The sequence below is a fragment of the Pseudochaenichthys georgianus genome, chromosome 1 (assembly GCF_902827115.2).
Source record: "Pseudochaenichthys georgianus chromosome 1, fPseGeo1.2, whole genome shotgun sequence".
Classification (NCBI taxonomy): domain Eukaryota; kingdom Metazoa; phylum Chordata; class Actinopteri; order Perciformes; family Channichthyidae; genus Pseudochaenichthys; species Pseudochaenichthys georgianus.
In genome coordinates this window covers 9,139,585-9,211,673 of record NC_047503.1, presented here as the reverse complement: position 1 = coordinate 9,211,673, position 72,089 = coordinate 9,139,585, and positions in this window count along the sequence as shown.

Below are 72,089 nucleotides of genomic sequence, written 5' to 3'. Positions count from 1 at the left end.
ACTCTGATCGTCTGAAGTGTATTTTGTGAACCTGACTCCAAGTGCACCGGAACAGCTGTCGATTATAAATGTTGTTGGAAAGGTCAGTGTTCATATTGTAGCCAAAGCATGAACCTTTTCTTTAAAACACATTCATCTCTCATGACACATAGGCTCTAATGGTAAATGCACTGTTCAAGTGTCAAAGGGCACTGACAAAATACAACAAAAAGACAACTGTTACTGCACCTTATTATCTAATTGCACTCTTCCTGTCATCGTGTTACACTGAAGCACAAGAAAAACACCAGAGGTTACTCTCTCTAAAGCGGAGCTGGTGCTCATCTTATTAGCTTTCAATAAAAAAAAAAAACTAGCGGGCTTTCTTTACTTTCTAATTTTAATCCAGTGTAACCCAGAGTTATCATTTCCATTTCCTTTGTATAGAATGTATTTGCAGTCCTGTAATATTCCTTTTGTGCCAGTTCTGCAGTTGTGGTATCAAAAGTATGTTCACCTAAAACTTCCTGCCAAACTTTTCCTTTGATTTCGCTCACTGTCTTCATATTCAGCTTTCTACGCAGAGAGAAAGCAGACAGTGTAAACTTCTGCTTGGTTTTCAGCTATAACTTGTCTAATTTAAAAAAACTCAATAAAGTTCGACATTTCTTTTTGAGCTCTTAAATCAATTAACAATATGTCGGCCATTAAAGCAATGTCTTGTTGTTGGTGTTGAATAACGTCATTTAAAACCTTACACTGTCACGATGAATGCTGTGCTCGAGGGCATCATTTAAAAAAAAGCCCCCCAAATCCCTGAAACACTTAAACATTCATGGTTATTTCCTTTCTTGGTTAAAAACTTTCCACAAGAGCACAAAACACTGCTCGATTAATCAATCGGAAAACTGTAGCTGTGGTGATGTTAAACATGAAATTCTGCCTGAGCATTGCAGTGCAGTCATTGATTTTAATCCAGTGTTCCACCATTAATTCAGTCATCTTAAAGCAGCATTAATTCCTGTTCATTCATAGTCTTGGTGCGGCCACCTGATGAGAGGAAATAGCTGTTCAAACCCTTTTTGTTTTGCCAAAGTAGCCAAACAAGAACATTAATTTTATAAGGGAGATTGATCTTCTTCCAATGAGGAAAACAATACCCACTGCTAACCTTATTTAGTTTGTAGACAAGCTGTGTGCTTGAGCTGAACCCGAAAAAGTATTAAAAATTGATTTTTCATCTTGTCTGGTATCCAGAGCAGCAGCTACTTTTAAAAGGGCCGTTCTTGGATATAAGAGAACAGTTTGGAGCTGAGACACAAATCATGCAGACCACAGTTAGTCCCATCCTGGGTCAGGGTTACATTGGAGTGTTTCTCACTAACAACAAAAAGACACCGATCCATAATTGTTTCATTCATGGGCGGCGCCAGGATTTTTTTGCTGCAGTAGCTTAGCAGTTGCTATATGACAGCACGGCGTTGCTAGAAACAACAGCCAGAAGTGCTGAAAGAAGACTTTAAATGTCTGTTGGAAACTGTCAGCTCTCTAAATGTGGAGGTGTTCATCATTGTTTGCACGTGGCTTTCAACTGTCTGTACTAACCATTCTGTCAATTTTATTGACAATTTTAACTTTTCTGGGGCCGCAGACATCTTTTTTCTTTTTAAAGGAATGGTATGCTCATGACACTCATTTTTAAATAATTATCATCCGATAAAACAGACCAGTCTCCGCCAGACTTTCTTTTTTTTTTTTAATCCGACGACATTATCAGTGATTTTAAACTGATTATATACCGAAATAACATCAACACTGTGGGCGCCGCCATTTTCCGGACGTGACGTAAACCATGCGTTTGGTTTTCGAAGACACGTTGATCTCCATGTTATTTACTGTAGTTTCTCTCTTCAAATATGCCTCACTGTATCGCGAAATATTGCCACAATTCTGATAGGAACAATCCACGGAATGCTTAGTTCCATCTGTTGCCAAAAGGTAAGCGTAAGAAGTACATTCGGAGGCAGTGGCTAGCGAAATGTGGCCGGCCCGAACCGAGAGATTTACAGGCTCATGTATGCAGCGAACATTTCAAATTTCCGGACGACTACTCTGAGAGTATGATAAAACATAACATGGGATTTATGGAACAACCATTACTTAATGGAGATGCAGTACCATCGGTCTTTCTGGTGTCATCACCGACCAGGACACCAGTTCGGCCAGTTGAGAAATCGCCCTCTGCAAGTGTGAAGCGACGGAGGAGCAGAAGTAGTGCTCGGAGTAAGAATAAGGTATGTTATAGCGCATTTCCATTGCAGCGGCTAGCCCCGTTTTAACGTCCTTTAGCGTCCAGGCCAGGACAGTCTTTGGTGGCCTTTCCATATAGCGTAGTACCGGCTAGTGTGTATTTTCCCCCAGTTTTTCTGGCCCCATAAAATCGTGATTCTACGGCCAGGGACAATGAAGCTGAGTATGCTAAACTAGAGAGGGAATCGCTAGCAAGGGTGGTACTACATGCACACATATAGTATCTTATATCATCTTCCTATTATACACACATGCATTTCCAAACATCTGGACTACCTATGTTGCAAATGTATTATCTTTTCAATTTACACACGGCATCTATTGCACGTCTGTCCGTCCTGGGAGAGGGATCCCTCCTCTGTTGCTCTCCCTGAGGTTTCTCCCATGTTCCCTTTAAACTGGGGGTTTTCTTCGGAAGTTTTTCCTTGTACGATGTGAGGGACTTAGGACAGAGGGTGTCGTATTGTCATACTGATATGTATGGCTGAATTCCCCCATCCAATCTCTTCACATTGGTCAAAACTTCTTCCTCTGCTGACGAGTCCGAACTCAAATACTCAGCCATGTTTTCGTGTGTTGACAAAGTGAATGCATGGATGACGTCACGACCATCACGTGACTACTGAAAATGGCAAAAATGGCGGCGGCCAGACGGAATATACAGGTTTTGATAAAAAAGAGCTATAAAATCATTATTTACCGGGGAATATCGCTGATTTCTTCAGGGTATGGTTTAAACATAATGTTTCACTAAATACTGAAGTTTTGATTAATTATCTAATGAGTGGACCATTCCTTTAAGGCAGATGGAGTTTGCCTGAACAAGTCAGGAGTGAAATTGTTTATCTCTAACATATTCAACTGCCTGCGTCATCAATCTGTTCGCTCTGCCAAGGACAAGCAAAATCAAAACAGGGGAAAGACACAACACATCACGCAGAAAACCATGAAGAAGTATCACTGCACCCGCCTGAGCAATGTTCTGATTATGGGAGACCTATGAGACAAATGGAGGAGTCTCCACCGCCCTTCACCCCCCCTATCAACACCATTGAGGATACTCTTCCTTCATCCCCCAGCGCTCTCTTCTCTACGCTCACCCTTTCACACTCGCCCCCCTGGAGTTCAATGACCACATGAAGGAGATACACAGGGCAGCCACCAATTCCTTCATGGAGTTCACTGAATACATGAAGGCGATATACAGGGTTACCAGCATGTCCTTGAACCCCGTCCATCAACGACGCCCACCACAGTCACAGAAGCAGAGACGTGCACCATCTCCTCCGTCTTCATCACCATGCCTACCAAAACGTCCACCACCTCCCCCCCTTCAAGACAGCATTTCTCCGAAGCCTGATAAGGATGTGTATGTACAAAACGCAGCAAACTCTAACTGATATGTGCTGGGTCCAGGCTCAAGGGCGTATGGCACTCTCAACTCTTTCCAGGACAAGCCGGGGCCCTGCCTGCCAGTAGCTTTGCAGATATCTGTGTTGATAGGTAATAGATTAAGAGCGGTGAATCAGCTTAGACACAGGAAGCGCTCAAACGTTTGTGTGAGTTTATCAAATTTAGCAGTGATTCCATGTCAGCCACAGCTTGTCACAAAAAATTGGACTGATAGTGTATTTAACAAACTTAAACTAGCTTTATTAAATGTCAGGTCTTTGGCAGGAAAAACATTTTTAATCAATGAGCACAATCTCGATCTTTTTTGATGACTTTACTGAACTGCTGTCTATAGTGTGTATTGACTTTGACCTTCTAGTCAGTTGGTGGTGATTTTAACATCCATGTTGACAACCCCCAGGACAGAGGGGCTAAATAACTGTTTTGTGTTCTTGATAGCTATGGACTGACTCGGCATGTGACAGAGCCCACGCACAATAAGGGGCACACTCTGGACTTAAAGGTCCCATGTCATGCTTTTCCGGTTATTACCCGTCCCCTTGTGTGTTAAGAAGGTGTTTATGCATGTAAACGGTCTGCAGAGTCAAAAACCCTCAACGTACAACCTGTAGCGAGTAAAACTCTACACAGAAAATACCTCCCCAAAATGCCTCGTTGGAGATTTCTCATTTTCCATTGTTTACTTCCTGGGTATCGCTACGTAGGGATACCCAGTAGCCACGCCCAGAGCTATGGCCGCACCCTCTGCCAGCCTTTCACGAATCAAAGCTTCCCAAACCGTTCAGCGATTTATGCCGGATATGTACAGCGTAGGGCACTGAAGAACGATGCTGTTCCTACTTTGTTTGCACCAGCGGGAGATTCGGGTACACAACCTGTAAGTATTCATTGTTGTTTGTGTATTTATGATGTTTAAAACAAACAAGGTATCTACCACGACTGTTTAAATGGGTAAACGTTTTTCGGACTACTATGTTGGGATCGCGGAGAAATGCTCTCCGCAGACCCATGCTCACAGCGTTATAAACATTTTTCTTACTCAATATCAAGCCACACTTATTGTTTTTACTTCGGCTGTGAGTGTTTGTGTGTGCTCAGGATGAGTTTCGCTTGTTCTCCTGTATCGCCGACACGGAAAGCCTGTCTCTGCTCCTGCAGCAGCTCACACAGCTGCGAGCAGCAACGAGCCTCCAGTCAGAGACCAATCAGAGCACACTGGGCTCACAGGGAGGGGGGGATGGGGGGCAGGAGCTCCAACAAACTTATCTCGTGCACTCATTGGTCATGTGCGCGTGTTGGAGGAGGGGCTCTGTAAGGAAGTGGCAGATGTTTTCCGGTTGTGTATTTTCAAATTCTAGCGCACTCGAGGTAGTTTCTCCAAAATTGCCTACCCCACCTTTAAGAATATATCGAGGATTAAAAGACTAATGTCACAGCAGGATTTGGAAAAACTTGTCCATGCTTTTATCTTCAGTAGACTTGAAGTGGTGTCTTTACAGGTCTCACTAAAAAATCTATTAGAAAGCTGCAGCTAATTCAGAACGCCGCTGCTCGAGTCTTCACTAACACTAAGAAAGTGGATCACATCACTCCTGTTCTGAAGTCTTTACACTGGCTTCCTGTGTGTCAAAGAATAGATTTCAAAAATACTGCTGCTTGTTTATAAAGCACTGAATGGTTTAGGCCCAAAATACATTTCTGACCTCCTGCTAAATTATGAACCATCCAGATCTCTCAGGTCTTCAGGGACTGGTCAGCTTTCTGTCCCCAGAGTCAGAACTAAACATGGTAAAGCAGCGTTCAGTTATTATGCTCCAAATATCTGGAACAAACTCCCAGAAATCTGCAGGTCCGCTGCAACTCTTACTACTTTTAAATCCAGACTAAAGACTTTTCTTTTTGCCGCTGCTTTTAATTGAACTATTCATTAAACTGCACTGTAACTTTTATCCATGTATTTTTTCTTTTAATGTTTATTTTATTATCTTTGCTTTTTAATGACTGATTTGAAATGCCATTTTCTTATTGTCTTTCATTGTTGTAAAGCACTTTGAATTGCCTTGTGTTGAAAGGTGCTATATAAATAAACTTGACTTGCCTTTTGGATGGTTTAATAGACTCAAGAACAGGAAGTAAACACAGTCATGAAAACGGGACAATGTTTTTACAAAATAAAACTGTTATTACAAAAACAAAATAATAACATCTGTATTACAAGCATGTGGCTTACACTGTGTACGAAAGGAGGTTGTATTTAAGCACAAATAAAAAGTCACTGAGCAAAAACTCAAGCAACATTAGAATCGAGTTTGATCTTTCATGCACATCAGGAACACCTTTTCATATCAAGAGGATGTGAGTTGCCATCCACAAAGTGCTGCTTGTTACTAGTCACTCATCCTGTCAGGTACCAGCAATTGTGCAAATTGGCACAGCAGCCAGTCAGTCACTGATGTGACACATTATTCATTATGTCTATAATTTAAGCGAGTGAAATAAGCTCTATTTCTTCCTGATATAATATCAGGGCAGGGTGTTTTTTCAAATAGTTCAGACCTGTGATTTCAATCAGAAGGGACTTAATTTTGTTTAAAGAACATTTATTGACACATGTCATATGATAAATGTTAAATCTTTGGCGATTAGACCCCGATCCTGAAATCGTATATCTAAAGGGGGAAATGCAGACGTGAGCATATAGGGAACCCCTCAGGGTCTAGACACTGGTGATGATGCTGAAGATCTGGATTTGATGAGGAGATGGGATGAAGAGGAGGTGTGATGAGGTCTTTAGGTTAACTCTCCTGGCACTGGATAAGATGAAAGGAGGTGGATGGGGAGGAGGCGGGCGGCAGCATGAAAACCTGAAATCACAGCTGACTGCATGAGAGAGGAGAACCATTTTAAAGTTTGGCTGCAGCACAGTGATTGGCTGCTGGAGAATGAGGTGAATGTAATTTAATGTCCGTGATGAGCTGATTATATGCAGCTGCGGAGTGAATGTACAGTTGCAAGAAAAAGTATGTGAACCCTTTGGAATGACCTGGATTTCTGCATAAGTTGGTCATAAAATGTGTTCTGATCTTCATCTAAGTCACAACAATAGACAAACACAGTCTGCTTAAACTAATACAAAACAAACAATTATATGTTTTCATGTTTTTATTGAACACAACATGTAAACATTCACAGTGCAGGGTGGAAAAAGTATGTGAACCCCTCGGCTAAAGACTTCTTCAAGAGCTAATTGGAGCCAGGAGTCAGCCAACCTGGAGTCCAATCAATGAGACGAGATTGGAGGTGTTGGTTAAAGCTGCCCTGTCCTATAAAAAATACACACCAGTTTTGAATTTGCTATTCTTAAGAAGCATTGCCAGATGTGAAGTTGTGAACCATGCCTCGCTCAGAAGAGCTCTCAGAAGACCTACGATTATGAATTGTTGACTTGCATAAAGCTGGAAAGGGTTACAAAAGTATCTTTAAAAGCCTTGATGTTCATCAGTGACCACGGGAGAGTAGCAACAGTGCTGAACTGTCTCCATTTATAGACAATTTGTCTTACCGTGGTAAGACAAATTGTCTATAAATGGAGAAAGTTCAGCACTGTTGCTACTCTCCCTAGGAGTGGCCGTCCTGTAAATATGACTGCAAGAGCACAGCGCAGAATGCTCAATGAGGTGAAGAAGAGTCCTAGAGAGTCAGCTAGAGACTTAAAGAAATCTCTGGCACATGCTAACATCTCTGTTGACGAATCTACGATACGTAAAACACTGAACACGAATGGAGTTCATGGGAGGACACCACGGAGGAAGCCACTGCTGTCCAGAAAAAAAATTGCTGCACGTTTGAAGTTTGCAAAAGAGCACCTGGATGTTCAACAGCACTACTGGCTAAATATTCTGTGGACAGATGAAACCAAAGCTGAGTTGTTTGGAAGGAACACACAACGCTATGTGTGGAGAATCCAAAGGGTTCACATACTTTTTCTTGCAACTGTATATATACCCAGTCTTCCTGAAAGAACTTGCGCTGAGCTTCATTTGGTTGCTTTGAAGTTGTGTTACTTAGCAAGCATGTTGCCAATGGACTTGCAGGCGACTGGTAACCTAAATCGGGAATATTTATTAGATCAGAAGGCAGGAGACAATTAATAAATTGAGCTGCAGCAAGGCACGTTTATTTATACAGCAAGTTTGACACACTTTTTTTTTAAACGTTTAAAGCATTTAATAAAAGTTGCATTTAAATAAAAATCTAATTGATAAGCAAATATTTGAGATTTTGTTAATTATTTAAAATAAGTTAAACCTATTTAAATAGAATCACTTCTCTCACTTGATCTCATTCTCCAAATGCTCCCACTTCCTATCATATTCAGGATGTGAGCACTGAAGCTCTGTCCCTTAAAGACACATTTTGATAAAGCCAAAGACCTATGGGATACACATATTTACATTTACATTTTGCATGCTACCTCTTGTCAACAAGCTGCATTTCTCATGGTAGACAGTACAGCTGCACCGTAGAGAGCGAAGGATACCAACACCTTGTGCTGGTCATTTATATTGTGCAGCCAAGGTCATTAACTCACAGCCTAATGTATGTTTGTTTGAGCTTGTTCCATTTGATCCCCATTAAAATGCTGTTCCAATCCCATTGTAGCCTTCCGAGCTGCCAATGGCGGCTGCCAATATTAATGCAGTGCAGCGACTGTTAGGGAAAACAGAAGCATCACTGCGAGAGGCTTTCATGTCACAAAATGCTATATCACAGGAAGAGTTCTGATACAGTATAAATCAAAGTCTTTTTTTATTCCCTCTCCAGTTTCCTCATTTTTTTATAAGACGTCATTGATAGTTTGAAAAGAAGGCTGAGCTTGACTCTGAGTGTCCTCCACTGACAAGAACAGCGACCTTGTCACATTTTCCACAGTTTTTTGACCACGGCTGTAATTATTTAATGATAGTCCAAGTGTACCTGACGTCGTTCCCTCCCTCTACATGTGTGGTGATATCTCCGCATGGATCTTTTTTATTCTTTTGGTCAATTCACCATCTCTGCTGTTCCTTATGTCTGGCTGAGTGACTGACTGACCGATCAATACACAAAGTGACTGACTGACAGACATTCTGCCTTTCCCCTTTATGGCAAGGTTACATAGGAGAAATAACGAGCAGAAAATCATGTCCAGCTTCTTTTTTTGTCCGTGTCAATTTGTCATTCGAAGTTTTGAGGTTGAAGACGGACACTGTCATTCAACAGCACTTATATTTAATAGCATTTGTCAGCAGCCCTGTGAGGCTGTACTTTGGCACAGAAGTGTTAACGTTAGCATTGTCACATACAGAAAATCCGAGCAGGATAGCTTCTATAATGTGTACCTTTTTGACCATGTTAGTTTAGGGTGTTAACATTTGGTAATTAGCACTTAAATTCAAACTAGAACTGAGGGTAATAAGAATGTCATCACTTATACAGGTATTATGGTTTAACCTGTTAAGCCCTTAGCCTGTTTTTCAGGTCTCAAGCTCGAAAATGACATTCCCAGAACAAATGACCATATCTTCCCTTCTAAAAGGGTTAAATTAATAATCTTTTTTCTCAAAGTATTGATAAATACTAGTTGGGTCATCTCCAGCAATTCCGTGACCATGGAGAGCGGAGGTTTGTTTCTCAGTGGATTTGTCATCTATGAAGGGTTTAAAAAAAAATGAGCCCCCATGCCCCAAATGCGGGCAACATTTTTTAGAGCCCTAAATCCAAAATGGCTGCCATCACCGTAGGTTGAAAATGAGCTTTTCAATTATTTGGCCTACAATGTTATTCAATACATGGTTTCTGGTACTTTTTGGGTCAAGGAATTCATATTTGATGTTGTTTTGATGATTTGACCTATTGTTGACCTTCAAATCCAAGATGGCCGCCAATTTTTCCCCAAATGTCGATTTTTCAACGTTGTCGTAGAGCCTTCATATTAGGCTCTAATGAAAGCTATGCTCATGCTGAGTTGAGTTATAAACAGTAACACTAGAGTTATGTATTCTATTTATAAAAATGTTTGCATTTTTAAGCGGTGCAGCCGCTTCTATAAGTGACACGTGTGTGTCCCCGTGTGTCCGTCCGTCTGTTCGTAGCATGAGATTTAAATCAATCAGGACTTGCCTATGCATCACATGACCGGTAAGGCAATACTGGCTTGAGAGAAGCATGCCCAGCTATATCTGTGTACCTTAAAAACTGTTTTCACATCGCAAGTTAGATAATCGGTTTGAAATTCTAATTACCAACTGACGCTTAGAGCGAACATTCCGCAACAACTCTATAAATGTCACAGCTTACCGTTACACCGTACAAATGAAAATGTTAATGTGTAGAAGGTTAGCTAGCTAAATCTGGATCACTCTCAGAGCTAAGGCTAACTTAGCTCAACAGTTTCTCACCTTCCAAGAACAAGACTACAATTCCATTGAAAGGATTCAAAGGAGTAAAGTTGGGTGAGCATAAACTTTCACTCATGTATTTTTTCATGTTTTTAATCATTTTGTCACACTCTTAAAGTTGGTCCGATCAAAAATATTTAAAACACATATTTGATATAGTTATAAGTTCTGTTTACGTGCCGAGGGTTAGCTAGCTTACCCATAGAGCTAAGGCTCAGCAATGTCCACCCTTTAAGCTTAATTTCCTTTTTATATAGCACATGTATATAGTAGGGTGGGCATAAACATCATATTTGTTTTGTTTCATTATGTTAATTTGATTGTTACACTCCTAAAGTAAAAAAAATATATTTTTATATAGTTATAAAAGTTCTGTTTATGTGTAGAAAGTTAGCTGGCTAAATCAGGATCACTGACAGAGCTACGGCAAACAGAATTTTCCTCCCTGCATTTTTTGTATGACAGGTGCTTTATAAATAAAGTTTATTATTATTATCCACATATTTTAACTGAGTTTTGTATTTTTTTTCCAGGTCTACGTGTGCACTGCTCCATAGTTCTACAGCATCAACAAGACAAAGCATGTCTTAGGCTATGAATGTGTATTACAATGTGGAAAGCCTTGCAAGTCCTTTGATAGTATCAACCAAGGAAAATGGGAGAGTTTACAATCAAAAGCCAAAAACTGGTCCGGACTTGACACATTTGGTAATGTTTATACCACCACTTCATGGCAAGATGGGCAGGGAGGTCATTACATGCATCAGTCATGTTATCTCAATGTCATCTTCAGACAAGTTTGAAAAAGCCAGACAGCGCAAAAACAAAGAAAGTGCTCAGTGTTCGAGTCAAACATCAAGTTCTGAAATGCAAGCGCATAAATAAAGAAGATGTGGACCTGAGGGATCGCCTCACACGGCTCATCGAGTCAACGTCTGATCCTTTTGCAAATGATATAATGTACCACCATGCTTGTTGGAGGAAGTACGTCAACCACACACACATCAAGCCAGATGATGCAATGCATCTTCAGAATGTGTCTCTCTCAGAGGCAAGGAATTTGTTCTTTAGACACGTGGATTCCATCATCTTCACTGAGCGAGAGATCCGTTCACTGCAGTCTCTTTTGGCAGAATACAATTGCATTGTCGGTGACTATGGCTATGAAGTGGGTGATGTCAAATCGTCGTATGTCAAGGGCCTGCTCATTAATGAGTATCAAGAGACAATTGGCTTCAAAGATAGAAATCAAATGAACATGAGCCAGTGGGTCTATGATGTGGGGGGGGGAGATGACTACATTGAGGCTGCCATCTCATCCCTTGGCATCAGTGATGAGCAGCTGCTCCAGAACCTGGCACAGCGGTTATCTAAGAAGATCAAAGACACAACTACTGTCCCCTGGCCACCTCGCATTGATCATCTCGAGGAAGGCGAAGAGGTATGTGAGTTGCTGTTGAAGCTTTTGACCTGGCTAAAACAGCCTGAGAGAAAAACTGCTGACATTAGCCCTGCCACACTCAGTCTGGCCTCCATGATCACCTACCACATTACAGGACAGCGTACTACCACTGCTATTAACATGGGCGTCAATGTCCATGGTATGACGAGGAGTAAAGATCTGGTAGAAACTCTGCACAAGAGTGGTGTCAGCATCAGCTATGCAGACACACTTCTCCTCTATGACCACTGGGCTCTGATGGATCTTGAGGCATCAGCAACCTGCCCACAGGAGATTGCAGACAGCAAGCCAGCCATTGTGATCGTCAACAACGATGACTTCAAGATTGATACCTTGACAAGCAACTCAACTGGAGCCCATCGAACAAATCTTATGTTCGTGCAGCCAGAGAGCTATGAAAAGAAGCCAGATGAAGAGCCTGCTGTAAGGCTCATCAAGAAGAAATAAATCTCTGCACAGCTGAAGCAAAAGTGTATGGAGCTGACAAATGTTCACCAGTACAGATGCCCCCCTGGCAGCAAGAGTGAGCCACCAGCTCGTACCAGGGTAGATCCACCAGTGAACGGCACAGTTCTGCAGCGTGCTCGCTGTGTGATACATGCACTGTCTCGCATAGACAATAATGGTACAAGACAACCACCTCATGAGCAGCAAGTTCCGGCATACAGTGGTGCCCAGTCCTGCCGTCATACACCGCCCAACAAGAGCAAGCCTTACTACCACACAACCTACAATGAACCTCCAAGCAAGTCAGTGGTGTATGACATCATGGTGCAACTAGTGGAAGCCATGCGCAAGAAGAATATTCCATTCTCTTTTCTCGTTGGTGACTTGCCCACCTACAAGACAATCGTTCAGCTGAAGGCGGAGAATTCGGAAATCCCAATTATTGGCGCTTTCCATCAGCAGATGTCCTACACCTATGCTATCTACAAGTGATTCAAGGGATCTGGCATGGCAGACACTCTGGTCACAGCAGGGGTAATAATGGAGGGGTCTGTTGAACGAGCACTACGAGGGAAGCACTACAGGCGGGGCATGTGATGCATCCTGCTCTGGAGAGAGGTTCTGATCCAGCAACGACTGACAAATATTCTGGAGCATGAGGAATTATCAGAGAACATAAAGGAGAACCTCAACACTCTGCGCAATGCACTTACTGACACTCGGGAGGCTCTACAGGCAGCTCACAGTAATCTTGAGGATGATGATGGCATGAAGGAGCTGATCACCAGAGTTTATGAGAAACCTGGCACAGACATGGGAGACTTCTGGATCTCATTCATGGAGATGTCTGACCCTCTTGTACAAAATATGTATGCATGTCATGCAAGAAATGGCTCAGCGTACCTGTCATCAACATATGGACAATTGATTTCAAGATTTTCAAAGGTTTATTGACATATCATATACACAACTACAGTGTAGTTATGCAATGAATGAAAAACTTGGGTCACAGTTTCCTCAACAGTGCATTACAAGACATCTATCAATATGTGTGTATACCTCCACCATTAAACTGTCAGATTCTGCACATTTCTTATACTATCTACATACATAAGAGTATAATTCATGTGTATAATATCGGTTAAAATAAGTGCTTCAACATAGTTTACATAAGATTCCATAGATGTGTCTCCCATCACCCAAATCCCCTGACTATTCTCTCAACTCAGTATTTACATTCTTATATTCAAAGAAAATCAGTAACATCTTTAAAAACGTGCATTGCGGCTAAAACATCCAAGCAGCGAGCTGAGGATCTTTCCTACGTCTGTTTCCGGTATTGTTCCTGTAATGAAAGTTCACATTTATGCTACATTGAAGGGTGGAATTGATTACACATCTTCAGAAACATAATTTGCTTCAGATATAACTCATAGCAAATAAAGTATAGCAAACCTAAACTATGTCCACAAGCTTCTCAAGCAACGAAACAAGCAGTTCATTAATTAAAAGTGAATCATTTTAAATATCATCTTAGGCCCTTTAAAAAACGTAGCTACGGCCCTGCATTAAACTGCGGAGCGGCGTTCACACAGACCGCGGCTCACACCGCTGCAGAGAGGGAGTGCTGACGCCATCTGTGCTCCGAGCCGGAATGTTTTATCGAAATATTCCAGCGTCTCTCGGTCACGAGGCAGCAGGGGCCGAGGCTTCTTACCCTCCCACCCTGCTGCCTGTGGGAGCAAATGGGCTGCCAGGCTCTCATCAAGGGGGGGCACGCCGGGACATGCTGTGTCTGTGCGGCCCTGCACCCTGAGGATCCCCACCGTCAGGTGTTGTCCTGCTCGCTGAAGAGAAAAGGATAACAGTCAGGAGGCGTAGCTGCCTTATATACAGTGAACTGCGCACGCATTCAGGTAGGCTCGCCCTGATTGGCCGGCTACGTTTACGTATTCGTACCGAAAATATTCGGTATGGGCCTTTCGGTTTGGTACACATGTGTACCGAACGAATATAACGTGAAACGTAAAAAATTGAGAACGTGACACATTTTTTGGAAGTAATCTCTGGTCACATTGGGTTCAACACATCATAGAGCTACCAAGTCATTTCATTGGACGAGAGGCATACTATGAGAGCTGTATTTAGTCAGTAATTTGAGGAACTGTCGAAATGGCGAACGCAGATAAAGTTGAGCTCGAAAATCCTCCAGCATCATTAAAGTCTCTGGTTTGCGAACATTTTGGTTTCGCAGTTACGTACAAGGATGACGGACAAAGACAGGTGGACCGAACCAAAGCTATTTCTAAAATTGGTTACGCGGCTGGCAATACATCAAACTTGCACACTCATTTGAAAAGGCATCACCCGAACGTGAATATCACCAGTACAAAATGAAAAATTACTGAAGTGCAAACCCAACTCCCACTAGCATTTAAGACTCCAACACTCGCAAAAACTTCAGACCGAGCCAAAGCTATTACAAATGCCAAATATCCTTATGTTGCCATGTTAGCAAAGCGCTACCTGGCTGTATCTGCTGCCTCTGTCCCTAGCGAGAGCGTGTTCTCCACAGCAGGAGACATTGTTAGTGCCAGCAGATCTGCACTTTCGGCAAGCAATGTGGCAAGTCATAATGTCAAACTGGCTGCTTAGGTACTAGTACAGTACAGTTCAAATACAGATTATTTCAGTTCATCGAAATGCTGCACCTTAATGTCTATTTTATTATATTTTGTATTTATTTGACAATAAAATACAGCGATTCCTACAAGAATCCATTATCTGACGTATCTGTGGGTAACCATTTGTCTCTTTGTTTCTCTGCTCAATTTAAAGTCATCCTTCTATCCTTTCTTTGTCTCCAGCCGAGATTGGTAAGACAAGCTTGGTTGACTTGACTTTGAAATGGCAGGGAAGGGAAGAGGCAGTAAAGGAAGAGGATTCTGAATAAAAGAAAAAGGCTTATCGCAAGAGCTGATCAGCAAGGACGATTTCAACGCTCCACTGACTTATTTTTTACCCCTTTTCTGATTTCTTAAGATAAAACACAGCATTGTCTCGTCATTGGCTCAACATCTGTGTGAGTGTGGGGTGACATTTTGGGGACAGATTTGTTGCCGAGGTAAAAGCTGTTCTGATGTGTTACCATTTAAATTGCATGACGGCATACATTTTTTATGTATGGCCATTTTCATACTGGTTAACCGTTAAAGAAAGATGAAATCCGTCTCCTCAAACTCTCCCTATCAATGTGTCTTGTGTCAGCCCCTTTTAACCTCTCAAATGTCACACTTCATATACCAATTATCCTTCTATCGGCCCTATGACAGGATTTCAATAGGTCTTTCTAGAGATGCTAACAAATTCTGCCTCAGCCTTACACATCTAACAAAAACAGGAAAAAACATCCTGTCATATTCCTCTCTGCTCATCACATATTTTAAACCATTGCCATTGCATTCCCAGCATGCTCCTACTTTTCACCCTGTCAAAAAGCGTTACCGTCAGCAGGTTTTTATCAAATTTGCGTGAACGCTAGACACAGAACTCTGTGCCAGCTGAATGATTCCCCAGTGAGTGCCCCATACAGGTTCCTCATGAGCGTGGCCTATAAACCCTCCCAGCACCCATGCGCCACCCTGTCACTCCGATTACATTTGCTGTTCTCCTCTACAAAACAAACCCAACCGTCATGTAATCCTAAAAAAGGTTTTGTGTTTTTGCAAGGATTGTAGTCCCTCTTGTTCAATAGACTTTAATGTATGCAGCTGAAATAGATCTTAAAAGTTTGACTTTATGCCTGCTCCCTTCTGTTTCCTTTTTGGAGTGAAGGATACTGTTGTTTCTTTTATTTCCTCTGCAACCTGTTGGAAAGAGTGGACAAATAGATTGTCCTGGAACTAGTTAGGCAATAAACAAATCCCACCAAATTGCAGAAACACTTTTAAATGTATTTGCAAAGCATTTTATATTTACTGAGTTTTGTTAGCCTCTTTAGCCCTGAGCCTGTTTTTCAGGTTTCAGGCTCGAAAATTCCACTAACACAACAAAGACTATATCTTCACTTCTAAAAGGGGTAAATTAATAATATTATCTCTCAAAGCAAGGTTACATCTGTGAGTTGGATGTAGAAGTGTCAGAATCAATATAGATGTTTGTATTGTAAAACATGTAAATTCTAATGTCCGCCTAAAAAAAACCCATTACTTATAGTGAAAACAACCTGATCTCACCAGAATGCGTGACTCCACCACGACTTCTTAACACCACAATGCGTGGTGGAGTCACGAACTTTGTTACATTTACGTGTCGGCACCACGCAAACAACCCCTATGTAAAGTGAATGAGACTCCTTTGTCGTGGTGCACACACGCATTTCTACAACGTCCCGCAGTGAGCTTTTATTCTATAAAACGTTTTTTAAATCTACTTTATAGCTTGTAGTAACTCACGGGAGGCTTCTTTTATTTTATTTGTATTCATAATTATTTTTATTTTTCGTCAGAATGTAAAAATTACATTAGTTACGAATTTGTGTTCTCAAAAAACAGTGCATTGTGTGTAATGCAACTGTGATTTTTATTAAATTAGTTAGTTTTTAAGGAAGGCCAGAGCTTCAGCTGTGTCAAATAGATTGTTCCCTTTAGTTAACGTTATTTAAAAGATAATGATCATGTCCCCTCTATTGTATTACGAGCGTCTATTGGATAACGGAGAATTGTACACCCGGAAGTAAGTATTCTCCTTACTGTCGATTGATTTTATAGTGATATCTGCACTACTCATCGACTAAAAAACACCAGATTATCTTTGTTAATTACACAACATTGATTGGTATGAATTGTGTACAATACTTTTGTATTTTCCCCCTTCGATTTTGAGAAACAAATGTTTTTTCTGAGTTTTAGGATGGCCGAAGACACTACACTACCCAGAATCCTCAGCTATCGTTTGGGACTACACCATGTGCTTAGCTTGAAAAACGTGATCAGTCCTCAACCTCTGTGATTGGATGTTGTGCGCGAAGTTTACACAGAGCGTCAAAAAGGACTTGACGGCACACTATTCAAAACAGGAACCGAACGTGTCCTACCCCCCCCCCTCCTCCCTCCTCCCCCCTCCCCCCCTCCTCCCCCCTTAGGTCACAGGCTCCTCCAACAGTGCTACGCAATAAAACAGATACACAGAAAAAATAGTGAAATAGTGCAATAAGAGTCTATATACAAGTGATTGGAATATGATATATTAGATAAATAATGTCTAAGTAGCAGCCAGATGAATGTTATGGATGTTGTTTCTAAGTTCAGGTGTTTAATAATCGTATAGCCTGTGGGATGAAGCTGTCTCTGTGTCTGGTGGTTTTAGTCCGGATGCTGCGGTACCGCCTGCCAGACGGCAGCAGACAGAACAGTTTGTGGCTAGGGTGATGGGGGTATTTTATAATCCTGAGGGCTTTCTTTAAGGTTAACCTGGTATTTTTACTCCACTACATTTATTTTAGTTACTTTACAGATTTGGATTAATGATGTGAAATATAAACAACCCTTAAATCAGACACCTGAGGGAAATTCAGTGAAGGTGATTGTCAAGTGCCAACAATCAGGCGAGATATTTGATAGTTGGTGCTTGAGAAGACTAAATATTTATCTGCAGATCCGTTTAAAGCATATTCATTACTCGTTATTCTCTAATAGTTAATTAAAGACTGTATATAATTGCTATTTTGTACATCCCTTTCAAGATTTCAAGATTTTCTAAGGTTTATTGACATCTCATATACACAACAGTGTAGTTATGCAATGAATGAAAAACTTGGGTCACAGGTTCCTCAACAGTGCATTACAAGACATCTATCAATATGTGTGTACCTCCACCATTACACTGTCGTATTCTGCACGTTTCTTATACTATCTACATACATAAGATTATAATTAATGTGTATAATATCAGTTAAAATAAGTGCTTCAACATAGTTAACATTGCAGGAAAGTTCCAAAACAAACCATGCAATTTAGACTTTGTCAGGCTTAATATTTATCTGTAGATAGATACCCCCAAAGCTTTTTTCCTATTTAAAAGAAGACCTTAACCTAAAGTATTCTTTAATGTTTAAATAAAGCCTTATTAGTTAGCACATCCTCCTATCAGGCACTACACTGTTTTATTCTAGATATCATTTGAGTATCTTCTTGATATTTTCTATTCTATATTTATATCATTGACCTTCTACTTTCCCACTATTTTGTATGTACTCTTAATATTTAAATGTTTTCATAAAATATAACATAATCAAAAGTGCTTTACAAAAATGAAAGACATTAAGAAAAAGGCATTTTAAACAGTCATTAAAAAGCAACACAATCTTCCTGCATTGCAATTACTCTAAACGTGCAACAACGTGCTTTAACCAGTAGGTGGTTTGGGTTAAAAAGCTGTCAAGTTTACAGTGTTAACAAAATAAAATATACTGCTGTTTCCGGTTTAGTTTACGACGAATATTATTTTGTTATTGTTTAACACAAAAGCGATGGAAAAAACCCATAGCAACACAGAAAAGATGGTCTTAACATGACCCAGCGGTCTAGTAGTTAATAAAAAACAATAATATCAAAACAAAATATTACTACTAACTTTATTGTGAAATTAAAACAGAACTGTAAAAGAATAGTTTCCGGTCTATTCTGATGCCCGATCTCTGGAGATAAATAAATAACTATGACAGATGTGTAATATTTAATGCAGCCAAACCATTTATTACAATGCATTCATGTGATGACTTTCAAAGAGTAAAGCAAGCACTGCTGAATAAAGTATGATTTTCTCTTTTACGAAACCTTTTTTTTCATATGGAATGCAGTTGGAGGTCAACCAATCAAAGAGCTTGAGGACTGATCACAGGGTTTGTCAAGCTAAGCACATGGGCTGCAGTCGGACAGTTTAAAAATCAGCTCCTAAGTTCTAACCCTATCGTCTATTCCTTGACCTCTGAGTGAAACGTCACGGGGTTTAGGGATAGTGGATAGGAGAATTCAAAAGGACTTAGGAGAAGAGACTGCGGTACTTTAGAGAATCCGAATGCACTTTCACTATCCGACGTGTTTATGATGCGCCAGCGGACGTCATTGTGTGCGTCTGCTGCTGTGGGGAAACTATGGAAACCACAGTTTTCTATACAGCGGACTACAACATGGATGTTTAATAAGAACGAGGGACTACTGTAAACTCATCTAGAGACTCTGCACCGTGCTCTGATGCTGCTGCTTTATGCTTTATGAACGTGGACAACAGAGAAACATATTCTTCATGACCAAAGTTGGAATTGAAATAAAAAAGGAAAGTGAAACTTATGCTCGTCACCCTCTCCCTCCGGTCCACATTAATATAAATGATCCCAATACGTATGATTGTATGAACTAAATATCTTAAAATCAATACAGATGTATTTATTATAAACGTTAGTCCTTAACATCTATCACTGTGTATATCACCATTCAAACATCTTTTAAAAGTTGAACAAACCCCACACAGCTCAGTAAAGACTGAAATGTTGACTTTATTTGATAATTTCAGTGAAAACTAACGTTCATATTTCTCTTTTTGAGTATAATACTGATGAACGTTCACAACAAAGCACTTTGGCAACTTACCACCTATGTTTTAAAAAGCTTAATAATCACCGTAACTTTCATGATATCATTTCTCGGTCATAATCGGTTGTTTCCGTGAACGGCCGACTGTTGAGTGACAGCAAATGCTGCGGCTGCAAGGCAGCATTTTCGCTTCTCCTGTCGGTTAGGGAGGTCCAGTGGTTCCTAAGCTAAAGGAGGTTATAAAGGAAGTTTGAAACCTCCTTTCCTATCATTCTCATCATTCTAGAGAATTCGAACGGCACTTATCATGGCTGCCACTGAGGGACTTCCGGGTCATTTCACTCCTTTAGGAAGGTTCCTAAGCTAAATGGACTATTCGACTTCAGCCATGGTGTAGTCCCAAACGATAGCTGAGGATTCTGGGTAGTGTAGTGTCTTATGCCTTCCAAAAACTCAGAAAAAATATTTGTTTCTCCGAATCGAAGGGGGAAAATACAAAAGCATTGTTCACAATTCAGACCAATCAATGTTGTGTAATTAACAAGGATAATCTGGTGTTTTTTAGTCGATGAGTAGTGCAGATATCACTGTAAAATCAATCGACAGTAAGGAGAAAACTTACTTCCGGGTGTACAATTCTCCGTTATCCAATGGGAATGGACGCTCGTAATATCTTTTAAATAACGTTAACTAAAGGCAGAGCCTTTAGCTCTGACTAAAGGGAACAATCTATTTGACACAGCTGAAGCTCTGGCCTTCCTTAAAAACTAACTAATTTAATAAAAATCACAGTTGCATTACACACAATGCACTGTTTTTTGAGAACACAAATTCGTAACTAATGTAATTTTTACATTCTGACGAAAAATAAAAATAATTATGAATACAAATAAAATAAAAGAAGCCTCCCGTGAGTTACTACAAGCTATAAAGTAGATTTAAAAAACGTTTTATAGAATAAAAGCTCACTGCGGGACGTTGTAGAAATGCGTGTGTGCACCACGACAAAGGAGCCTCATTCACTTTAGATAGGGGTTGTTTGCGTGGTGCCGACACGTAAATGTAACAAAGTTCGTGACTCCACCACGCATTTTGGTGTTAAGAAGTCGTGGTGGAGTCACGCATTCTGGTGAGATCAGGTTGAGTGAAAATCACCCTTGAATGATGGGCTAGTAGACTAAAAGCTTTAGGAATCCAAACTATACCATATAATAAGTACCCCGTATCAAGATTGATGCAAAACAAGTGCAATTTCACCTTTTTAGAGAGGTTTAGAAAAATAGCGGACTCACCTCTGGGTAATTTGGGAACCATCAGTTCCATTTGAACTTTTTCACTGTAAAAATCATTGTATTACTTTGAATTATCACTATAGGTATTCATTACATCCAAATACAACAGTTGTGAAAAAAATAAAAAAATAAAACATAGACCTACTCTGTTATCCTCTTACAGTGAGCCTCTGAATTAGCCCCGAGCGAAAAATGCTAACCTATTACTGCACCGAAAATCACTCCTAGCTCCCTTATTACATATCCTAGCTGCACATCCAACACATTGTTTATGATCATAAAGACACAGAATCTAACGGTGCCCACCTCAACACTGAAAGATACAAACTCGCAAGGTTATCAACAAAAACGTACATCACAACAAGTGGCGCTAGCGCTAATGCGCTAGGCTAACAATGACTTACCTTCCTCGTTGTCTGGTCTAAACTGGTCTTCAATGGCATTAAATCGATAAAAACGATATAAACTTCAAGAAAAAGAAAAAACTAACAGATAAATTAAGTTATTTTCATGGTTCAGGGCTTGTCCCCTATTGGCAAGTGATGTTTACTATACTACAGGCTAGGCTATAAATGTTGTGTAGTTATTTAATCTTTTACTATGTATAGTTACTGTAGCTACCGAAGCTATACTGTAGGTACTATAGTTACTGTAGCTACTGTAGCTCCATGAAGCATTCACACATTCCCTTCTGGGACAATAAAGACTAATCTCACCTTTCAAAAGTAACATTTACAATTACTGCATAATTATGAATTAGGAAAAGTACATTTTGCATTTGTCCGTTTCAATTCTTAATATTGTATTATTGTCTCCTTTTTCCACATTACATTTCCATCTTATTAGGAAAGATTACATGTTTTTTTAATTGAATTAGGCCAAATTATATTCGTCAAAATAGCTTTAATGTATTAATACATAGGACCACAGTGCAATTACAAAACATGTTTTCATAATGATCACAGTTGTGACCGTATGCCTACTCCTCTTTGGTAGGAGATGCACTTGACTTTTCAGACACCGATCAGGAATCATCCAATGAAAAAGAGACCGTTGTTAAAGAGATGGAGCAGCATGGAGCAGACAATAACTTAAACACTCTCATTGAAGAAGAGAGTGTTGCTGAAGATGCCAAGCAGACCCGTCCACACCATGAAGACTTAGATGATGAAGATGTTATCATTGACCCAAACTACAATCCATCCTCTGATGAGTCCTCTCTCCCTGAAAATGAAGACATTCTGGCAGCAACTTCAGAACATTATGGTCCTCATCTAAAGGATGTATGAAAACATTATGGTCAAAAGGAAACAACATAAATACCTCAGCCCAGAAACATGGAAGCAAAATGAATCCAGGAAGAAACATCTCAAGGGAATGGCATACAAGGCCAAAGGTGGCAAAGAAATAGCTGCAAAGGCTATGGGCCTTCCCTGCAATTCGAAGTTCTGTCAACGAGTCACGACTCGAGACTGTCAATCCATTACAGAAGAGCAGAGGCAGTGAATATTTCAGAAAGTTTGGTCAATGGACAACTGGGAAGAACAGAGGTTATACGTCACCACTTTGGTCACAAAGGTTACCATGAAGCGAAAGAAAGAAAGTTGGTGAGGGATCCAGGCGCAGTTCATCATTTTCCTACCAACTGAAACAACTTCAGGATTGAACGAATCTTAAAGTGTGCAAAGCTTTTTTTCTTCTACACTTGGTATCCCTGAAAGAACCATTACACTGGCTGAACAAAGACACCATCGACCATGACGAACAAGTGGCAGACCCGCCAACTACATCTCCACCTAAGAGTGGCAAAAATGCAAAGCTGGAAACTGCTGTCACAGATTTCCTTAAGGACTGGTTGAAGGATCTGCCCACTGTTGATTCACACTACTGCAGAAGGACAGTGACCTACAAAGACAAGAAGTTCCTTCACCCAGGCACAACCATCTCCCAACTACATCAGGAATATCAACAGGCAGCTGCAATTGCTGAAGTTGACGCTCTGCCAATCAAGGAGAGGAAATGTCAGGACCTTCAGTCCATGAAACATGTCATGCCCTTCGAGTGTCATCAGCTGTTTGACAATTTGCCATATAATTACACACACACACACACACACACACACACACACACACACACACACACACACACACACACACACACACACACACACACACACACACACACACACACACACACACACACACACACACACACACACACACACACACACACACACACACACACACACACACACACACACACACACACACACACACACACACACACACACACACACACACACACACACACACACACACACACACACACACACACACACACACACACACACACACACACACACACACACACACACACACACAGCACCCAGACCGCATGCAGCATTCTCATCTGTTTGTCATTACTGGTGTCATTTTCTGGTTGCTAACAAACGCCATTGTAACACATAATCACTGATGTTCAGCTGTAACGGTGGTGGACTAATCAGAACAGAGTGGGCGAGCTGACCAATCAGAGCACAGTGGGCTCATAGGGGGGAGGGGAGGAGCTCCAACAAGGCGTGTAGGACAGAGAGTGAATACACAGACCATACATAGATGCTGTTTGAGAAACCAATGTGAGTTTGGAACATTGAACAATGTAAATCTATTCTAGTAAACCTCAACAATAGAATTATGATCAGTCGAAATGGCCAAGACATGGGACCTTTAAATGGAAAAGGGTTAGCTGCAATTAAAAACACAGCAAAGAAGAGCTGGAGGGAGTAGTGAGGAGAGGCACATGCCTCCTCAGGGTTTGATTTACTTGCCTTTTGTTTTATTTAGCTAAGATTTAAGTTGTACCTTTTGAGTTTGCTATATTGAATTAAAGGGCCAACAACGTCCAAACTGCCCTCTCTTTTCTGAGTCTCTGTATGCTCTTCTAGCATTTAAAACTGTTAGTGGCCGACCCAGTCATGGTATGTCACAGTAATGCGGAAAAGAGAAGTGCACTGTTTTGCCTAAGTCACTTACTCTAGAAGTAATAAGGCCTAAGTCAGGTTTCAAATTGCCTAAATCACAACAACATGTTCGTAAATTGGCCTAAGTCATCTAATCCAGTGGTTCCCAAATGGTGTGCCGCGGCACACTGGTGTGCCGTGAGGCAAGTCCGGGTGTGCCGTGGGATTTTGTGACAACCATACGTTATTATTGCAATATACAACTACACAAAAATAATTATTTTTTAATTTACTATATCAGTACTTTGTAGGTTTATATGTACGTAATCTGCGCGACTTGCGCGTCCACATCTCCGCGTGCAGTGCTGCATAAACATGGCTGAGTCAGCGATAACTTTCGAGGGGTGGAGGTATGCCCATTATTTTGAGTTCGTCCGAGGAATAGACAGGAATGTGACGGTGAGGTGCAAACTGTGTCCAGGCCAGAAGCTGCTATCCACTGCTGTAAACACCACGTCAAACCTCAACAAGCACCTGCAAAGAACACATGCTAAGGTGAAGCTACAGCACACGCTATTTGTTGTTTGTTTTTTCACAGTCTGTTCTTCTTCTCCGTCTTCCGGTTGTTGCCTGTTTTGAATGACGAATACACACTCCCGCCGCCTGCTGGTAAGGAGAGTTATTGTACGTGCTCGGCTGAAGTCTTTGCGGTGTCTGGTTCCAGTGCAACACATGGCCAACACGCAGGAGAACACGCCGACGCAACAGCGTGAGCAGAGATAGACTGCGCAAAATATACAGATAGTAGGAGACAGAGAACAGCCATGGTCAGATAGGAAAACATTCAGGATCTGGATCAGTCTTATGCGACAATGGAAACTGAACTAAAGAGAACATTTGAAACTTTAGCAGTCTGCGTGATCTGCCTGCAGGGAGGGGCGGGCCGGCCCTGCGAGTAAAGTAACGAGTAAAGTAACGAGTTACTTTATGTAGAGAGTAACGAAGTAGTGTAATATATTACTTTTTTTTAAAGTAATATGTAATATATTACTTTTTTTTTAGTAACGACCCCATCTCTGCTGAAATGTTACATTTATAATTTGTAGTTCAGGACCATGGACAATGCAGCTTCCTTGCATTGACAGTTCTCTGTGCTGAATTTCCTTTGTCTCATTTTTAATGTTGTGACCTGTCTGGTTTAAATGAGTGTGTTGCTGCTTTGATGAAGCCTAATTTGATAACGTTTCAAATTAATTTCTGAAATATTTCGTTAATAAATATTTCATGAGTAATATAGTTGTCTTTGTCACATTTTATTTGGCATTAGTAAATAATTATGCACATAATACAGATATTTTACATGATATGAGTGATAACACGTGTTATAAGGGCTATTTTGCACAATAGGTGTGCCTTGAGATTTTTACTTGTCCTTTGGTGTGCCTTGGGCACAACAAGTTTGGGAACCACTGATCTAATCCTCTTATTTTACACAATTGACAGACAGTGTTATTTGTACGTCAATAGTCATATATTGTCATAACCTTTTTGTGTGAAATAATTAATATATATCATATATTCTATATTTGGTTCAGTTTTTTCTGTTTTTTGAAAAACTTTCAAATATGACTTAGGCCAAAATGCACCCAAATGACGCCATAAGTGTTTTTTTTTTCTAAATCTCTCTAAAAAGGTCAAATGTCACTTGTTTTGCATCAATCTTGATACAGGTTACTTATTATATATATTATAGTTTGGATTCCTAAAGCTTTTAGTCTACTATCCCAAGGGTGGTTTTCACTATAAGTAATGTTTTTTTTTTGGATGGACACTATCATTTACATTTGTTTGCTCAATCTGAATTTACTTTTACTTTTCTACATCCGACTCACAGGTTTATCATTGCTTTGAGAAAAGATTATTAATTTACCCCTTTTAGAAGGGAAGATATAGTCAATTGTTCTGGGAATGTCATTTTCGAGTGCGAGGCCTGAAAAACAGGCTCAGGGCTCAACTGGTTAATCTTCTCAACAAACTCATGGCCATGAGGGTTGTGCAATATGTCGCCGATAGGCGCTTTCGCACCGGAGTACTCTTCCCAGGAATAGTGTGGAGGCTATTTTTAGATAACATTAGAAAGACTGATTCTTATTATTACATTATAAGGTTATTGTGCTCATTTTATGTTGCTGTGACTTTGGAATAAATAGACGTCTTTAGCCTGCAATGCAGAGTAGCAAGGTCAGGTGTAGACACTGGAAGAATACAAAGAGTTATTCATAAACAGGACATCACTCCGACCTTGAGCTTTGGGTGAGCTCCGCTCCCACACATAGCTAGGAAGCAGCATTATGAACTTTCCACATTTTCTGTAGAAACGTTAGCGAAAACAAATTACGTATGATGGTGCCAGAGTAGGGAGGGACTTCCACAGGCCGGCCTAATACTGATTGGGAGGATCGTGTTGCCAAGAGACTCTATCTGAGTCTGTGCACCTACCAAAGAGAACCAAGTCTAAACCATGGTATCTCTTCATCTAGTCTTGACCAATCATAAATGTACGGGCAACGCCCTGTGTAATAAAAATGTATTGTCGCATGAGGTTTGAGGCTCTTTCCGGAAATAGACTGACAGATTACAGCTCTGCTGCCTGTGATTTCTGTGACCGGACGGAGCCCTTGGCCAAGTGAATATATATGTTTTGCTCTCTTTTAATAAATAGTTGAACTTAGAAGTCGTTTGTCTTTCCTGGAATTTTGAACACAACAATAGTTCCGATAGTTCCTGGGATTTTGCGTTCACACCAAAAAGATTTGGAACTAAAACTTTTTTTTGGGAACCTTTTCACCCCTTTTCAGTTCCTGCTAGAGAGGTGGTACTTTCCTGGGGAGGAAAAGGTTCCAATTGCTGATTGGCTGGGCGAATTACAAACCACGCAACGTAAAACTCAGAAAAGTTTTCTGAAGCCGCCATTTTATTTGCTTGCATTAGCATTATTAGCATTAGCCCAGCGCACAAACAGAGAGAAACTAACTTATGGCAACACAAAATAAAACGTGGGAGCGATGAGGAGGTGTCTGCGGTCCTGGCGATTTACCCGGGACCGCATTTACTGCCACCCGGACTCCGGGACTTCGGGTGGCAGAATACGCCGTGAAGTTGTTTGCGGCCTGCCAGTAAACCCAAAGCAGAAGAAGAAGAAGTGACGTCAGCGGCTTCATTTGCGTAATCCTCCCTCAGGGACTTATTCCGATCTGAACACAATCTACTAGATAGTTCAGGAATTAAAGAGTTCCGGGGAACTAAGTTCCGGGAACCATTCCTGGGAACTATTCCTGGGAAAAGTACTTGGTGTGAAAGCGCCTATTGTCAACATGCTGTCGCAACACATTCTCACTCCCAACTCGTCACATATTGACGATCGGTCAGCGCCCCTTCACGACACTTTATTACGCACTGGGTACCCAACCTGGTCTCACCAAAATAAGTGAAATGAACACGACTCCTTAACACCACATTACGTGGTGGGGACACGGAATCTACTAAATCACGTGTCGGCACCACGGAAACAACCCCAATGTAAAGTGAATGAGGATCCTTTTTCGTGGTGGACACACACATTTCTGCAACGTCCCGCAGTGAGCTTAATGTTGTTTTCTACTCTATAAAACGTTTTTAAAATCTACTTTATTATGGAGGTTATATCTTTATTCAAGAGCGTGTTCTTTCAATTTTGAGAGCATAATTTATTGATTGCACGTTCAGATTTTGTATTTCTTTCAGTCAAACCCTGTCCTTGCGCTTAGATTTGCTCTGCTTCTGCTCAAACTACGCTTGCACTCAGATATATTGCTGCTTGCACATATTTCCTGTTTTCCAGTTTAAAACCTTCTCCTCACACTCAGGCTGCTTATGTGCTCTGACTGCGCTCGTCAAATATTTATTCTCAATTTCTGCTCAGCGCTTGGATTTTTTCGGTGCAAAAACCATTTCAAAATCCCTCAACCAATAGGAGGCCGGATGAAGTGTCGTCTTACTGGCGCGTTCACTTTACTTATTAAAGGGTCCCGTAATGGACTCTTTAACCAGGTTTATAAACTCCCTCCACGCCTCTATTAAATGTAGCCTACTTCACTTTCTTTATTTACGACTTTTTATTTTAATGGTACTATTAATGTTAACTTAACTTCCTGCAAATTAATTTGGTCGTCATACAGTATTTGCGGCACATCTATGATAATTAATAACTGGTTTTCAAGTGTTGTACATTACGTGAACACTGTTGCTAGGCAACTGACAACAAAATGTGTTTCCTTTGTTCTTAGTTATTTCATTGTTTAGGAATGGGGAAATATAATTTTTCTTCATGTCATTTTTAATTTAAGATCATATGTTGCCCTCACTAAGTATAGGTACAGTTCATGTTACAAAATGTATTGTGCATTTCTCTGAAGCAAATGTAGTGAGGGCAACATACGATCTTAAATACAAAAATTACACGAAGAAACATTTATTTCTATTTTATATTTCCCCATTCCTAAACAATGAAATAACTAAGAAAAAAAGAAACACATTTTGTTTTAGTTGCCTAGCAACAGTGTTCACGTAATGTGCAACAATTGAATGCCAGTTATTATCTTATATGTGCCGCAAATATGACCAAATTCATTTGCAGGAAGTTAACGTTAATAGTACCATTAAAATAAAAAGTCGTAAATAAAGCAAGTGAAGTCAGCTACCCTTTAATAAAGCAGTGGAGGGAGTTTATAAACCTGGTTAAAGAGTCCCTTATGAGACGCTCTAATAAGTAAAGCGAACACGCAAGCAAGACGACACTTCACCTGGCCTCCTATTGGTTGAGGGATTTTGAAATGTTTTTTTCGGCGAAAACATTTCTAAGCGCAGAGCAGAAATCTGAGAGCAGACATTTGATGAGCGCAGTCAGCGCACAGAAGCAACCTGAGTGCGTGGAGAAGGTTTTAAACCGGAAAATAGGAAATATGTGCAAGCAACAATATATCTGAGTGCAAGCGTACAGTTTGAGCAGAAGCAGAGCAAATCTAAGCGCAAGGACAGGGTTTGACTGGAAGAAATATAAAATCTGAACATGAAATCAATAAATTATGCTCTCAAATTGAAAGAACACACTCTTGAATAAAGATAGGGAATAACCTCCATAATAAAGTAGATTTTAAAAACGTTTTATAGAGTAGAAAACAACATTAAGCTCACTGCGGGACGTTGCAGAATGTGTGTCAACCACGAAAAAGGATCCTCATTCACTTTACATTGGGGTTGTTTCCATGGTCCCGACACGTAATTTAGTAGATTCCGTGTCCCCACCACGTAATGTGGTGTTAAGGAGTCGTGTTCATTTCACTTATTTTGGTGAGACCAGGTTGCTACGGGACGCCCTGCACGTTGAAAACTGATGCTCGAGGGGTACCCAGTGTGTAATAAGGTGACGTGAAGGGGCACTGACCGATCGTCAATATGTGACGAGTTGGGAGGGAGAATGTATTGGCTGTCTTTGTATCAGTGTATATGCAAAATGTACATAAGTAATATGTTATTGTCTTTTATCACGTACTATGTAGTATGTGTGATTTTTTTAATCGTTTGTGTAACAGCAGAAATTCTCCCTATTTGTTAAAGAGACCTTATATTTATAAATAACAAAGCCCTACATAACCTGGCCCCCCCCCCTATCTGGCTGACCTTCTTCAGGAGTACACCCCCTCTCGCTCCCTCCGCTCCTCCTCTGCTGGTCTGCTGACCGTCCCCACCCCACGCCTCGTCACCATGGGTGCTCGGGCTTTTAGCTGCACTGCTCCCAGACTCTGGAACTCCCTCCCCCCGCACATCCGACAGTCAGACACAATCACCTTATTCAAATCCCAATTAAAAACCCACCTGTTCAAATCTGCTTACTCATTGTAGTGCTCCCCATTATATGTTTCATTTGTGTCCACTTGACTGTCTCCTCCATGATTTCCTGTTTGTGTTTTTATCTTGTTCTGTTGCCTATTAGCTTTTATATTATTTATTTTTTATTTAGTTATTTTTTTAATTTGAATTTTTAAATTGTACGGTGTCCTTGGGTGTCATGAAAGGCGCCTAAAAATAAAATGTATTATTATTATTATAAATGTCATGTTCATATTTGTATTTTCTGCCTAATGTTCATAAAGTGCTTTATTTTCTCATACTGCCTGTGCTACAGTACCTTTTATTTATCTTTTGTGGAACTGCGGGACAGAGTCCAGAACAAAGAAAATCCTAACGTTTAGTATCGCAATCTGGAAACCTTAACACAAAAAAATGAAACCCTCTTTAATGGTCACACATGCATGCACACAGCACACACAGTGACATTTGACCTCTGCATTTAACCCATCCTATTACTAGGAGCAGCATGGCACATACAAAAAATCGTAAAATTGATCACGTTACGAAGTTTGAACCTTACTTCCTCCCGCAATTCCAGCCTACATGTAATATTACACTCACTGTAACAGCACACCTGATAGATGACAAATGATCCGCCCTCATTTGCTTTAGGTGTGCTGAAAACAGAGGAAAGTAATTTTGAATTTATTTTTGAACCATTCGCAAGCTACTTGAGTTGCACAGGAGTGGGATGAAGCCGGAAAGCTCACCAATGTAGATAGTGCCCGCAGTACAATTGCAGCAGAGATAATACGCCCGGTGTAGTGAACATTATACAGAAGGCCATCGCAGCGGCGCTCAGTAACAGCGGCTTTGACGATGCCTTAGCTTAGTGTCGCCAAACTGTTGGGCTTCATGACAATATTTCAAAAATCATATTATAATACATTTGTTTCCCCCTGAATTATAAGTATTTAAAACTTGTGAATAATCACGACAAATAACAGACTGTGATTGTGCGATTAAATGTATAAGTCAATTGACAGCACTTATAAGACCATTTCACCAGATTCTTAGTTTAAGTTACTTACTGTATCTTCAGTATTGAGTACTGTGATTTCTGCAGGTGTAAATGAAATGTTAATGTGTTGTATTACGGTAAATTAGATGTCTTCATCCCTCAGTGGCCACCTGCTATTCTTTTTAGTGTGCCTGCTGTGTTTTAAAGCAGCAAACATGAAATGTACTACACAGTGGCGTAGCCACCATAGGGCCAGGGTGGGCCCAGGCCCACCCAGTTTACTCATTGGCCCACCCTGAGAAAGCTTCAGTGTCATTTAATTTTTATTTATTTTTTTATTAATATTTTATTAGTATTATAAAAAAAAGTATTCACCCATTGAGAATATCCAATAATTCAAAGTGAAATTCAAGTGAACAAATATCAAGTTTAATTAATGTTGTATGTGTTTTATCCTCTGAACCAAACTCATAACAGTAAAAACTGATTGTTGGTTCCGGCACGCACCATAATAACGTGAGAGAGGCAGAGAGCTGCCTGCAAAATAAATGATGGCTCAAAGTTCAGACTCCAAGAAGAGCCCCCACTGCCCTCATCTAGCAGCGATCTATACGATCATTTTCTGATAACGATGAAATAGCCCCGCCTCCCTCTCCCCACCTCTCCTGCTGATAGGCTGTCAGAAGAAAATAATGTTAATGGAAACTCTGCCGCACGGTTCCTTCGTCCCTTGGAAGAGGCGGAGAGGTGGGTGTTTTTCATCTGCTGGTGGACAGTCCGGAGAGATATACACAGGGTTGGGTTGTAACGGAATACATGTAACGGCGTATACGTAATCAGAATACAAACATCAAGTGTATTCAGCTGGCGTCACATTTTAAAAACGAGTAATCTGATTACAGTTACTTTCGTAAACCTGAAGTGAATACATTTTGGAATACTTATTGGAGGAAAAGTTTCCTCACAAAATGTAATATTCATTACCGGCAGAACTGTGTGCACACTGCGCAGCGTGTCTGTGAGCGAGAGAGCTGCGGCGTGTCTGTGAGGCCCCGCCCCCGCACGCAGATGAGAGAGAGATCTCTTTTCAAATATATTGAAAGTTAGAAACGGAGATGGTTAGATAAAATGTGCAAGATAACGTTTATGTAGCATTTCTTTATTGTCGAAATGATGACATTTATAACGGGATAAAATCAAAGTGAATGGCCTGCTGCTGCTGAATGCATGGGGCAAGTGACTGGACAACGTTTTAAAAGTTATATCATCGTTTCAGATAATAATAATAATAATAATAATAATGATAATAATGATAATTCATTCTATTTAGGGGCGCCTTTCAAAGCACCCAAGGTCACCTCACAATTTATAACATATTCTAAGGAAAGGTTTTAAGACAGTACAAAGAATGCAGTCCGGGTGATGTTTTTTATGTGGGGTGCAGATGAGAGAGCTGTCCAGATTGACACCAAGATGTTGCGTTTGTGCTCTTGATAAGCCATTAAAACAGTAAAATACGTGTTTCCTGTTCACCAAAACATACCCATCTGTTATGGAAAAATAAAGTATTCCAAAAGTATTCTAAAAGTAATCTGCCACCGGTACCGGCGGGGATTGTTGTTAGCTTCTGATGCGCAGAAGAAAAATCTGGCCCACCCTATTTTTTACAGGCCCACCCTAAAATACATTTCTGCCTACGCTACTGGTACTACAGTTGCTCAGCTCCAGAGGTGAGAGGTGTTTACCTCCATGAGGGATTCCACTGTTGGCTTTTTGAAGTGTGAGCCTGCTCTTTGCTGAACCATCGAGTTGTTAATACAAGAGTGTGATGCCCCTGTGGGTCCATCAGTAGAGAGGGTGTGGCTGTTCTGTCCGTGCTGCATTGGCTGCATTGATTGCACTGATTGCAGTAACTCAGGGCACCTGGGTCTGGTGCTCTGCAGCTATTTTAACAACACACTCTCACTCCCTAAGCGTCCAATAGCGACGTTTGGTCAGTGTCCGTGGCGTCCAATTGTGACGCTCCTAAGCTCCTTCAGCGTCATGAAGGGACGCAAATAGCTTTCAACTGATTGCAATGTATTCCCATCTGCGTCGGGATTTGACGCTCATGGAAGCACGGCATTCGTTTGTGTTGGCTGCCCTTAAAGGTAATGTGAGCGTCCATTCCCATTGGATAACGGAGAATTGTACACCCGGATGTAAGTATTCCTCTTACTGTCGATTGATTTTACAGTGATATCTGCACTACTCATGGACTAAAAAACACCAGATTATCCTTGTTAATTACACAACATTGATTGGCTTAAATTGTATTTTTCCCCTTCGATTCGGAGAATCAAATATTTGTTCTGAGTAAAGGATGGCAGAAGACACTACACTACCCAGAATCCCCAGCTATCGTTTGGACTACACCATGTGCTCTGACAAACCCTGTGATAGTCCTCAAGCTCTGTGATTGGAGAGTGTGCTCCGAGGGTTAAGCCGATTCTCGAACAGCACTTGAAATGGGATGGAACCACGGCAGACTGTCCAAAACTGGATTTGAACGGGTCCACCGCATCCCCCCTCCCCCACCCCGTCCCCAGAACTACACATGCTGGCTATTCTGTTTCGCAACATGTTCTCGATGGCACGTCTCTACTGGGAGTTGTAGTTTTAAAAGACGTTTTCGTATTTCCCATAATAAGAAGTTGCCAGAATTAAACTGTGTACATCCCTGGAGGTTTAGGGGACAGGAAACACTCACATTTAAAACATATAATTAATAAATGGGTGAAAATTGCTTGTGCCCATTATGGGCAGTATTAATATATATACCCACATGCCAGCTAAGGTCAGAAGAGCTTTATTTAACAGCTGGTCTTATGTTTGTGACCCCTGTGATAACATTACATTACATTACATTAATTGATAAGCCTGAAACATGCACTTGTCAAGGTTCAGAGGCACATTTTGCAAATATGGCAGTAGCCATCGATCAGCTTAAGATAAGATATACTTTATTGATCCCAAGTTGGAACATTTGCGTTACATCAGCATGTGTAACAGTTAAATATGCAGTTGTGTTTATTTGAAAATCATTTAGTATAATCACACAAATTCTGTGTTTTATATTCAACAATTCTGTGTTCTTTATTTATTGATTGTTCAATACCTGACAAGGCCGGAGATGAAATATCTACATACATCTTATAAGAGTATAATACATTATGTATAATATCAGTTAAAATAAGTGCTTCAAAATAGTTAACATTGCTGGAGGTATGCACACATATTGATAGATGTCTTGTAATGCACTATTGAGGAACCTGCAACCCAAGTTTTTCATTCAGTGCAGAACTACACCACAGTATATGATGTCAATAAACCTTAGAAAATCTTGAAATCTTGAAAGGGATGTGCAAAATAGTCATTACATACAGTCTTTAATTAACTATTAGTAGAGAATAACGAGTAAGTAATGAATATACTTTATAGGGATCGTATTAATATCTAATAATAAAAATAATTAAATTCAATAACATTCTTTAACCACCAGGTGTCCCTTTATATCAGCTGTGCACCTTTATGGTGTAAATACAGCCTATCTACCAATTGGATCAAATATAAAAGTGAGCCGAATTAGTGTTGATACTGCAAGGAGACGTATTGTGTGAAAAGAAATGTAAGATGTTGTTTAATGGCTGATATATTTATGATCCACGTCACGTTTTCAGTTCCTCATGTTTGTCTAGAGGTCTTCTCATCAGGGCTCTATAAATACAGAACTACGGCAGATATGTAATATGTAATGCAGCCGAACCGTGTATTACAATGCCGTTATGTGATGACTTTCAAAGAAAAAAGCAAGCACACTCGGAATAAAGTATTATTATTATTTTTTTTAAATGTTTTCGGTCTGTTTCTGGTATTTGTTAATAACGATGTGCTGTGAGATGTGAGACTGGAATTGCACAGGGGAAAATAACGTAGGCTATCTTTCGATGCGGATTTTGTTAAACTAATATGTTTAGGCTGTGGACCAACACTATACATTGACGGGGAAGGTGGTAGCAATAAAGATAACACCATTAAACAGTTACACAACATAACAGAAATAATATCGATAGCAGCGTCCCTAGCAACCAACTTGGTAACAATGAAAACGTCGCGATTTCCTGAAGTAATCTTCATAATAACGAGCAAACTAAAGATCATGTACATCCACTGCACACATAATCTGAAATAACAACTCATATTTCTTGCATCAAATGACATCAAAACGCATTTTAATGGCCAAACTAACTTTAAAATAGGCATTTTCCACCGAGAATAAAACGAAGGTCGGCCATGTTTTCTTTTTCTGCAGGGAGAAATTTTAAGATCACGTGACATAGACGCCAGCCATCGAATGAATGGTGAAAAAAACGGGGTTTGTCAAACAGAGCACATGGTGTAGTCCAAACGATAGCTGGGGATTCTGGGTAGTGTAGTGTCTTCTGCCATCCTCCGAATCGAAGAGGAAAAATACAAAAGCATTGCACACAATTTAAACCAATCAATGTTGTGTAATTAACAAGGATAATCTGGTGTTTTTTAGTCGATGAGTAGTGCAGATATCACTGTAAAATCAATCGACAGTAAGAGGAATACTTACTTCCGGGTGTACAATTCTCCGTTATCCAATGGGAATGGACGCTCACATTGCCTTTAAGGGCAGCTGACATAAACGAATGCCGTGCTTCCATGAGCGTCAAATCCCGACGCAGATGGGAATACATTGCAATCAGTTGAAAGCTATTTGCGTCCCTTTATGACGCTGAAGGAGCCTAGGAGCGTCACAATTGGACGCCACGGACACTGACCAAACGTCGCTATTGGACGCTTAGGGAGTGAGAGTGTGTTGATTTTAAAGCCTCTCTGCTCCTGTCTGTGCTCGGCTTCTCCCTGCAGGCACTCCGGTTTTGTTGAGTATACTATGAGGTTCTTCAGTTGCTTTACTTTGTGCACTTCAACACTCTCACACACATACATGTCCATACAATCCTCACCCTGCATTTACATTACTGATACAACTGACATCCACACCTCATACTTTACTGGATTTGATTTGTTTGTCCTAAATAAACATTTTGTTAACTGTCAACATGGTGTGTCTCCTTTTTGTTGTGGCCTTTTGAGCAGGGTCATAACAAATGGGGGCTCGTCCTACGGGTTATTTGGTTAAAAGTTTGTGTTGTGCTCAGAGCACATGGCGTCAGTTGAGCAGCTAATTAGTTGATGTGGTCCAGCTGTGTGCTGGCTCGGCGCTGCTATTTGGGGGACACATCATGTTTTTTTGGGTTTCAGGAAGCTTTAATGTTTGACATGTGTTGAAGATTTGTATGGACAACTGGTCCGCTTTTTCAAATCTCCGCGCGTCCCTAACAAGCTGGTTATCATACAGGAAGGAATCCAATGCTGCCAAGTAACCGTTAAACAATAATCCACTTTAATGGTAATATGACAATACAATCAATACAGTACAAATTCAATACAGTTATCTTTGGGATCCCATATTTACCTGATATCACGTGAGCCAGCCAGAGGAAAGGGATGAACACAGCGTGGTTCCTGTCTAAATACCTCGCTTACAATGGGAGGAGTTATCTGAGCCTCCCTTCCAGACCTCCGTGATTGGCTGCCCAAATATCACCAACACCTCACTTCTTAAGTTTCCCCAATCACAGTAGCTTAGCTTCATTATCTCCTAGATCTGAGTTGACTGTAAGTCAACTCCTCACCTTCCCCCTTCTTCCTTTGTCCTCAAAAACCACATGACAACAGGCCCCAAATCCAGCTCACAGTTTTCTACACAAATCATTTCCCATTTTAAGCTTCTTCATAGTTTGCTAACATGAATACATACAAATATTTCCTTACACATGTCGTCAGGTTTTGTGTGCCAATCAGAAGGTAAGATGTTGCTGTTTGTTACGCTTTTGTAAAGAGTTTTCCCCGCTAGGCTTAAGTGGCGTTTCCCCTTGGGTTGCGTCTGCTTGTTGTTTTCATAGTGTTGTGACGACGTGGTTAGTGTCAGCTGTTTTCGGACAGCTGTCTCGGGGGCACGTCCGCGTGAGTTCTTGGTGTTACCTGCGTGCAGGTCGCTCCATAACTCCGCCGGGTTCCAGTGCGTAATTACCCACCGCAAGCCACATGAAGACTAGGTGAGATTAGGAAGATTTTGTTTAGGCAGTTAGGGGGAAGTTCTCTGTTGGGTTAATCTTATGCCCATGCGTGTTGGCAGTTTAATACTTTGCTTTCTGATTGGCTATTATGACTTCTTTGTCAGCGTTTGTGGATGCGCCCTCAGTGTCTTTATTAGATGATTACCAGAAGGCGCAGTTGATCGAAATAGCAGAGCACTGTGACATTGCTGTTGTGGGGAGCAAGCGGAAACATGACATTAAAACTGTCATTGTGTCATCTTTGTTTGAGCAGGGGGTGTTGCATAAGAGTAAGTCTGGTGCGGCAGGGTTCGTGCCGGTAGTGGTTCAGACAATTGGTTTGACGTTCGAGCAGCAAAAGGAGCTTTTGGCCATGCAGTTTGATCAGGAGAGGTTGAGGTTGGAGCAGGAGAAGTTGCAGTTGGAGATGAGGTTGGAGCAGGAGAAGTTGCAGTTGGAGATGAGGTTGGAGCAGGAGAAGTTGCAGTTGGAGATGAGGGGTCAGCAGCAGGAGGTACAAATATTTTTTGAGTCTGCTTCGAGAAAAACATGGTTTCCTTTGACTAAAATCTAGTTTTATATTTTGCCGTTTTAAAATGAGGTCCTAATTATAAAGCCCAGTACCAAAAAAGCTTAGCCGTGCTCTTTCTTTACCTTCATCATTGGTAAACATATTTTATAATTTAAGGACGGTAGGAATATATGGGTAAAACTGGTGGTTATATATTTTGTTCTGCATACATTTGGACATAAACAAAATAGTGGACAAAGTGAAAGTCTAAAGTCTGGTGATGGCAATATATGAAACAACTAAGTTACATAGCCTACCCATACATTACATTTTTACATTACATGTCACTTGTTAGACACTTTTATCCAAAGAGACTTCCATACTCAATACTGTGGACAATCCCCACAGGAGCAATTTGGGGTGAAGTGTCTTGCCCAGGGACACAACGACATGCTGACTGCAGTGGGGTTTGAACCTGTGACCCCCTGATCGGAACACATACGCACAACCCACTGCGCCACACACCAAATTAAACAAAATATTTTTCACATGTCAAATATAAAAATAAACATTCAATAGATGCTAAGATGTATTTGCCTGGACAAAAGGGGTGGATAGACAGACTGACAAATAGATCGTATGGAACCATGCAGCTAGCATGAAAAAAAAAAAAATTGCAAATCATTGCAATATTTAATCTTTGTATTTGATTAAACTGAGAACAATATATACAACCACTGTTCAGCCTGTAAATAAAGGCATGTGTAACTGCCAGGGTTTTGAATGGTGTATTTTTTGCAGACGTTTCAAATGTTAAGGTTCATATTTGTATTTTGTGCTTGGGTGGAATAGAAACTCCCTCTGGAGGGAACTTACAGGAGAGGGAAACCCTCTGACCGGCAATAACAGCTGTGTGGATCCATTATAAACATGTATGAATCATTCATATGTACAGACATTAAAATCACCAGAGAAATATGAAACAAATATCTAATTTCAAAACAATAATCAATATAATAATCACGTCCTTGGACAGGCAGTGGATTTGATTTCTCGATGTACAATCTGCTTTCAACATTTCAGTGTTTGCTTAAAAGAGACATTGCAGGGACAAACATGATCAAAATGGTGCGAGGACAGAGGTAGCTGAAGGCTGTCTCTTTTTGGTTTTGGGGACGAAGGTGACTGAAGGCTTTTTTTGTGTTAGAAAGATGTGTCTTTTTGGTTCCTGCAGCAAGTAATGTCAATGTGATCCTTGACTTGAATGCATCTACTGTATGGCATCTGGTTTTCTATAGCTGTGGTTTTATTTAGAGGTGACATTACAGATGGTTGAGCTTAAAGACAATAAAAGGTTATTCTTCAGGTTTATTTATATAGCACCTTTCGACATAAGGAAATTCAAAGTGCTTTACAACAACTGAAAAGCTTTAAGAGCATTACGAAATAGTGCAGCAGAAACACATAAACACTAAAAAAAAGGTATTCATTTTAGTTACATGTATTTCAAGGAAATCTCTTGCTTTTAGCCTCTACAACCTACTAAGATTACTTTAAAATAGAGAATTTCCCCTTTATTTTACGTTCTTAGCGTCATTTTATTGTTATATTAACTCCAGGCTGTGGCGCAGTGTGATAGTGTGCTGATCTTCGGATCAGGGGAGAGACACTTCAACCCAAATTACTCCTTTGGGGAATGCCCACAGTATTGAATATATGAAAGTCACTTTGGATAGAAGCATATAACAAGTGACATGTAATGTAATGTAATATCAGTGCACCGTAATTAAATCATTTCTGTGGGTTCGATCAGTCATAGAAACGACTAAGACAACATTGATAGCAGAACAGGGAGTGCAGTACAATGTAGAGGGGACAAAGATACTGCTGTAGAGGCAGGAGAATACAGACTATAAAGGTTTGTATTCAGCGCAGAAGAAACACAGGCGCCTGTAAATGAGGAGACATGATAGAAAGACAGAGTCCATCCTGCTCAGACCCATGGTGGATTCATTTAAAGCTCCACCGTCCCTCTTTATTCTGGGTTATTTCTGTAGCAGGAATATAGCTGTATAACCTTTCAGACTGCAGCCAGCCTCCAGCCACTTCGATAAATAATCAATGAGCCTGAATAAAAAGGCTTCTCATTTTGAATAATTGTATTATTAAAGTTTCGATATTTCAAAGTTTTCGTGGGCGCCTGTGAGAGATGTTATGGCTCTCTTTGCACATGGGGATTCCAGATAAAGGTTTATGGTATTTGGTATATATGGTTTTAATTCATTTGATTATTTGAATTATAATGAGTACTTACATTCCCATTAAAAAAGCCATTCATTCTTAATCATTTTTTCTATCTAATCAAGAATGGGTAAATAAGGTGGCCCTGAGAAGCCAGGGTGCTGCAAATAAAAGAACTCTGCAAATAAAAAAACTGCTGCAAATAAAAAGAAACAGAAATGCCGCGATGCAAATAAAAACGCTGCGATGCAAATAAAAAAGCCACAACGGAAGTGAATTACCGGGGACTATTATGGCTGATGGCTGATTATGGCTATGGCACATGCGGTTTTTTATGCGAGAGAAGAAGAAGGCTGGGGGATCTCCAGGAAACATCTCATGGGTAAGTTTATAATGTTAAAGTTACACAGGATGTAGATAATATCTGTCGCTGCCGTATTTATGACTTTAAATTACGTTATTTTGTGTGTGGGAGCTGATTATGTGTGTAGTGTATAATGTTAGTAGAACATAGCTTTGATCAAAACTGCAAAAAGCTATTTTCAAGTTGTTTGCTTGTCTGTGAAAACTGTTTGATTCTGCTCGATTTATCCGTGCAGCTTGAACCGTTTTATATCTAGACTACCACACACACACACACACACACACACACACACACACACACACACACACACACACACACACACACACACACACACACACACACACACACACACACACACACACACACACACACACACACACACACACACACACACACACACACACACACACACACACACACACACACACACACACACACAGTATTCTTGCGTGTTTAACTGCCTGAGGCTTGTATTGCCCTTGTCAGTGGGGAATGTCGTGATTAAGACACACTTGCAATCCATGTTGGGATATTCCTTGTATTAAGCCAGGGTTGAAAGTAGTAGCCTACTGATTAGTCTTTCCAAATGTGTTAGTGTTATTTAAAAACTAGTGCAGTGCCCGTTCGGGGCATGGCCGTTCAGAGCTTGTACCCGTACTAAGCGGACCGATTGTTTGGCTCCCATAATTGCTGCTCGCGTACCCGATCAGAGCGCGTAGATTCGTCAAAAAGGTTTAGAAAAATGAATCCCAAAAAATTCTAAATGAAGGATGCACATCATCGTGCAATCCACAAGCCATATCCGAAAGCTTAGGTCGATCTGACAAACAGTCAGAGAGATATGCGAGCCACAGACAGACACACACACACAGACATTTATTGATTTATAGATAGATAGATAGATGTTCATGCAATTGAAGCGCAAAGCAACCTAATGATACTTTATTTGTTTTGTTGCAGGTCATAATGTATTGTCCTTTTTGTGGACAGCAGCAGGCTTCTAAATCAGCCTTTTGCTGTTCATGTGGCAAGGACATCAAATTCCTGTGTGATGTTAATAAAACAGGCACAAGTGGACTTCCGGTTTACACATGAGGCGATAAGCAGCTAAGAAGAGGAGCTCAAAATAGTTCAAAAAGGAAGAAAACCCCGATAAATGTGATTCGAAGTTGGAAGAATAGGTCATGAGCAAATCAGTAAATAAGAAAGGAATGGAGAAAAAGACGAAAGCCGAAAAACACCTGGGAGAGATGCAGGTCCAGACGGAACACAGTCAGCTGCTAACGGCTAACGCTAAAGCTAGCAACGACGAGCAACCTAGCTGGGTGTCGGCGCTGCAGACTAGCTTAGATGCCATCCGGGATAAACTTGAGAAAGCCCAGCACAACATGGATGCTAAACTGGATCAAATTGGCAGCCGGATGGAAGAAAATCTAAGGGTGCGTTCACACCTAATAGTCCGCTCTCTGGTGCGCACCAGACGACAGTTTGTTACATTGTTTCATTTTTCAGAAGGTTCGGTTTGCGTTCACACGGGCAAAACTCAAATGGACTATAAACTTTAAACACAAGTCATGTGCTCGGAAATGCTGTTCAACCATTGGTCAGACATTAAGGGGGTACAAACGCAATCCCGGCAATTTCTAGCGGAGCCTCCTCCATGGAGCATCGGCCCTTTCGGCAGGTTATTCTCATGCTGCTGTTAGTCTGGAGATCAACAGACACTAGCGGCCCGCGCATATGATCATATAATCAGACAACGTCCGTTAAAAAACATTATTACATGGCTTTGTTGAATACTCGATTCTGATTGGTCAATTCAAAACACGTGACACGTTTTTAATCCAGAATAGACAGACCGCTGTCAAGGATTTATTGACCGTTGTTAAGGACGCTCACATCTGCACAAAGAAGTCCGTTCGATTTAACTGTATACAGTTTGGCTGAAAATAACTGACAAGACAAGAGCGACAATAAAACAGCAGAGAAGTAACGGGCAGAAACCCTCCTTTTTACGCAGCGGTCCAGACATAGGTCAGACGGCGACACATATTCAGTTGCCAGTTACTTTGGCATTACGGCAGGGATATCTAGATACTTCCCAAGGTTTGACATAATGAATTGTGCTACTTTTAAAGCAAGCAACGATTTTTTCAAATCTGTAATCAAAAAGCTCCTCAAAAACTCTATCGAAGCAGTTCCTGCCGTTGCTACGTTAGTTCAAACAGTAACAACGGACTATTTTTCTTAGCGGATGCATGTCAATTTACATACAACTATTTTTTAAATCAATAAAATCATTTTCTAAATCCACAAAAGCATTTCAATTAATATTGGGAGTCATGTCGTTACTTTGTTGAGAATGTGGCCTTGTAATAAGCGGGATAATGTGCAGCATTATCCATGAGAGACGTTCTGCAGAGGAGGGGCGTTTTACCGACGACAGGTGTTCTTACTTTTATGTAGCTGACGGAGAATTTTTACTTTACACGACACTGTTCAACACTTAATTCTGCTTTACTCTTTAACTAAACAACCGTGGATGTCTTGAAAGAGTCTTTCGCTAAAGATTTTTGAAGATATCCGCGTTCTTGTGACACGTAAATACTGCGCTTCCTATGTTTTGGTGCGGACTGCGTTCACACCAGCAATGAACCGCTCCAGAGTTCGCAAGCAAGCGCTCCGAGACCACCTATTTTAGCGGACCAGAGTCCGGTTGTTTAGTTCACTTAAGAGGTCTCGGACTGCGTTCACACCGACCCAAATGAACCGCACCAAGCGGCTAAACGCACCAGGGTTCGATTCAACCGGACTATACAAGGCAGGTGTGAACGCACCCTTAGAGGAGTAAGTGAAGAAATCAGACAACTGAGAGAATATATGGACAAACACGGAGAATATATGAAGCAAGGGCTTGATAGCTTCAGAGAGGAAACAAATAGAAACTTTGAGACCGCTGAGGCGGAGATGCGGGCCCAAAAGAAGGATATGGAGATCCTAGAAGAGCGTACGGCTGGGGTCGAGGAGTGGAGTACCGACGTCCAGGACATTATTATGGCCTCTCTTGAACAACAAACCAAGCTCCAAGATAAGCTGTCCGACATAGAAGGGAGGTCGAGAAGAAATAATATACGAATCTGGGGGTTGAAAGAGGGAATAGAGGGAGACTCGGTCTCCGAGTAGGTCGACAGGTTAATTCACAAGGAGCTGGGAATGTCGGAGGATATTAAGTTGGAGATTCAAACGGCGCACAGGGCACCTGCTCCAAAACCACAACCAGACAAACCCCCAAGAGCCATTATTGTCAACTTCTTGAGGTTCGAGGTCAAGGAGAACGTCATTAAGACGGCCTGGCAAACGGCGATGGAAGTGAAGGGACGGAGAGTGACATTCGACCACGATTATTCATCTGAGGTGGCGGTTAAATGCCGGAAATATGCGGGGCTCAAGAGAATTCTCAAAGATAAGGGGATTCGTTTTCAATCTCCAATGGACACACTGAGGGTTTACTGGAACGAAGGAACGATAGTGTATAAGAGTGCTCAGGACGCGGCGAGGGCGATGCGGCAGAGAGGCTGGCAGGTGCCGGACCCGGGAGAAGAGAGACCTACACTGCTGCAGAGACTGGAGGCAGCGCGCAAGTGGACCAGACTTCGGAGACGAGAGCGGGGAGACAACAACGAGATGGGAGTGAGGGAAGACCGGCACCGTATCGAGGGTGTTGATGAGTAGTCTATGAGGGAACAAGATACGGCGTTGAAAAGACAGAAGGATGAGAGGTAACGGGCCACGGCGATCAGAAAAAGACAGAGCACAGACACAAACAGATTTAACCAAATTACTTATAAATGCTATAGCCTTTTATTTTGTGCCCCGAAAATACCTTTGAAACACTGCAGTGGGTGAGTAAGAAAGATTGTTATTTGTTTTTATAAAATGAACCTGTATGGACATGTATGCACTGCAGGCTGGGGAATTATTTATCTATAACATTTTACGATTTGATTCGGACTAATTTAAAGAAGTGCTAATTCACTAGAAACATAGAATCACCAGAATCACCAGGGGTTTAAAGACTATATGAAAAATGTTCACAAAGTTCCGTCCGGGAGCTCCGGAGTTTAAACCACACGCTGGACAATTATAGTGAGCTTGGGAGATCAGCCACAGGAGAGATCTCCGCCACTAGGGGGGGCCCTCTCACTAGGAGAGGCCTTACCTTCCACCCACCAGTGGGGGAAAGGGGGATATTTTTGAAACCCCCGAAAACCTTGGAAGATCAAGTTCTGATGTTTAATTTGTATTTGTTTAGCTTAGTGGTTGCTGCTACTATATATATTGTGTTTTGTGACATGAAGGGAACGAAAAGATGCTTTGAAGGGAAATATAATGCAACGTAGGGGAATCAAAATGGTGTCGTTAAATGTCAATGGTTTGAACAATCCGATTAAAAGGGGGAAAGTATTAACCACATTTAGAAAGGAGGAGATGCAGGTTATCTTATTGCAAGAAACTCACCTATCAGTAAAAGAACATGAACAACTGAAAAGGTATGGATATAACAACACATTTTATAGTTCATTTAAACAAGGTAGGAGAGGGGTGGCTACACTAATTGGGAACTCAGTAACATTTGAAATAAACAAAGAAATATATGACAGAGAGGGGAGGTATGTGGTGATCAAGGGGAAAATGGAAGGACAAATGGTTACACTAATTAATGTTTACGCCCCACCGGACAGCGATAAGACTTTTTTTAAGGAATTGTTTGATATCATAGCTGTGGAAATGGAAGGAATCCTGATTTGCGGGGGGGACTTCAATGTGGTACTAAACTATGATTTAGATAGAACAAGTACAAGGAAGGCTAGGACGCATATTGTCAGATACATGAACATACAACTGAAGGAACTAGGAATCACAGATATATGGAGAGATATACACACACTAGATAGAGACTACACACACTACTCACACCCACACTCAGTCTATTCTAGGATAGATTACTTTTTTATGTCAAAGGGAGATAATTATAGGGTAGAAGACTGTAGAATAGGTGTTACAGACCTGTCTGACCATAGTGCAATATATCTAACATTGAATCTAAATGGTAGGAGGAAAAACACTGTCTGGAGATTGAATGTGGGTCTATTAAACAATAAGGGGTTAGTGGAAGAAATAAAGAGAGAGATAATAAGGAGGAAAATGAAAATGGGGAAGTAGACCCAACTATTCTGTGGGATGCACTAAAGGCAGTATTAAGGGGGAAACTAATAGCACAAACGGCACACCTTAAGAGAACCAGACTGGAACTCTATCAAAAATGTAACTGGGCAACTAAAATAATTAGAGAGGCAATATAAAAATACAAATGACCCAGAGACACTTGGGAAGGTTAAGGACATTAGAGGGAAGATAGCAAATATATTATGAATAGAGGTGGAGAAGAAAGCTAGGTTTGTAAAGCAGGCATATTATGAAGGGGGGCCCAAAGCAAATAGATTATTGGCTAGAAAGATAAGGGCACAACAAACATTAAACACTATACATAAGATTAGGAATCCTAGAACCAATGAGTTACTAAGAGAGCCAGAGGACATAGAGAGAGCATTTGAGGATTATTATAGGACACTATACGCACAACCAACTGCAGCAGAGGAAGAGAGTATGAAGCCATTTTTAGAGGGGCTGGACCTACCATCGATAGGAGAAGAACAGAATAGGCTATTGAACTCAGATATTACAGAAAAAGAGATGGGGGGGATGCAATTAGTAGAATGAAAAATAGCAAGTCACCAGGCAGCGACGGGCTGCCATCCGAATTGTATAAGATATTCAAATCGGAATTAAGCCCTTTACGGCATCATTTAAATATACTATGAAAGTGAACAAAACTCCCCCGTCATGGAAAGAGGCTATCATTACTACAATTCCCAAGGAAGGCAAGGATAAAGAAGTATGTAGTAGCTTTAGACCAATATCCATACTTAATGTAGACTACAAGATGTATACGTCCATAATTTCGAAAAGATTTGAGACATTCATGCCCGACATTATAGATGAGGACCAGACTGGTTTTATTAGAGGGAGACAGACACAAGATAATATAAGGAAAACAATTCATATAGTGGAGGAGGCCCAAAGGAGGGGAGACAGAGCAATTTTAGTGAATATAGATGCAGAAAAAGCTTTTGATAGTGTGAACTGGGTCTATTTGTATAATGTCTTAGAAAAGTTTGGATTTAATGAAAAGTCAATCAAATGTATAAAATCATTGTATCATGAACCAACAGCTAGAGTGAAAATGAACGGTAGTCTGACGGATCGGATTAAATTAGAGAGGTCGACAAGACAGGGCTGCTGTCTCTCCCCAACACTTTTTGATATCTTCATCGAACCATTGGCCCAAGCAATTAGGCAGAACCAGAATATAAAGGGGGTTGAGGCAGGAGGTTGGGACTATTTGCGGACGACTTGATAGCATATATGGGGCAACCAGACGTGGGCTTCCCGATACTGATGGATTTACTGGAGGAATATGGACAATACTCAGGGTACAAACTAAACGTGACAAAGACACAGATTTTAGCACTAAACTACACACCAACACCAGAGATCAAAGACAAATACAGAATTAGATGGGACATGGATACAATTAAATATTTAGGGGTTAACATCACAAAAGGATTAGACAAATTATACAATGCAAATTATACGCAGATCAATCAGAATATCAAGAGGGATTTATGTAGGTGGACAATACAGACCTTAGACCTTAGTTCAAGGACTGAAATAGTTAAAATGAATATACTGCCTAGGCTACTGTACCTTTACCAATCACTACCTATATCTATTCCACAAAGTCAAAAACCACAACATTGGGAAAGCTTAATGTTTTGTTTAATACAAAAAAACAGGGAAAGGCTTGAAAAACACTGAGAGTTGAGACTCAGGGTGCAGGGTGAGGATCTCAGTGCAGGTATTCAGGCTCCATTGAATCCCCCTCTGGTTCTTGTGCTGAAAGAGGGAGTAACAGACAGGAGAAAGGGTTATACACACCTATAAAGCACACCTATTGGATGGGAAATTGCCTTGGGGAGATAAGGTGTGGTCTTTGTTCCCAACTAAAGTTATGGAACTTTATTATTTGTGAGTTTAACAAAGTATGACAAATGGCATTAGTAACAGATGTGATATGAATTTCTATAAAGTTGTCTCACATTCTTGGTCATATTGTATATACAGTATGTAATGAGTATAACATGTCCAGTAAGTATAAAGTGTTTCCTAATACTGTGTATTCAACCACTATGGAATATGTATGTGGGCAGACAAAACTGAGTTGTTCTGTGTGTGAAGTAACCTCAAGTCACTCCGCAGGCACATTTTGATGCAGACCAGTTTGTCAAGACAAAAAAGGGCAAGACTAGGCTGAGAGCAGAGGCTATACCCACCATCTTCGTGCATCGCCCTGTGGTCAAAAAGAGAAGGGCCCCTGCACCACGATTCACCCTGGGACCTGTATCTACAAAGTCCATAGCTCATGATCACAGCTATAGTGTAAAAGGTGACACAGGTATAATAAGTATGAACTCTTAGTAATAAAAGTAATATTTCTTATTTTTAAGTGGTATAATATTTAAAATGTTCAAAAATGTACAATGCCATGTCTTCTACTTACATTAGTCTCAAAGATTGAGGGAAGAAGGGATGAGGAGACTGAGAGAAAGGAAAGTGAGGGTGAAGAAAGAGCTAGTAATGGCTAGTAAGGAGAGACAGGGAGGGCGGACACCACCCACTCAGCCAGCAGCCAGTCAGCATACGAGGGAACCAGCAGCCAGTCAGCATACGAGGGAACCAGCAGCCAGTCAGCATATGAGGGAACCAGCAGCCAGTCAAACAGATCTATTAAAACAATTAAAGAGAAAATTAAAGAGCCAAGAAGGAATCACCAAAAAAGCAAAGGCTGCACTAAGAAAAATCAGGAAGGACAATGCAGCTCTCAAGAAAACAATGACAATTAGGGACAATAAATATAAGAAAACGTTTTCAAAAGACCAACTTAATGTATTCAATCAAAGTATTGAAATCCTGGAAAATGTGGAAACCCTTACCTGTCTATAAAGTATAGGGCATCTTCCACCCCACACTCAGTCCTCTGCTGCACATCCACAAATCTTGTATGCCTCAGAAGAGCCTCCTTCAGAGGGAGTTTATTGATGCCATACTCCACAGCCCTGACCAGAAATGCCAGTGCTGCCTGTTGGAATAGCTACACCTCCTGAGATGTGATGTCTCTAGCCTCAAGGAGCCTATTGAGGGTAGCTCTGGTGGTGAAGCCAACATTTAGTTTTTCTCCTACCAGACAGAAAACAGAAAGAGATAGAGAAGCAAATTAAGTCCAGGTAGTTTCAACAATATGCATCAGGTAGAGACAAGGATTTCACTTGGCAATTTAACTCAAAACTAGACAAACAGTCAGTGTATAGATTCAGTCTGTCTAGTTTTGAGCACTATGTGCACAATAAGTGCAAGTGGTTGAAGGTATTCCTCTATGTAAGCATACCATTTTACCCATAAACTACACAAGCATGGTATGCCTACTAGGGCTTTGCATCTTCACTGGTCTCACGATTCGATTCGATTACGATTATCCTGTCAACGATTCAATTCAATTCGATATCCCGATGCATCACGATTCATACCAATGCGTTGCATCCTCTATTTTCTATATTACCGCACATGGCTTCTTTTTCATTAATGAATACATGCAGTAAATACATATAAACTCTCTTTTTATTATTTAGAAAGTGCTTCAGAAATCAATAACATAAATGTCTTGACATTAATTTATAAACCAAAATAAATGAATTGTATAGGTCTAGCCTCCCTATATCTGTGTGTGAAGTTGTTCCATCCTCAAAAACAAAAAAATAATGCTTCTGCAGTCTAGCTGCAGCTTCTAGCAACGGTCTTCTGTTAAAAAAGGACACTGAATGTCCTGAATGTGGCATCACACACAGGACTTGAGTCTGAACACAGCAGACAACAGGAGTATTTACAACAGCATATACAAACAAAAATACTGCATGTGGGTGCACACTTACATTCTCTGTCTTACTGTTACATAAATCCCATGAATGTATGAGATTAAGTTAGCTTCATTATATCTCAGTGATTAAGTGAATAATAAAGTTTCTATCGGGTCACTATCAGCCTGTCACTCATTATTTTCAGGGAGGGGGCGGGGTTTGGAGGAACGGAGAGGAGACGGTGATCGCGGAAGCTTTTTTCCTCCTGCCTTCACAAACTTTACACACATATATCGTCTGAACATTGCTAAAGGACATTCATACTCTGCAATCCAAGACTTAATTAAATCCACCAAAAACCTGACATGATTGTAACGCGATTATTTTTGAAAAACATAAATCCCTGTGTCTCTGACCCGCAGCGACACAGAGTGATTCAGAGCGGGTCCTTCTGCTGTTGGTTCTGGACTGGTGTTCTTGTGTTGGTGCGCAGACTGCTCCGTGTTTGGTGTTGCTGTGCCGTTGTCACGTCTGTTCCCTGATCTCTGCGTCACCGACCGATTTGATATTAAAGTGACAGAAAAAAAAACGTTATAGTAAAGCCGCGGCCGAAAAATCAGGAAGCAACGTTTCTACGCTATAATCGATTATCTTCCGTCACTGCATCGATACCGAATCGTCCACGTCCGCATCGCAATGCATCGTAGAAACGATTATTTTCAACACCCCTAATGCCTACACACATTTATGCTTTTTAACAGCCATACCAGAGATATCACCCAACTCGCCCAATAACAACAATCTTCCCAAAAAGTATATTTGAGGTCAATGAGAATATAGGTGTATCTCCTTATATGAAACTTTTACCTGGCAGTTGGTTTAGTGGGTCCTTGTAGAGGATGTCATGGACTTCGCACACAGTTTCTTGATGAACTTTGTCATCTGCAAATTTGTAGTTCATAAAACATTTCCATGTATTACTTGAAAAAGGACATATCAGCCAATTCAAGCAGACATACTGTATTTTGCAGCAGGATGGCCTAACCCTTGCATTTTACCTCTCCGTGGAGCTGAAAGATGGAAGACCTTTCTCTCTGGAGGAGGAGGTTCAGTAGGGTGAACACTGGCAGTGTCGCTTGATAGAAGAGTAGGTAGACTTCAGTCAGGGGGTTGGAAAATGCATCCACCAGTCTTCTAAATCTTGGTTGTTTCTCATCTATAAATAAACACAGTCAGTGCTTAAAAGTACACATTTAGTCTGGTGTAATACACCTGTATTACTGTCAATGAAACAAACAACATACTGAAAGACTTAAAATAGCTGGTAAGTGGTCCATACTGTCACATAATTCGTGTGATGCACCTCTCCAGGCTTAACCATCGCACTGAAATGTGCAGCAGCATTTCCATGTACTCGCTCTCATGGAATTCACAAAATTCTGGAAAATATAAAACATAACATCAACAGTAAACAAATAAAAAATGTCTGCATTTTGTTGTATAACAGTAGAGCTGGTTGAATCACAAACCTGCCAGTTAACCTTTACGGTTGGTGCTTCCTTTAAACCAGTACCCAACATCCACGATCAGATCCTCTTGATCAAATCCGGATATCTGCAATACATGAATTCAAGTATCTATTGCAACACTATCAGCAAACTGTTTTACATGGCATTGGGCTTAACGGATTGGTAATATAGAGTGTACATGTTTGAACTTACTTCCATAAACTTCTGCCCGCATGTTTGGCAGTGTTGTGGATGATATGACAGGGGCATCCATGGATGTAAATACTGCCATTTTCCTTCAACATTCTGGCTGAGATTACATTTCTGGCACCTGTACTGTATTTACAGGGGCATTGTCAATAGAGAGACCTACACAATTTCTCCAAGGGATGTCATTTTCCTGCAAGGTGTCATTGATTTTTGTGTAGATCACTTCAGCGGTGCCACAGCTCCGCCCACTGGTGGTGCACATATCAAGGAACCTGTGCACAACTTTGTTGGTGTAAAAAATTCTGACAGTGAGAGGATTCATCTTCTCTAGACCTGTAACAATAAGGACCATAAGTAAAACAATATGTTGTTCAAATTGTATGAGTGCATGTAGAAATGGATAAAAAATAAGTGCTAATTACTGATACAGCACATACCAGTATCATTCGAGCCATCAAGTGTGAAGGGATTCTCTCTCATCTTCATCACCAGTTCCTTCTTAAAATGAGGTGCCACTACTTCATTTATGAGGCACGTTGTTTTTGTGCTTGCACTCTTAAAGCCCTGAGCTGTAGGGGAGTCTCTAAAACATTCTTTGTACAAGGGGCTGAAATGGTCAGCAACAGCAAAGGGAACATTGTGCTGCACCATTGCAACAGCAACCTTCACCTCAGCCCTCCTGGTCTGCAACAGAAACAACTGATTACATACCTCATAACCTTAAATACGTTTTCAAGGTAATATGACCATCAATTTGAAGAGAAATGTAATTCATCAAACGTTGCCGCCAGCATTTTAGTTGTCCTGTGCTACACTGTACTGTATGTACCTTGGCCTCTTGTACACTCATGCCTCCAACAGAAGTTTCCGGCACGTAGAACTGTGCAATACTGCTGACTGAGTTTAGAGACTGTTCTTTGGCCCGATGTCCCTTGCCTTCCACATTCCTGCTTATGTCCCTCACGCCTTGATGAGCACAGGAGTTCTCTTGTCTGCACACTGAGCACCAGTCGAAGGAGCTGGTGGTTCCCATTGTGATGAATGGCCATCGAGTTGACCACTCCTTCTTAAAGGAACACCTATATGTGGCTGCTCCACATAATCCTCTCCTTTTCTCTGTTTCTAATGGGTTCTCCCCAGTCTCCTCCACTGCCTCCTCTACCTCCTCCACAGTCTCCTCTACTGCCTCCTCTACAGTGTCCTCTGACCTGGCCACCTTTTTAGGGAGCTGATTGTTTTTGAAAGCATGAAAGAATGCTTAGTTGCCTCCTTCCTGACATCTTTGAAAGACAAATGCAATAATTATTAATATGCTTTGTTTTCTGATAAAATATACACACACTCACGCCAGGGATGGAAATGAACACCAATCATCAGCCAAATGCTGGTAAAACATAACAGTGGCTGGTAGATTTTAAATACATAATACAAATGTACCATTGGTTTACTACTGAATGGCTGGTAGATTTTCCCCAGTGGCTGGTAAATGTTCAAATGTTTTGAAAAATTAATTTCCAGCCCTGGCGCGCGTGCACACACCGGGAAAATAGGAGACACAGGGACAGTCCAACAAGGGACCAAATAGCCTTGGTGCTTACTACAATAACAATAACAACAATGATAATAATAAATAACAATAATAATCATTATAATAAGTTAGTGTAGGCGCAAAATTCAGAAGAAAACAAGCGTCAGAATAGCTGCTGAAATTAGCTAGCAGGGATTCAACCGGCTAGCTGGGCTAGTTCATGCATACTCTAGTCTAGTCAGTCAAACTGTTAGCTAAAAGCTCCCTGGACATATATTCCATAACAACGGAAATCAATGATGAGATGACTTACTGTACTGAAAATATGGTCTTCTCCCACGTCGAGCAGTCTGTAGCCTCGCAAAATGTCAGTGAGTGACTATGTGACAGCCGTCCTCTTTGGTTACTCTTCAGCGAGCGTCTTAATCATTGGAATGGAATCAGAATGGAATGTTGTAGTTGAATGTCTAAAGCCTACTCGGATACAGCCATGTTATTTTCTAATTGGCTGTTCGACAGCTTACATTCTTTTGATTGGTTGATGCGTGGCTACAGTGATTCCGTACTAGTTTGTTTACAAAATTGCGGCGCAACTTGGTGGGCGGTACCCTGGAAAGAAATCTCTGCGTGAGAAATACAAGGTGTGGCGTGTGAGCGTGTGAATGGAGTGAAATGCGTGTGTCTCACGCCAAATGCGTGAGACTTGAGAGGTCTGTGCTGGTCTAGATTGTACTCTTGTTATTATTTACAGAGAGCCAACATTTACCCAGCTATCTGTGGCTAACAAATATCAACTACAGGATAACTGATCATTATTATTATTTTTTCAAAATAAAACCCACAATGCTAACGCTGAGTCTCTGAATTAGCAACGAGCGAAAAATGCTAACAGATGACTGCACCGAAATTCACTCACAAAACTTTATTATTTATCTTTGCTGCACATCCAACAACTCATCGTTTCACATTGTGAGGTGACACAGAATCGAAGGGTATTATCACTCAATTATACGAACTTGCGACTTTATAAACAAAAACAGACATCAAAACATGTGGCGCTAGGTAGCTAAAAATGGCTCACCTGTGTCTTTGTCTGGTCAAACATGGTGTTCAATGGCAGCAGATTGCATCAATGACACCACATCAACTTCTGCTCAAATTATTGTTCTTTTAGTCACTCATTTTGCCTGCTTTGCCTACCCTCAAAAGACATTGATCTTGGACCACTTTTATCTTGCTGTTCTTCAGAGTACGGCGGACTTCACATATCTACAGTAATCTATTTTTTCACCTCTCTACAAGGAAGGTAAAATGAGAGTCGGACCAATATGATATGGGATTTGCCTCGGTAATTTAATCGTGTGAATGTTCAGTGCTGAGATTGGTAAACACGAGCAGCTGACATAAACCCAAGTGAGTTTAGTCCATGATATTTGAACCACAGTATTTTTGTCAACATAGAGAGAATATATATATATATATATATATATATAGGGAACAGAAAATAGAGTGGCAACAGCATGTGATATAGAAAGGCAGAAGGACTTAAGACAAACATATTTTTTTTTGTAAATTGTTTGCAAGGTCCTGTTTAAGATCTCTGTGTTGCAACATGAACCCATTGAAAGGTTGCCCACTGTTGTAAAAGTCTTATTTCTACCACCTCTAGAGAAATTATGAAAAGGGAAAGATAGTGGAAATTAAGCATGATTCCCTATCATCGTCCTCTTCTACCCTATGTTAGAATACATGCACTCTTAACCAGTGCTGCCCTTCAGCATGTTTGCTGTTATTGAGACCGTATCACAGAAAGGATGCAAAGGACACAAACTCAATTTGCCTTAATCCTCTTTGTGCACAGTGGATTATACGCCAGTATCAACGCGTCGTAAGAGATGTAAGAGTTCTCTTGTGCAATTTTACAATGCCTGAAAAAGGAAGCCAAGAAAATGCACTGTATTGTAGGTTACTGAGTCATTGTTGTAGCATACTGCTGTGTTTTCAGCAGTCACTTATTTTCAATCCAGTGGTGAATAACCTTTAATCCGTCCAATATGACATTGTCAGTCAAATTTGTTGAGCAGACAGTCCTATTGTCAACACATGTCATTAAGTGAAACAGCAGCATACTTTCCAGACGGTTAAACCCAATGCTGTTCAATGTTTTCAACTGCAGTGGCAAAATGAGAGGGACTTCCCATTATTTTGAAACCCAAACAGTCTACAAAATGTGGGTGGAAAAAGCCCATTTGCCTCAAAGCCGCCCAAAACAAACGCCCAATTTTCCGAAAGCGCATTGCCCTGAAATTCACCCTCTTTTTGAAAGGAACATAAGCAACATGGCTTATTGTTTAACAGAATGACGTCATCAGTCTGTCTGGGTTATTATGGGTTACTACACTGAACAAAAATATAAATGAAACACTTTTGTTTTTGCTCCCATTTTTCATGAGATGAACTCAAAGATCTAAAACATTTTCTATATACACAAAATAACCATTTCTCTGAAATATTGTTCACAAATCTGAAAAAATCTGTGATAGTGAGCACTTCTCCTTTGCCGAGATAATCCATCCCACCTCACAGGTGTGGCATATCAAGATGCTGATTAGACAGCATGATTATTGCACAGGTGCCACAATAAAAGGCCAATCTGAAACGTGCATTTTTGCTTTATTCGGGGGGTCTGGGGGGGGTCTGAATACCAGTCAGTATCTGGTGTGAGGGGTAGGGTTAGGGTTAGGGTAATGTTGTGAAGCGAGTGGCCTGTGTTCGTTGTCCATAACATACGCCTGCCCATACCATAACCCCACCACCACCATGGGCCACTCGATTCACAACATTACCCTAACCCTAACCCTAACCCTAAACCTACCCCTCACACCAGATACTGCCTGGTTTTCGGACCCCCCCAGACCCCCCCAATAAAGCAAAAATGCACGTTTCAGAGTGGCCTTTTATTGTGGCCATTCTAAGGCACACCTGTGCAATAATCATGCTGTCTAATCAGCATCTTGATATGCCACACCTGTGAGGTGGGATGGATTATCTCGGCAAAGGAGAAGTGCTCACTATCACAGATTTTTTCAGATTTGTGAACAATATTTGAGAGAAATGGTTATTTTCTGTATATAGAAAATGTTTTAGATCTTTGAGTTCATCTCATGAAAAATGGGAGCAAAAACAAAAGTGTTGCGTTTTTATATTTTTGTTCAGTGTATGTCTAAATAAGGATCCACAGAGGGTGGGGGAAGGGAAGGTTTGATGACATCATCCTGAATTAACCATGTGCTTTGTTTGTTGCAGGGAGAGTGTATTTTTTAAGTAATAGGCGTTCAGAACAATGGGTGTTTATTTTTGGGATAGTTGGAAACATTTGATTTCATATTTTCCGGACCATGGGGTTTTAAAACAATGGGCCATCAAAATAATGGAAGAGCACCAATGCTAGAAATGGAACACATCAGTGGCCCCAGGTCAAAGTGGACAGACAAAACAGCAAATGTTATAGTTTGGGAATGTATGTCTTACAATTTCTGTTGAGTGGTGTTTAGTACACATGAGTATCTGGGCCTGCATGAGGTGTCAACTTTACCTCAGCACGTACACCATTGTGCGTTCCAAAAACTGCAAAAACACGGTGAAACAAAACATGATGACCCACCTATCCAAAGAGCAGAATCAGAGTCAATAAATGAATTATGTAAGGCAGGGATGGGCAACTTTGATGGTGGTGGGGGTCACATCATTGATGTACTGGCCACCAGGGGGCCGCAGATTAACTTGGAACACACACACAAAAATGCCATGTGTTGTATGTAATTATTAACAAATATACTAAGTCTGACATCTTCATTGACATTTTACAATCAAAGGGAACATCCCCAAAAAATGGGAACATCCTCTAATAAGCTCACTAAACAAATATCAGAAATGTTATTTCATTTTTACAAGTGGCATGTTTGTATTGAACAGGTTATTAAACAGTGGAATACAACTATTTTAAACTATTGGAAAGCACGGAAAATGTGTGTGTATTGAGATTAACCATTAAGATGACATACACATGAAGTAATGAACACTAACCCAGACATTAGTTGTCTAACTTGAACCTAAAACACTTGTAGCCTGTCTCTGCATTCCCCTTATTCCACAATAAGGGGAATGTCAACACAGACACCTATCAGCCCGCACTCTGCTGTTCCTCAGCCCCCCCCCCCCTCCCTCCAGCTGAAATTATGAATGAAAAGCGTAGTAATCATAGATAACACGGCAGGGTCCGTGACAGTTAGTTTTCATCTGATTTCAAATAAACAAAGTCTTGGTTTTAAGAATATTAAACTTGTTTCGCCAAATTCAGATGATAAAAACAACTTTTAAGCTTGTAAAGGCATAATTACAAGAGGCATAACAACAGCCGGTGTTTCTTGTGAGGGTTTCCCCGGGAAACAAACACAATACACACAAATGTCACAGATTATTTTGCGGTATTTTAAATCATCGACGCAGCTCGCGACGTAACTAGGAGTCTAGTGGACGGTATCAGTACTACAAGTACACATTTAAATAAAAAAAAATTAAATTAAAAATAAATTTACATTTTTTTATTAATTACGTTGTTTATAGATTAATCTGAGGGCCGCAAAAAGAGGAGGTGGGGGCCGCATGCGGCCCGCGGGCCGCCATTTGCCCGTCCCTGATATAAGGTTATGTAATATCTGTGATTATATAAAGAGATTGTAGAGATTGGAGGTTAAGTTTGACACTTTTTATTCAATATGCTCCTATTTATACAAATAGCAATGTTCCCGGGTGGGAAGTGCTTCTTTGCACTATAAATGCCGGTGAGTAAGGTAATTGCTTGAACAAAAACAAGAACTCTGTACAATATAGAGCTAACCAGAAACCTTGACATTTACAGTAGGCTACTTGTCTTGTATAGAGTTAATGTAAAGTTTTGAATGAAGGAACTAATATCACATAGATGTCACCCTACCAGTTGATGTTGCTATTGGACAAACTTTGTAACGTTTTTTTATGAACGGAGAGAAGAGGGCTCTTTCAAGCAAGCCCCAACGGAACTGGCCAGAAGCTGATGCAAATATTCTTAGCGGTAATACAACTTCCGTATCAGCATGTGACGTCACTGGGACCCAAAACCCATTTTCCCATTGAGTTATAAACTAAATAAACTACCCAGCATGAACACTATTATAGCCCTTATTTGAATCATTAGATTTTAAAAGTTGCTAAATGCTTCAAAAGCTGATTCCAGTTTTATTTTCTCTTCCATGTATCTATGGGACAGCCAGGCATGTCGGGACATTTGTTGTTATAATTCTGTTTAGTTTTGTGTGCTTTTTTGTGCTTTTTCCTGTCTCACCCCTCCCTTCTCTGTTTTCCTCTTCAGGGCTGGTGTGTGACAGGGAGTTGGCTGGCTCCTCCCAGTAGCAGACGAGGCACACCTGTTTCCACTCACCTATTCACCTGTAGATATAAAAGCCCGGTCCTCATGCCACTTCCTGCCAGATAATTCCTTTGTGTTTCGACACTCCGGTGTGTCTCCCTGCTCTCCTCGTCTTTTGGATCTATTGCTTAGTTTTTTGCCTCCTGTCCCTGACGTCTCAGTGCCAGCCAACTTCCTGACTCCACTGCCGTATTTTCTGTTCTTCTGCTTGAATAAAGCTTTTTTTTTTGACCATTTCTCTCCAGTCTTTTGCTTTGGGGTCCAATATTCTATAGGCCTTAACAATTTGTGACGTTTTGCTCTCAAGAGTCAGAACATTTGTGCATCATGCGCCAATGAGCATCTCTCATAGGAATGAACGAGGGCCCACCTGCAACTGTATACAGTTATTATAATACATCAATGCTTTCAAGTAATTTTCCCTCGGCATGCTTTGTTAGGCAGTTTTGCTCTGAGTGTCTGCTCGATTGAGCCTTCTATTCCCATAGCACTCAGTAGTAATGATTTTATGTGCTTTTTTTAACGATAAAATTGTTACTCTTAGAAACAAAATTAATGAACTCTTGCCTTTGACCAGTATAGTGTTATCAACAGCTCCCGGAAAGTAAGTTCTAATATTACACTAGATAGTAAACTAGAATGCTTTTCAGCCATAAACCTTGAACAATTAAATTCAATGATTCTCTCTTCTAAACCATCAACGTGCATGTTAGACCCAATTCCAACTAATCTGTTGAAGGAAGTTTTACCATTAATTAGCACTTCTTTATTAAATATTATGAATATGTCTTTATTATCAGGCTATGTTCCACAATCATTCAAAGTAGCAGTGATAAAACCGCTTCTTAAAAAGCACAACCTCGATCCAGAGGTTTTAGCCAACTATAGACCTATTTCTAATCTTCCGTTCCTCTCAAAAATTCTTGAGAAAGCGGTCGCAAAACAGTTGTGTGATTACTTAAAAAACAATGATTTATTTGAAGATTTTCAGTCTGGCTTTAGAACACATCATAGCACAGAGACAGCTCTGGTTAAAGTCACAAATGACATTCTAATAGCCTCAGACAAGGTGTAAGGGAAACTTATGTTGCAATGGAAATCAGGACTCAGAGAGACACGGGAGGAGCAGGAGTTCTGAATGTCAAACACTGGGATTTATTGAGAGTTTAATACGGCCGGAGCATTTATCAAGGTGTCTCATCATTTGAAATACCCTGACAACACTGAGCACAAAATGGCAGCAGCACCTCTATACATGAAAAGGGGGAAGCTGCTAACCGCTCGCTTTCCCGAATTAGTACCAGACATGTTGAAAACAAAGAACGGCCTGTTAATGCCAACGTGCATAGTTCACACTTCCCCCACAGGAAAGGAGAGCGCCTCTTGACCTGTGCCCTCCTCAAGTTACAGGCAAGAGCATAGGCGACTTAATGAAAAACATATCTTTGAAATAACAGAATCTCAGAAAAGCTGAGAATCACGAGACACAAACAGATCCCATTAAAATATTTCCTTCACACAAGGGACTTGTCTCTATTCTTGTTTTGCTCGATCTCAATGCTGCATTTGATACTACCGACCATGATATCCTATTGCAAAGACTAGAGCACTTAGTTTGCATACAGGGAACTGCTTTAGGCTGGTTTAGGTCCTATCTATCTGAACACTCTCAGTTGGTACGTGTTAACGATGAATCTTCCACGCAAACCAAAGTTAGCCATGGAGTGCCACAGGGCTCAGTGCTCGGACCTATTTTGTTCACATTATATATGCTTCCATTAGGCAATATTATAAGGAATCATTCTGTAAACTTTCATTGTTATGCGGATGATACTCAACTATATTTATCAATCAAGCCTGATGAAATTAATCATCTAAATAAAATTCAAGACTGCCTTAAGGACTTAAAAACGTGGATGACCTTAAACTTTTTGATGTTAAACACGACCAAAACTGAAGTTATTGTACTTGGCCCGAAGAATCTACGAAACAAATTATCTAAAGATATACTAACTATGGATGGCATTAATTTGGCCTCCAGTGAGACTGTAAGGAATCTTGGTGTTATATTTGATCAGGATTTATCCTTTAACGCCCACATAAAATCAATTTCAAGGACTGCCTAATTCCATCTACGTAACATTGCAAAAATCAGGCATATCTTGCCTCAAAACGATTCAGAGAAACTAGTCCATGCATTTGTTACTTCTAGGCTGGATTATTGTAACTCTTTATTATCAGGGAGTACCAAGAAGTCAGTCAAGTCGCTTCAGCTGATTCAAAATGCAGCAGCTTGTGTACTAACCAGAGTTAGGAAAAGGGACCACATTACTCCTGTTCTGGCTGCCGTACACTGGCTCCCTATAGAACACAGGATATAATTTAAAATTCTTCTTCTCGCCTCCAAAGCCCTTAATGGGCAGGCGCCATCTTACCTTAAAGAACTCATTATACCCTACTGCCCTACTAGGGCATTGCGTTCCAAGAATGCAGGGTTGTTGGTTGTTCCTAGAATCTCTAAAAGTACAATGGGAGCCAGAGCCTTTTCTTATCAAGCTCCACATTTGTGGAATCAGCTTCCAGTTTGTGTTCGGGCGGCAGACACCCTATCCGTTTTTAAGAGTGCGCTTAAGACCTTCCTTTTTGATAAAGCTTATAGTTAGGGCTGATTCGATTCAGCCCCTAGTTTTGCTGATATAGGCTTAGTTTGTCGGGGGACATCTTACTTCTTCCTTCTCTCTGTCTATACCTGTGTACTCTCATGTTCCGATTAACCCAGCTTCCCCAAATGTCTTTCTTTTGGTGTCTATATATGCCGGGATCCGGAGTCATGGATGATCCTGCGGTCCTGTGTCCTGCATCGCGAGCCCTGGATCGCGAGTCGTGGCTGTGGTCCTGGATCATCGGTCCTGGATGGATATCCTCGTGGATTCATCTTCCTATTATACACTAGGGGTGTAACGGTTCACAAACATTTCGGTTCGGTACGTACCTCGGTTTTTTGGTCACGGTTCGGTTCGGTACGTTTTCGGTACAGCAGAATTTTTTTTCACAAAACAAAACATATATATATATTTTTTTTAATTATTATTAAACTGTGAATAATGTATTCACTCAAATAAATACTAAATATAATAAAATAAACATTAAGGTGCAGCATTTCGATGAACTGAAATAATCTGTATTTGAACTTTACTGTACAAGTACTCACAAAACAAACTATTAGTCTTGGGTTTTTAATTATTATTAAACTGTGAATATTCACTCAAATAAATACAAAATATAATAAAATAAACATTAAGGTGCAGCATTTCGATGAACTGAAATAATCTGTATGTGAACTTTACTGTACTAGTACTCACAAAACATAAACTATTAGTTTTGGGTTTTTAATTATTATTAAACTGTGAATATTCACTCAAATAAATACAAAATATAATCAAATGAACATTAAGGTGCAGCTTTTAGATGAACTGAAATTATCTGTATTAGAACTGTACTGTCCTAGTACCTAAGCAGCCAGCTTGACATTAGGACTTGCTTGTCATTGTATTTTCATGTTGTTTAAAGAAAAATGAACTTTTCCACATTGCTTGCCGAAAGGGCAGATCAGCTGGCACTAGCAATGTCTCCTGCTGTGGAGAACACCCTCTCTAGGGACAGAGGTAACAGATACAGCCAGGTAGCGCTTTGCTAACATGGCAACATAAGGATATTTGGCGTTTGTAATAGCTTTGGCTCGGTCTGAACTTTTTGCGAGTGGTGGAGGCTAAATGCTAGCGGGAGTTGGGTTTGCACTTCAGTCTTTTGGTACCGGTTATATTCACGTTCGGGTGATGCCTTTTCAAGAGTGTGCAAGTTTGATGTATTGCCAGCCGCGTAACCAATTTTAGTTGAACAATGCCGACAAACAGCTTTGGTTTGGTCCACCTGTCTTTGTCCGTCATCCTTGTACGTAACTGCGAAACCAAAATGTTCCCAAACCGGAGACTTCAATGATGCTGGAGGATTTTCGAGCTCAACTTTATCTGCGTTCGCCATTAATTTTCGACAGTTCCTCAAAGTACTGACTAAATTTGAACGCATCCCTCTGACCAGCTCTCATAGCATGCCCTCTCATCCAATGAAATGACTTGCTCGCTCTATGACGCGATGAGCCCAATGTGAGGAAATTACTCTGAATGCTGCGACGCAGCACCTGAGATTACTTCCAAGAAGTTGTTCACGTTCTCAATTTTTTACGTTTAACGTTATATTCGTTCGGTACACTTCGGTACACACGTGTACCGAACCGAAGGGCCCGTACCGAATAATTTCGGTACGGGTACGTGTACCGTTACACCCCTATTATACACACATGCATTTCCAAACATTTGGACTACCTATGTTTCAAATGTATTATCTTTTCAATTTACACACGGCATCTATTGCACGTCTGTCCGTCCTGGGAGAGGGATCCCTCCTCTGTTGCTCTCCCTGAGGTTTCTCCCATGTTTCCCTTTAAACTGTGGGTTTTCTCCGGAAGTTTTTCCTTGTACGATGTGAGGGTCTAAGGACAGAGGGTGTCGTATTGTCATACTGATATTCTGTACACACTTTGAAGACCACTGAGACAAATGTAACATTTGTGATATTGGGCTATATAAATAAACATTGATTGATTGATTGATTGATTGATTGAAGTAGTGATGGCGAGATGAAACCTTATGAAGCTTTGAAGCTTTCCAGCCAATTGGTTCGCAAAAGGGTTCATCTCATGAGGCTTCATCATGGGCTTGATTTGAACACAAACCCCCTGTTGGTCAAAGTGTGTAAAACAGGCAGATTGGACATCTCAACAGTGTGCTCTCTTATACCGAGTTCCCAATGAGTAAAGCCTTAGAATAACTCTAAACAATGAACATTAAATCATATTTTCATGTCAAGAATATTGTTTTTATTCCAGTTGAATGATTGTGATTGAAAAGCCGGAGGCTGGTAAACATTACAAAGAGGGATTTGTATTCCTTCATAAACTTAACCATGTTGTAGCCTGAGAAAGGCTAAACCATATCAAAGAATACATTTATTAACTACATTATCTCATTTAGCTGTAGCTTTTATAAACAACAAAAAATACGTAGGCCTATTGACCAGTTGTTGAACCAGGGACCCTGCGGTCTTGAGTCAACTGCTTTCCAGCTGAGCCGCAGCCCACACACTGAATCTCCCTGAAAACACTGTAACATATGTATTCCTGTATTTATTCATTTATTTATTCATGTTTTTATTCCTACATTTATTTATGCTTGTATCTATTTATACTTATGACATGTTCCGACCTCTATATAAGTGAGGGTCTGAGCTCTCTTAATTCCATTGTGTCACCGGGCCCGGGTACAGGAGGGGTAATATGGTTTCTTCTTATTATACATCCATGGGTATGAGCGTTGTGGTTCAACCGATCTGAATCGCTTCCTGAAGCAGTCACGTGGTATCGACAGGCAGCGAGGCTTCGTTTGTCATCGATGACGTCACTGCCCCAAAACGATACAAGCCTCGATACATGCTTCACAAAAAGCTTCGGGGATTACTCGACACGCTCCGAAGCCTCGGCGCAATACGTAACATCACTATCTGCAAGTGAATATAGGATGAGGACCTTGTTCCATACTTTCATGGTTAACAGTCTTGACCAAGGGTTACACATACTTGTATTGCCTCCTCTATGGGTGCCTGAGCGTGGGCATCGGTGCCTTCCAAAGAGCAGCATGCAGTAAATCCATGACTAGTTAAACATAAAGTAACATAACCAAGGGCGTCACTTTGTGTTGAAAAGTGGTGGGTATATAAGGGCTTGGATAAAAAAAAATATATATATATATATATAGATCCTGCATGTAATATGTGTATTGGTATGAGGTAGATAATTATGGTGGGACTAGAAAAATGCATAACTGTACAGCAAAAGAGCACCCATATGCATTATTAAAAGAGTAGAATTTGCTAAACTTAGTCATAACTACCAGTAATGTTAAAATATTCATTGTTTTAGTATGTGCATCCATATGATGGTCTACATCCATATATTGTGAACCTGTGAAACATCATTATTAATTAATGCTAAATATTGCAGAAAGGAGCAGAGAGAGAAGCATATGTGCAATTAGTAATTCATTATACCATTCACACAGCAAGTTTAGATTTGAGTGTCCATTGGAAAACAAATGTCAGAGAATCGCTTAATGTACCCGATGTGCTTTGGAACCACATTAAAGTAAATTTAATCTATGCATTTATTACCTGATGATGATTTGTACATCAAACAGAACTGCCTTTGTATCTATCATGTATAAAACCATACAAAAATAAACGTTTTGATTGCTTATTCTGTATGAACTTTTATGCAAGCCATTATACACACATTCCGACTTCACAGTTATATTTGTAGGCCTAAATGCTCTGTCTTCTTTTGATCACTTGTTGATGACTTTCAAAGATTATTTTAGGACCATTAATAATTCATTAGATGGAGATTTAGAGGCTCTACATGGGGGAAATAATTCAGTGTATATTAACCCATCCTTCAGTGCTGTAGTAGCGCGGCCTCGCGGGTTACACATGCTTTGACATCAATCTACAGTAGGATTCATCAGTTTGTTTGTATCGGATAAAAGGTTTGGAAAGAAAAGGGAAACTGGTAGATATTGAGATTTCTCTGAATCCACAGTCAGAAATATAGGGTTTCTTTCACCTCTTTCCTTATGTTTATGTTTAGAATTTTCTTCGAAATTATTAAACAACCAACGTGTTAAAGGTCTTGGTTTACCAACTGCAACAGTGTATGGTTGGCATTGTGGTCTTTTTCCATTACGGTAAAGTCTTGTCCTCAACACCTAGTCTAGTGGGAACTATCACAGAAAAGGTTTTGAGTACTTTGCCAGGTGTGCTTTTATTTCTGTTTGTCTGTTGCCTCACAAAAAACAGGTATTTCGACCGTTGAGATCAAAATAAAGGCCAAGCTCGAAGTGTGTTAGTGTTGAAGCAAAGGTGCCAGAAAAAGAGGTGTTGGAAGTGAAAAAAGGCCCCCCCACCCCACACTTTGTCTTCCGGGCCATTTCGACATTGCGGCTTTTGTAAACGCAAAATGGTCACTGGTAAACTGTTTTCATTAACAGTAGAGATGGGGGAGTCCTGATTAGGGCTGCATGATTTTGGGAAAAAATCTGCGATTTTTCTGACAAATATTGCGATCCCATCTCCATCCATCCATCTTCTCCCCCTTATCCGTAGTCGGGTCGCGGGGGTAGCAGTTCCAGCAGAGAGCCCCAAACTTTCTTTTCCCTGGCGATATCAACCAGCTCTGACTGGGGGATCCCAAGGCGCTCCCAGGCCAGCGAAGAGATATAATCCCTCCACCTGGTCCTAGGTCTACCCCTTGGTCTCTTCCCAGCTGGACGTACCTGGAACACCTCCCTAGGGAGGCGCCCAGGTGGCATCCTAACTAGGTGCCCGAACAACCTCAACTGGCTCCTTTCGACGCGAAGGAGGAGCGGCTCAACTCCGAGTCCCTCCCGGATGACCGAACTTCTCACCTTATCCCTAAGGGAGACACCAGCCACCCTGCGGAGAAAACCCATCTCGGCCGCTTGTATCCGCGCTCTCGTTCTATATATATATTCTAAATATTGCAATTCGATTTGCGATATTTGTTTTTAAGCGACCCAACGGAAGTTTATTGTAAAATGCGGCCATATCTCCGGCTATCAACGTGCTTCCGTCTCTAGCACCCCCGCAGCCCGAGCTACGAGTGAAAGAACTAAACTTACATGAAACTTCCGTTGGGTTGCTTTAAAGTCAAGCTTCAGTTTCAGATTCATCCTGTAATAGAAACATGTGATGGAGCATTACTAACCTGACTCAGATGGTTTGTTTCACCAGACCATCTAGGAAAGCTCCATTGAAAGCCATTTGGAAAAGGGCAGGCACTTTCAAAAATACTTGGCAGGTGATTGGATCAATCACCTTCTATCATGGGCCACTTCTGATTGGTTAACAATGGCTGGTACATGTGGAGCACAGCACTTCTGATTGGTGTGGATGACTGACATACAATAATTTTTTTTTTAAATGTATTTAAAAATAATTTTTACAAATCGCAGGCTTTGCGATTTGATAATCGCATCATCTAAAATCGCGATTTCGATTTAAAATCGATTAATCGTTCAGCCCTTGTCCTGAGTGACGAATCTCCCCTCTCCATTAACCCAAGTCCTTTGAGTCCTACACCTGGTGACGTACAAATTAAAACTATAATTTGCTCCACTCGCTACTCTCCTTATAACATGTAATCACATAACAACGTACCCCAGTCTGTCTGCCTAGATTAGCAAATCCTGACTGACTGAATCAAGGAAACTTCCTTCACTGTGCAAAACATAGCAGACTCATGCAGACTCGGAGCCGTAAACGTAGCCGATCCAGATATCCAGACTCATCATGCACGAGTCAACAACAGACTCAGATTCGGTGAGCGGACTGAATGAGTGGATTACTCCGCACACACACAGTGCGAAACAGCAAACTGTTTCGGACTCGTCATGGTTTTCAGACTCAGTGAGTGTCAGCTCTGTTTGTGATAACGTAGATGCATACTGTGCACAGGTAATTTGACAACTTCACCCAGTCAAGTGTAAGAAGCCAAATACTGCAATAAACAAGCATTAAGACACAAACAGGGCCGGACTGGGACAATACATCAGGCATATACACCCAGCCAGGCCACTACCAGTTTTTTTTCTGCCATTTTCCTGGATTTATTTGTCAATATTTACAGCGTTGCTGCCCATAGTGATAGCCCTAAACTTTAAATCTACTACCCCAGAATAAACATATGGACATGGGGTACTAGTTAAAACCCATATGAAACAGAACTGTATGTACACTGAACAAAAATATAAACGCAACACTTTTGTTTTTGCTCCCATTTTTCATGAGATGAACTCAAAGATCTAAAACATTTTTTATATACACAAAATAACCATTTCTCTCAAATATTGTTCACAAATCTGAAAATATCTGTGATAGTGAGCACTTCTCCTTTGCCGAGATAATCCATCCCACCTCACAGGTGTGGCAGATCAAGATGCTGATTAGACAGCATGATTATTGCACAGGTGTGCCTTAGGCTGGCCACAATAAAAGGCCACTCTCAAACGTGCATTTTTGCTTTATTGGGGGGGTCTGGGGGGGTCCGAAAACCAGGCAGTATCTGGTGTGAGGGGTAGGGTTAGGGGTAGGGTTAGGGTAATGTTGTGAATCGAGTGGCCCATGCTGGTGGTGGGGTTATGGTATGGGCAGGCGTATGGGCAGGCGTATGTAATGGACGACGAACACAGGCCTCTCTTGTCTCCCTCCTCTCCCCCTGCTCCTCTTTGAGGCAGCAGCAAAGACTAATTTTAGCTCTCAGTCTCAACAAGTTTTTAAACTTTATCTTACCTTTTTTCACCTATTTAACATTTTTTTGTTATTATTCATGCATATTTTACGAATCACTCCCCCTTCAAATGGAAATGTTTTTACATAAATGGTGACCAAACCGTTTGAGACCCACAGAGATAACTTAGACTAAGTTAACTATCTAAACACTCAGAGAGTCCTTTAGCTCAGCTGAGCTGTAGTTATCAGTCTCTCAGTCTGACTGGAGAGGACTCTCCCCCCACCTTGTTGTTGAAACAGCTCATTATATCCGTTAGTGCAGCTAGCTAGCACCAGATGCTAACAACAACAATACACGTAACCGGTGCGCGCTTTCTCTCTCTCGCTCGCGCCACACACACACACACACACACACACACACACACACACACACACACACACACACACACACACACACACACACACACACACACACACACACACACACACACACCCTCCCGAGCTTGAATGACACACAGAGACCAATCAAGGGCTTTAGTGTATGATCTGTATGAAAGTGGCCATGTCGGCAGGCTACATCATGTAGACAGCCAGTCACCCTCTGTGAGGCAGTCAGACCCACATTTGCGCAGCGTTGCGTTCACAATACATACATAAAAAACTAAATTTCCGGCCATCGGGAAACTTCCCAGTCCTCCCGATGGCCAGTCCGGGCCTGGACACAAACGTTGTTAGATCATGTTTTGTGTAGCGGAGGTTAATGTAACGTTAGTTTAATATGCTCGTGAAATGAAAATCTCAAGTGACAAATTCAAAATTACAAATACACAAACAGTGGACTGCCGCCCTCACTAGTAGCTCTAACATTTAATTTATTTGAAGTTGGAGACTATGGGCTCCTGTTTCACCGGTAGGATTTCTACGCTCTTGGTGACTCATATGAATCAAATGAAGACCTCAGAAGACCTTGAGTCCGTAAAAGGATCTGGATTTGCCATCTCTAATTAACAGTAACATATTAGGTGTTACACTAACGTGATTACTTAAACATTGAATAAAAAAGGTCACGCCATTTGTACAGAACAAAGTTATATTTAACTGGTACTTGGGAAAGGTTTGATGCGAGTTGTGATTGGGGTCAAGGAGAGGCATGAACAGGGGTGACTTGTAGATAGGAATATTTAGTGTTGAGTGGCAAGCTAGTCTTTAGATTATATAGGTGAGAATTGTTCCCAAAGGAACCAGATATGAATTTAAACTGAAGAGAAAAATTGTGTGAGAGGCATGGCTGGCGCTTTTGCTTCGTATGAGGTTGAATCTGAGGATGTCTTACTGGTTTGAAATGAAGACGATCGTATGCTGCATTTGGTCAAAAAGAAATGAGGTTTTGATTCATTCTGAGCATAGTAAGAAACCAAGGAAAGGGAGGAGGAATATGGATTCAAGGTGTTAAGTGGAATAAAGGGGATAAGTATAGTGTTTGAATGCTACCGATAATGAGGTCTGCTGTCAGGTATAAGCGTATTGATGCGAGATGGCGTCCTGTATTATGAAGCCTTTGATAAGAATGTTAATGTTGGAAAATGAGGGGGGAAAGAAAGAAATGGTGTTGGAGATCCAGAAAGCAGTTTGATGAAGAAGCCTGGGATAAAACTGGTTGAGGATTTATAACTTGTTTTACATAAGGAATAGGGAGGTTGTGAATGGTATACTGTAAATAGGTAAAAACTTTACTTATATCTTGTTGACAGTTCTGCTGTGTAAGTGGTTGTGTCATACCTGGCCTTTACCTCACCTACTAAATTGGCTGTGAATGGAAAGGATGTATGTTTCTTCTTGTGGTTTCAGGCATATGAAACCAGGCATGTGAAGCTAGACAGAACATCCTGAACTTTTGACCTATACACACTAAAACAGTTTAGATGGTGTAATAAAAGCGTACAATTTCCAGCTATCATTCTGGAAAGGCGCTTGTGGTTTTTGACACCACACAGCGGGTATGAAGACAATGAGGCACAGGATGCAGACGGCCTACGCACAGATTCGAATCAACTTCCTGGGCCAGCGAATTGTTGAGACAAGCTGCCCATATTTGTCTCTTTTAATAAATGAAGTCTCTGTTAATGAAAAATAATTTCATTCTAAAGACATGACATTGACAATGTGTTCTGCTTTCATGAAAAATGTTCATATTCCCTGTCTTTAAAATTACATATCAGTACTATAAGTTTGTATTTGTTTAATTTTGAAACCTTACATTTTTTAATGTTCAATAATTAAAAGTTGAACAGTTGTGACCTCCTTCTGACTGAAAGAGAGACAGGGGGAGACCACCTGATGCATGGGGAGGAGGAAGAAGACTATAAAGAAGGATGGAGAAGAAGGAACAAGGCTTTTTTCAAGCCCTGGGCCTTTGACTTGTGAACCTGTGGCTATTGTATTTTGACTTGGTGTCTTTATTACTACTCTACTACTTTATTATTACTCTGCTAAGATTAAACTATAGTTTCACATTGGTTACTGTGGTTGAGGTGGTTTTGATGAATGTTGAAATATGACATATGCTCTGCTGATGTGGTAATATCACTGCTGTGATATTAAATATGTGACTCTGGCTGGTGATGTCACTGCTGTGACATTAATGTTTGACTCTGGCTGTGTTTGATATTACATTTGCATTGTTTTGATTGATATATTTGGGGATTAAGAGAGGGTGGGGTTAGGGACTGTGGGCTCTGAAGCTGCCCTAATTACCAGGGAGTCTCCCATTAACAGAGGGATTCTCCTCCAGGGGCAGTTTTGATACTACTTTGGGGTTCTACCAGCCCACCAACACCTACTACACCATACACACCGTGTTGCTATCCTGGCGGTCGGAGACCGACGATTTTAGTGCCTGAAATAAGTGATACGACGGGCAGCGTGGTGTTAGAGGCCACGTTGTAAACGCCCCCCTAAGCAGATTACGTTGATCTTGCGTAGATTCTGGGGGGTTTAGATTGGACAGCCGTTCACCGGAGTCTTATCAGCACCGGAGTTCGGTATCGGAGACGGCCTAGATATTAACAATGGTTGTATCGAAGTTAGATTCCTTTTCAATCTGTTGCCAATAATTATTCTTTCTGATATGAGGAACAGGATATGGAGGCATCGATGGAGTGTTTGTAGCCTGAAACGTGAGCTACGCAGTTAATGATCTGATGTTATTCCCCAATTAGGTCAGTATGTGGATGAACTTCATGATGTCTAGTTGTGAAGCGCCAAACTGGCTTGGATCATACTGAATTGTTGCTCAGACAGGACTGGTCTTTATGCAGGAGGACAGTGGAGAAGGCAGAAAGGGTCTCCATGTAGCATGATTGAAGCCATGCTATCCCGCAACAACATAAATGGAAAAGCTGGAGTAGAAGCACCTCATGGATAATTTTAATGAGGATAGTGACCATGAGGAATTTCTGGGCTTCCTCTCTGCCTCCCATAGCTAAAAAAAAACAGATCAGCAGGAGAAATAGAACAAAGAAGCTCATAAATAAGCTTTCTGGCATTCTTCATGTCTCAAAGGGAATGGGTAGTGCCAATATTATTATTTTATTCGTGAAATCAATGTTCATTTCAAAACTTTGACAAAAGTGTCATTGTTCAGCAAAAGGGATTTGGAGCAATACACCTCTCTGCCATTTAAAGTGATAACAAGATGGTGACATACTATTTAACTGAATAAGAGGCTTAGTCCTTCTCATTAAAGGCTTTTCAATTATCTAATTTCCCCTCCTCGACTCCTCGGTCCTCCGGTAGTGACCCGGAAATGAATTTCAGCGCGCCATGTTGAAGGACATCTCATTTCTCTAAATGCACTTCGAGGACCGAGCATCGAGCATCGAGGAGGCTCTCTGGAGGAGCTCTAACCGAGGATACACGGATGCATCCTCCACGGGCCACGGCTCCTCCGCGGATGCATTTCCGGAAGCGGTGGAGGCGTGACGCACGGCCGGACTTATCTCAGCTAATGACAGCTCTGCATGCATCCCCTGGATATTATTTTAGTAACTGCTTGAACGGCAACGCAATGTTTACAGAGAGAACAGCTGTGAGGTCCGTGCAGAAAGCAGAGCAGTGTATAAAATATATATCACTTAGTATAACAGGCCTACATTACTCTCTGTATTTGTATGCTGTAGATCAGTAGATATCTACAAACAAAGAGTCGATATTTTTCTAAAACCATTTAGTGCTTCACATAATAAACTACACAACGGCTGTAGCCTGATATGCTTTGGGAGCTGTAGGTGTGTGTGGTACAGTGTGTAGGTGTGTGTGCTGTACAGTGTGTATATGCAGCGGACAGATGGGTCTCAGTTGGTGTCCTATGCTTACTTTTAATACTTGTAAATACAACTTGTGGCCCGTAATTTCAATTCCCCATGTCAGCGTCCAGAGAGAGGGGGGGATATATCCAGTCTCTGATTGTGTTACGTTATTATGAGAGTGCTCTCATACTTGTTTGATTCTGAAATTGTATGTATTTATATAAATATATGTGTGTATATATGTCCGCATCTGTAGCCTCTTATAGGAATTACTTCAAGTAGTTCAAAGGCACCATACATACCATTTAAATAAAAAAATCTGATTTAATCTTTGCTTTAAAAAATATATAAATTAGCTTTCTTAACATTTTTAGAGCTGTGATCATGTTAATTAAGGGCAGTGAACTTCATTGCCAATGGAATAAGGATGCACTAAATCTAACCATGTGTATTAGGCATACAACAATAATTGAACATTACAGTGATGGTTATTGGACGGCTAAAAACGGCTA